The 72,089-nt window shown below is 38.8% G+C and overlaps 1 protein-coding gene and 1 long non-coding RNA gene across 2 annotated transcripts; both read left to right on the forward strand.

Moving 5' to 3' along the window:
• Nucleotides 1-22,937: 22,937 nt before the first annotated feature.
• LOC107817351 (uncharacterized) lies at nucleotides 22,938-26,391 on the forward strand. The gene is made up of 2 exons (XR_001655162.2): nucleotides 22,938-24,967; nucleotides 26,171-26,391. It is a non-coding gene; the product is annotated as an uncharacterized LOC107817351 (long non-coding RNA).
• Nucleotides 26,392-59,891: 33,500 nt separating this feature from the next.
• Nucleotides 59,892-60,296, forward strand: LOC107784400 (uncharacterized). Its single transcript, XM_016605529.1, has one exon. It carries the CDS (start codon nucleotides 59,892-59,894, stop codon nucleotides 60,294-60,296), a length of 405 nt encoding a protein of 134 aa, XP_016461015.1.
• Nucleotides 60,297-72,089: the final 11,793 nt, after the last annotated feature.

The raw sequence follows: 72,089 nt of genomic DNA on the forward strand, positions 1-72,089 counted from the left end.
AAAATCCCCTCTCAAAAAGCTCTGAAATCGCCCAAAAATGGAGAGAAAAATGGGCAAACATGGTTGTTTCCCGTTCTTTAAGCTTTCTGCCAAACAGGTCTTCCGCACCTGCGGAGGTGTGACCGCACCTGCAGCTTCGCACCTGCGGAAATTCCTCGCATGTGCGAGTTTCACTCGCCTGACCAAGCTTCGCATATGCGCGCCTTGTCTCGCACCTGCACGTTCCCAGGTGCGCCCAAAATTCTGCATCTGCGGTCGATGGGCTGCCCTCCCCTTTCCGCTTCTGCGAACAAACGTCGCATCTGCGACCACCTGTGACTGTCCAAGCGCAGGTACGATCGTACCAGAAGTAGAAAGCTTCAGCCTTTGCTCCCAAGTCCAAAATTGGTCTGAGCCTCGTCTGATTAACTCTCGAGGCCCCCGGGAGCCCGCCCGAACATACCAATAAGTTTGAAATCATAAAACGGACTCGCTCGAACCCTCGGAATGTGTAAAACAACATCAAAACTAAGAATCATAGCTCAAACCAAATTGATTCACCTAAAAATTTTCTCATTCTTCAAACATACTCCGAACGCGCCGAAATATACTTATACTACTCAGAATTACACCAAAATTTGCGTGCAAGTTTTAAATGGTTTTCGGAGCTATTCTCAAGCTCGGAATTCCAAACGGACCACAATTTCTTCAAAACCTACCCCAAACCAAATTTCAAGAACCTTAAACCTTTAAATAGTTAGTTTTCACTATTAAGCGCCAAAACGCTCCTGGGTTGTCCAAAATCCAATTCGAACATATGCCGAAGTCCGAAATCATCATACGAACCTATTGGAACCGTCAAATCCCAGTTCCGAGGCCGTTTTTTAAAAATGTTGACCGAAGTCAAACTCGCCCATTTTAAAGCCAACTAAGGAACCAAGTGCTCCGATTTCAACCCGAACACTTCCAAATCCCGAACCAACCATCCCTGCAAGTCATAAATTAGTAAAGCACATACTGGGAGTCTTATTTAGGGGAACGGGATTCTAATAGTCAAAATGACCGGTTGAGTCGTTACAGAGACTCTGAGGATTTGTGTTTCTGGTTTTTACTGGTTTTCAAGGTTTGAGTTGTTTTGAATAAAAGAAATTGCTATTATGTTTTAATTTAATAAAATTTACATTAAAATCAGTAGCTATCAGATGCTTTATTTTAATTGAAATATCATTTTCTTCACCCAAAAGAGTTCAAAAGTAAACTCATTTTTTTATTCATTTCTTACTTGGTTTAAAAACTAGAAACTTACTTTATTGAAAATAAATTGATCTTGCGGATCTTATATACATTGATATTTTGGTAGGTGAGTTGTCTGTGCGGTTGTAACAGAGATATGGGCACGAGGTGCCGTAAAAATATGAAAGTGCGCTGAGACCCGTATTTTTATGATTATGAAATGAGGTGTCACAGAGTAACTTTTATTTGAAAGAATTTTATTCGAAAAACTTATATGTGAAAGATTTATATTTGAAGGACTTACATTTGAAAGGAGTATATTTGAAGGACTTGATTAGTTGGTTGTACTTGTATTCCTTATTCATTTGAGAAATATTTATGGTATTCTTCTTGTCTTGTTGTTCATATCCCTTATTGATCTTTGTTTCCATCACTACTATTTATTTTCTATTATCCTTGTATATTACTATATTGCACATGTTAAATGACTAGTGAGTGTGTTGACTGTACCTTGTTACTACTCCACCGAGTTTAGTCTTGATACTTACTAGTTACCGACTGTGGAATACTCATACTACAATTCTGCATATTTTGTGCAGAGCTAGGCATTGGAGATATCAGATTCAGACAGAGTTGGTGTGTTGATCACAAAGATTCAAGGTGGAGCTGCTTGGCCGTCGTAGTCCCTTGGAGTCTTTCCACTTAATTATACTGTCAACTCTTATTCGAATAGTATTGTATATTTCTTCCTTGAGATCATTGCATGTATTCAATTAGAGTTCATGACTCAGTATTACCGGACTTGGGAGGTTGTTATATTTTTTTTCGCTTTTGGTTTCGACACTTGTATTAATTTATATGTTTCAAAAAAATGGCTCAAAATATAATTGTAATCGGTTTACCTAGTCTTAGAGACTAAAGGCCATCACGACGCCTTTAGTGGGATTTTGGGCCGTGACAGAAGGCCAAAAATGCTACTGCTCAAAACTTGCTTCGCGTTCTCATCCAAAGCATCGCATTCTCAATGGGTGTCACGACCCAAAATCCAACTAGTCGTGATGGCACCTAACCCAACCCGCTAGGTAAGGAAACTTTCAACTATCCAATTGCACTAATAATTATTAAAGCAATTTGAGTAATTAAAGATCTTAATCTTATACATTTCCCAAGTACTGGTAGTACAAATCATGAGCTTCTAAGAAAAGAGTTTACAGAGCGGAAATGAAATAAATACATAGTCTGTTTGAATAGTACATAAATAGAGCTTTTATAAATCTAAGGCTACCATGAACAGGAGGCAGCTACAACAGGAATGCAGGTACATCTTCAAATCCCGCCACCATCGAGCACAGCATCAACAACAGCCAATATCTGCACGCAATATACAGAAGTGTAGTATCAGTACAACCGACCACATGTACTGAGTAAGTAACAAAACTAGCCTTAGGTTGAAAGTAGTGACGAGCTTCCACCAAGGTCGGGTCCAAAACCAATAGTCCACAACAATCCATAACAACATAACGCAAATAATACCAGAATTAACTCAGAGATAAAATGCTCAGCTAAATCATGATTTCAAAAATACTTCTTCCTTTCAAGTACATAAGTGAAAAACCCAAATCGTTTACCTAAGTTGCCGAAAATATGAATAAGTTTGAAAACAATAATTTTTCCCAAAAATCATTTTAATAATAACTGAGATGTTTCATTTTCCTTCTAGCTAACCCGTGTAAAAAAAATGCATCACTCGGCACTCGGCACTCGCACTCAGTAGGTACATGCGCTCACTGCGGGTGTGTACAGACTCCGGAGGGGCTCCTACAGCCCAAGCGCTATATTGCTGCGGCGTGCAGCCTGATCCAACACTGCTGCGGCGTACAGTCCGATCCAATATCAATGCCCGAAGGCTTGTTGCGGCGTGCAACTTGATCCAACATTTACTTCCGAACATACCGTAATCAAACCTGATAGTACCCATTCTAGGTCCAATGATCTTATATTACTAAACACAACTATTCCATAGACATGTCGCACCATTATAACCTAGAGACACAAAATGTGCTATCCGTGCGCCAATACACAACAATTCAAATGTACCCAGTCATGGAAAATGACTCAAATGAGAGAACTGCCCCGCTAGATTAACAAGTACCGCCATAACGAAATGCTAAAAATTCGTTATACACTGTAGAACCATCACCCGATTCTGACATAAGATTCATACCTTAACATAACTCTGCTGCAATGCGTGACCCCATCCAAACGCTGGTGCATAATATATACCTTGAGCCACCACGCTCAAAATCAATAAACATAGAGAGGCAAAGGAAAAAAATGCAACACAAAACCTAAAAAAACATAACCATTACGCAATCGATCATGCAACACCCAGATACTCATCACGCTCAAATTCCGATATAAAGCTCAAAGAGAACCGCACCATCTGTGCACATAACCAATGAATCACAACTCCCCGCATCGTAAAGGAGTAACTCACAGATCATTTCAGAACACGAATAAGTTCAACATCAACCGAATGGCACGTCCCTCAACAATAGCAGTATTGAGCCAACCATCCCGGCTCGGTGTAGAATACACATCTTAATTGGCCCTACCAATGGACCCCCAAATCAACTCTGGTCACCCACAAATAGACAAATAGACCTCCAAATATTCATCGCGACTGATTCATAATACATCCTATCATCTAACTAGCTTCGGCCACGACTCCACAGTCCGTAACCATGAACAATCTGCTCTCGAAACTCCCAAATTCCAAATTTATAGGACACGTGAATCATCATAACTGATCCCAATTCTAGCCTTCGAATGACTAACACATCTTCCATGCACGATCATTCCACAAGAAATACTCCCATAATTCTTTCGTGCCACATAGCAATAATTTGAATATCAGCAGTCTATCAACCATGTGAGTACCGCAATATTAATTATACATCTGTAAGTCAAAATACAATGCGCCTTCTAAAATTCGCCCCCTTCTCATACAATACCAAGTAGTAATAGTGTTCATCTAGTTATTTGGAACCGCCCATGTTGTCCAACATTCGTTACCTTCTCTTCAAGACTGTACTGCCACCTTGTACATGAAAACCTAGCTTTCGTACAACACATAACATCTATCTTGCCATCACGTGAAAAGCACAAGAATCTTATTATAAATTTTGAGTCACCAACAATTTACATACCCTATTAGTTAGAACCCTTTTTCTTGCTTCTTCCTGGAGGAAATTACAATACACTACACGTTCCCCATATCGGTAGAAAAGTATCCGGCTCAAACCATCCAGAGTACTTTGGAATCCATTTGCACATAATCAAGCCCTTAGAACTAAATTCCTCTAACTCGACCAAGCCTCGCAGGTTGCCAAACCCAAGAATATTGCCACAAAAATATTTGTAAAGTCTTACCCAAAGGACCGATCCTACCATGACCATACTGGTCCAGTCTACTACACAGTTGTCATATTTTCTTTTCTGAGTCCCTTCCGAATTTGTCTTCAACTTGATACTTCTCCTTGCTAAAACACCACGATCTTTAACCAAAACTCACCCCACAAACCCTAGCATACAACCACAATGCCCTACAGCCCTTAAGCAATTGTATTCTTCTTAAGCACGTCCATAAATACCACAACTGTAACACTCACTCTGAAAATACCTTATATGAATTTAAAATTGTTCTTCTTACCTTCCTTATACCAAAATATAGAATCCATAGTCATACAGAATTTTCGTAAGTCCAGGCACCATCAAAGGCAAACCTCAGGTTTTATCCATACACAAGTCCGGAGGAAATCCTCAATTGCTATATGCAAATCTCGGACCTATTGGAACTTTCTCGAGAGTCTCCCCCTTTTTGTTCAAATCCCCATTACACCGTCCAATTGGGCCAAAAGACGTGTGCCCCATTAGCACAACGACACTCCAAGAAGTAACTTTACTTTAACACTACCTATCAAATTCATACTTCGTGCGCACTACATCGTTCAAATCTCCACACATACGCCCCGTCGGCGAAAAAGAAACTCTCTACTTCTCCTACTTGACCTGCTAGTACTTCAACCATCGCGAAACACTTCTCGTTATGTATTCCCTCATACTTTGCTACCAAACTGCTGCATCAAAATCAAAATGCATCTGTGTCGCACATGAACCAATAAAATGTTACCGACTCTAAGTCTCTTCGTAGATCATCTTTCTCGAGCCATCAACATTAGAAATACCCATTCGCAACCACAATTACTACACTATCACTTACTCTTCTTGAGTCCAAACACATTGACAAGACTTGAGAATTTAATTTGTCCCAAAATTTAACAACGTAAAAGATCCTTCAATACATTCTCACTCGAGACCGTACGTCACATCAAAACAAAAATCAAGCGCCTAATGGCCTTTCCTTTACATTTCAAGGAAACACTTCTCGTCATATTCAAATTGTCTTAACACATCCCGTGGTCACATCATACCCATCACACCGCCATTACACCGCTCATCGAGCCACAAATTCCACTGTAGAGTCATTACCGTACATATGAGTACAATTGTACAAAATACAATTGAAGCTACCGAGCTTAAGCTGCGGTCTAAACCTGGCTTCAAGTCCTCTAGACTGGCCCATCACCAAAATACATAATACATATCTCGAACCTCATTCATAGAATTACAAGTCGGTGATGCACAGTTGATACTGAGCGCTCATGTGCGCATACGAATATGGAATTCAAAGAGTTATGTCTTAAGCTGAATCAATTTCGCACGATAAGGAAAGAAAGATGGGAAGTATATTATCCTAAATGCCCTGTAGCCTCTCAAAGATAAGTATGGACGTCATCATACCGATCCACAAGACTCTACTGGACACTTGCTCATGATTTGTAGAATCTATAAACCTAGATCTCTGATACCAACTTGTCACGACCCAAAATCCAACTAGTCGTGATGGCACCTAACCCAACCCGCTAGGTAAGCAAACTTTCAAAAATCCAATTCCATTAATAATTATTAAAGAAATTTGAGTAATTAAAGATCTTAATCTTATACATTCCCAAGAACTGGTAGTACAAATCATGAGCTTCTAAGAATAGAGTTTACAAAGCGGAAATGAAATCAATACATAGTCTGTTTGAATAGTACATAAATAGAGCTTTTATAAATCTAAGGCTACCATGAACAAGAGGCACCTACAATAGGAACGCATGTACATCTTCAAATCCCGCCACCATCAAGTACAACATCAGCAACAGCCAATATCTGCACGTAATATGCCGAAGTGTAGTATCAGTACAACCGACCCCATGTACTGAGTAAGTAACAAACATAGCCTTAGGCTTAAAGTAGTGATGAGCTTCCACCAAGGTCGGGTCCAAAACTAATAGTCCACAACAATCCATAACAACATAATACAAATAATACCAGAAGTAACTCAAAGATAAAATGCTTAGTTAAATCATGATTTCAAAAATACTTCTTCCTTTCAAGTACATAAGTGAATAAACCATATCGTTTACCGAAGTTGCCGAAAATATGAATAAGTTTGAAAATAATAATTTTCCCTAAAAATCCTTTTAATAATAACTGAGATGTTTTATTTTCCTTCCAGATAACCCGCGTAAAAACAAATGCATCATTATGTGCATCTGTCAAAATGTGTGAGAAATCATGAATGATGTGATGTTGTACAGCATGAGAAAAATACATCTCTATGCATGTATGTCATGTGTGCATGCCAATGTGATGCAACTCAGTTATAAAATCATAAACAGCCCCTCGGGAAGACCTCACAATCACTCGTAAACGGCCCCTCGGGCATACCTCACAATCACTCATGCCTCCTAGTCACTCAGCACTCGCACTCAGTAGGTACCTGTGCTCACTCGGGGTGTGTACAGACTCCGGAGGGGCTCCTACAGCCCAAGAGTTATATTACTGCGGCGTGCAACCCGACCCAACACTGCTGCTGCATGCAGGCCGATCCAAGTACTGTTGCGGCGTACAGTCCGATCCAATATCATAGCCGGAAGGCTTGTTGCGGTGTGCAACCCGATCCAACATTTACTGGGGCGCGCAGCCTGATCCAACATATCTCGCATAATCAGGCCCTCGGCCTCACTCAATCATCAATCTCTCCAGTCTCTCTCTCATGGGCTCACAATGTCATGAAAATATCTCAAAACTAATGATATGATGAATCAATAAATAGCAACAGAGACTGAGATATGATATGTAATGACATGAATATGACTGAGTATGAATTTTCAATTTAAAACAACTAATTTACAGCAATATGACCTTTGTGGGTCCTAATAATACTGGCACATAGCCTCTACATCATTTATAATATGCTTTTCGGCTTAATTTCTTTAACACATAAAATCGCATGGAAAATGCCAAGATTATTTAACTACAAAATTTCACAGAACTAATTATGTCACAATTTCAATAGTGCACGCCCACACGCCTGTCACCTAGCATATGCGTCACCTTCCAACAATTCACATAATACATATATTCTGGGTTCATACCCTCAGCTCCAAGATTAGAAGAGTTACTTACCTCGAACAAGCCAAATCCAATGCCGAGCAAGCTAAATAATGCTCCAGAAATTCTATTCTGCGCGTATACATTTCCAAACAGCTCAAACCTAGTCACAATTAATTTGATTCAGCCCACAGAAATTATGGGAATTTATACCATATCAAAATACTAATATTTTCTACAAAATCTAAAATTATGCCCCAAAAATCACCCGTGTGCCCCATGTATCGGAACCCGACAAATATTACAAAATCCGACAACCCATTCAAATACGAGTTCAATCATACTAATTTCACTCAAATCCGACTCCGAATCGGTGTTCAAATCCCAAAATATCATTTTATGAAATTTCTACAATTTTTCCAAAATTCCCACCTCAAAGTACTAATCATATGATGAAATCATTGATATATTCATGTATATTAACCAATTTCGAGTTAGAATAACTTACCCCGATGAATTTCTTGAAAAAACCACTAATAATCGCCACAAACCGAGCTCCCTAAGTCCAAAATGTGAAATAATGCCCTAAACCCCGTTTATATAGAGCACCCTCTGAACTCCCACTACGCGGTCCGCAAAATTCCAAGCGCGGCCGCGCCTTCCAGGTCCTGCGGTCGTGAACAATTGGTGTGGCGGCACTTTTTGGTGGCTGCACTGCTAGGCTTTAGTATTTTGGCCATAACATTCTTTACATATGTCCAAATGATGACTTCTTTACCTTTCTGGAAACTAGACACGAAGGGCTACAATTTTTTGTTTTTGAATCATCTCAAAATTCCTTGTAGATCAAACGATATAGGCTTTCGAAGTTGGATCAGCGGATCTGCCGAACCTTTCCCCGGAGTGCGACCGTGGTAGAATTATGTGGTCCACGAAATTCCAAGCGCGACCACAAAATTCTGCTGAGGTCCGCGAAATTCAAAGTACCAGAACCATACCTGAGTTTTGGAAATGACCGGACTTACGCAAAACTCACCCCGACACACACCCGAGGCTCCCGGGACCTGAACCAAACATACCAACCAATCCTAAAACAACATACGAACTTAGTCGAACCTTCAAATCACTCAAAACAACATCAAAACACCAAATTACCCTCGGATTCAAGCCTAAGAACTTCTAACTTACAAATTCGACAACCGATGCCGAAACCAACCAAACCACATCCGAATGACCTCAAATTTTGCACACATCACAAATGACACTACGAACCTACTCCAACTTCCGAAATTCCATTCCGACCCCGATATCAAATTTTTCACTGCCGATCGAAATAGCCGAATTTTCAACTTTCGCCAATTCAAGCCTAATTCTACCACGGGCCTCCAAATTACATTCCGGACGCGCTCCAAAGTCCAAAATCACCTAACGAAACTAATGGATCCACAAAATCCACATCCGAGGTCGTTTACTCATAAGTCAACATCCGGTTGTCTTTTCCAACTTAAACTTCTAAATAAGAGATTAAGTATCCCATTCCACTCCGAAATCACTCCGGACCCGAACCAACCAACCCGATACAACACAATATAGCTAAACAACACATAAATAAGCAGAAATAGGGGAAACGAGGGTGTAATACTCAAATCGACCGACCGGGTCATTACATTCTCCCCCACTTAAACATACGTTTCGTCCTCGAACGTGCCAAGAGTTGTTTCCAAGCCATCAAATCACTGTTCCATCTTACCACACACGTACCCGGGGGTGAACCCACATCAACCTATTCCATATAGGCTTGACAACACAATACAACTGAAATCATTGATTTAACTTTAGCCCATAAATCTTGGAATTTTAACTTCCAAACTTTAGAATTTCTTTTAAGACACAAATCTTACAGTTACACACTGTATGAGTTTGAACAAGCTGTATCAAGCCATAACCATAACCACAGATATAATCAACTAACATATTACACAACTCGCATGCTCGTGGCACCATTCCTGATCACAGTGACTACTCCAAAACCAACCAATACTAGTATTAAACCCATATCGAACCAAACCTCATCCCAAAACCTTCGTACATTGTTGATAATAAAAGAAGCACGCAAAATTTCATGACCACTTGCCAGATCAACAAGTCACGGAGCTCTCTCGCCCCAACTAGAACCATAATCGCTTTCTGAGCCAACTTCCAATATTATCCTTCCGAACATACCGTAATCAAACCTAATAGTACCCATTATAGGTCCACTAACCTTATATTATTAAACACAATTATTCCATAGACATGTCGCACCATTATAAACCAGAGCTACAAACTGTGCCATCCGTGCGCCAATACGCAACAATTAAAATATACCCAGTCATGGAAAATGACTCAAATGAGAGAACTGCCCCGCCAGATTAACAAGTAACGCCACAACGAAACGCTAAAAATTCATCATACATCGTAGAACCATCACCCGATTCTGACATAAGGTTCATACCTTAACATAACTCCGCTGCAATGTGTGACCCCATCCAAACGCTGGTGCATAATATATACCTTGAGCCACCACGCTCAAAATCAATAACCATAGAGAGGCAAAGGAAAAAAATGCAACACAAAACCTAAAAAAACATAACCATTACATAATCGATCATGCAACACCCAGATACTCATCACGCTCAAATTCCGATATAAAGCTCAAATAGAACTGCACCATCTATGCACATAACCAATGAATCACAACTCCTCGTATCGTAAAGTAGTAACTTACAGATCATTTCAGAACACGAATAAATTCAACATCAACCGAATGGCACGTCCCTCAACAATAGCAGTATTGAGCCAATCATCCCGGCTTGGTGTAGAATACACATCTTAATTGACCCTACCAATGGACCCCCAAATCAACTCTGGTCACCCATAAATAGACAAATAGCCCTCCAAAAATTCACCGCGACTGATTCATAATACATCCTATCATCTAACTAGCTCCGGCCACGACTCCACAGTCCGTAACCATGAACAATCTGCTCTCGAAACTCCATCATCATAACTGATCCCAATTCTAGCCTTCGAATGACTAACACATCTTCCATGCACGATCATTCCACAAGAAATACTCCCATAATTCTTTCGTGCCACATAACAATAATTTGAATATCAGCAGTCTATCAACCATGTGAGTACCGCAATATTAATTATACATCTGTAAGTCAAAATACAATACGCCTTCTAAAATTCGCCCCCTTCTTATACAACACCAAGTAGTAATAGTGTTCATCTAGTTATTTGGAACCGCCCATGTTGTCCAACATTCGTTACCTTCTCTTCAAGACTGTACTACCACCTTGTACATGAAAACCTAGCTTTCGTACAACACATAACATCTATCTTGCCATCACGTGAAAAGCACAAGAATCTTATTATAAATTTTGAGTCACCGACAATTTACATACCCTATTAGTTAGAACTCTTTCTCTTGCTTCTTCCTGGAGGAAATTACAATATACTACACGTTCCCCATATCGGTAGAAACGTATCCGGCTCAAACCATCCAGAGTACTTTGGAATCCATTTGCACATAATCAAGCCCTTAGAACTAAATTCCTCTAACTCGACCAAGCCTCGCAGGTCGCCAAACCCAAGAATATTGCCACGAAAACATTTATAAAGTCTTACCCAAAGGACCGATCCTACCATTACCATACTGGCCCAATCTACTACACAGTTGTCCTATTTTTTTTTCCGAGTCCCTTCCGAATTTGTCTTCAACTTGATACTTCTCCTTGCTAAAACACCACGATCTTTAACCCAAACTCACCCCACAAACCCTAGCATACAATCACAACGCCCTACAGCCCTTAAGCAATTGTATTCTTCTTAAGCACCTCCATAAATACCACAACTGTAACACTCACTCTAAAAATACCTTATGTGAATTTAAAATTGTTCTTCTTACCTTCCTTATACCAAAATGTAGAATCCATAATCATACAGAATTTTCGTAAGTCCAGGCACCATCAAAGGCAAACCTCAGGTTTTATCCATACACAAGTCCGAAGGAAATTCTCAATTGCTATATGCAAACCTCGGACCTATTGGAACTTTCTCGAGAGTCTCCCCCTTTTTTGTTCAAATCCCCATTACACCGCCCAATTGGGCCAAAAGACACGTGCCCCATTAGCACAACGACACTCCAAGAAGTAAGTCTACTATTACACTACCTATCAAATTCATATTTAGTGCACACTATATCATTCACCAATAACAACTCACTCATCCCATAATTTTTCATATACTCATACGTGGAATATAACCCATAACCAGGAATTCGTTTACTCAAGTCATTCTCAAACTCCACCTTCTGCAAGTCATAACTAACCCAAAACTAAACCTTTACATATAACCATGAAATTGAATTATCAATAGCAGGCTCCCCCACTTGGCTCAAAGCCGTAGATTAAAACATTCCACAACTCACAATACCCATACTCTATTCCTGCCATAATGCCATAGTCCGTTCAACGAAACTTCCTTTCCAACTCATGCAACGCCAACCATAAAAATACCCCAATCATCCGCTAAGCTCGCATTTATTCTCTTGACAATCAACTCAACCTTCTCAACAAGATTCAAATTCAAATCTCCACACATACGCCCCGTTGGCAGAAAAGAAACTCTCTACTTCTCCTACTTGACCTGCTAGTACTTCAACCACCGCGAAATATTTCCTGTCATGTCTTCCCTCATACTTTGCTACCAAACTGCTGCATCAAATCAAAATGCATCTCTATCGCACCTGAACCAATAAAATATTACCAACTTTAAGTCTCTTCGAAGATCATCTTTCTCGAGCCATCAACATTAGAAATACCCATTTGCAACCACAATTACTACACAATCACTTACTCTTCTTGAGTCCAAACTCATTGACAAGACATGAGAATTTAATTTGTCCCAAAATTTAACAACGTGAAAGATCCTTCTAAACATTAACACTCGAGACCGTACGTCACATCAAAACAAAAATCAAGCGCCTAATGGCCTTTCTTTTACATTTCAAGGAAACATTTCTCGTCATATTCAAATCGTCTTAACACATCCCGTGGTTACATCATACCCATCACACCGCCATTACACCGCTCATCGAGCCATAAATTCCACTGTAGGGTCATTACCGAACATATGAGTCTAATTGTACAAAATACGACTGAAGCTACCGAGCTTAAGTTGCGGTCTAAACCTGGCCTCAAGTCCTCTAGACTGGCCCATCACCAAAATACATAATACGCATCTCGAACCTCGTTCATTGAATTACAAACCGGTGATGCATAGTTAATACTAAGCGCTCATGTACGCATACGAATACGTGGAAGGAATTCAAAGAGTTATGTCTCAAGCTGAATCAATTTCACACGATAAGGAAAGAAAGATGGGAAGTATATATCCTAAATGCCCTGTAGCCTCTCGAAGATAAGTATGGACGTCATCATACCGATCTACAAGACTCTACTGGATACTTGCTCATGATTTGTAGAACCTATAAACCTAGAGCTCTGATACCAACTTGTCACGACCCAAAATCTAACTAGTCGTGATGGCACCTAACCCAACCCGCTAGGTAAGCCAACTTTCAACTATCCAATTCCATTAATAATTATTAAAGAAATTTGAGTAATTAAAGATTTTAATCTTATACATTCCCCAAGAATTGGTAGTACAAATCATGAGCTTCTAAGAATAGAGTTTACAAAGCGAAAATGAAATAAATACATAGTCTGTTTGAATAGTACAACAGAGCTTTTATAAATCTAAGGCTTCCATGAACAAAAGGCAGCTACAATAGGAACGCATGTACATCTTCAAATCCCGCCACCGTCGAGCACAGCTTCAGCAACAGCCAATATCTGCACGCAATGTGCAGAAGTGTAGTATCAGTTCAACCGATCCCATGTACTGAGTAAGTAACAAACCTAGCCTTAGGCTTAAAGTAGTGACGAGCTTCCACTAAGGTCGAGTCCAAAACCAATAGTCCACAACAATCCATAACAACATAACACAAATAATACCAGAAGTAACTCAGAGATAAAATGCTCAGCTAAATCATGATTTCAAAAATACTTCTTCCTTTCAAGTACATAAGTGAAAAACCCAAATCGTTTACCGAAGTTGCCGAAAATATGAATAAGTTTGAAAACAATAATTTTTCCCAAAAATCCTTTTAATAATAACTGAGATGTTTCATTTTCCTTCCAGATAACCCGTGTAAATACAAATGCATCACTATGCCCATCTGTCAAAATGTGTGAGAAATCATGAATGATGTGATGTTGTACAATATGAGAAAAATACATCTCTATGCCTGTATGTCATGTGTGCATGCCAATATGATGCAACTGAGTGATAAAATCATAAACAGCCCCTCGGGCATACCTCACAATCACTCATGCCTCCTAGTCACTCAGCATTCGGCACTCGCACTTAGTAGGTATCTGCGCTCATTCGGGGTGTGTACAGACTCCGGAGGGGCTCTTACAGCCCAAGCGCTATATTGTTGCGGTGTGCAGCCCATCCCAACACTACTACGGCGTGCAGCCCGATCTAAGTACTGTTGCGGCCCACAGCCCGATCCAATATCATGGCCCGAAGGCTTGTTGCGGCGTGCAACCCGATCCAACATTTACTGTGGCGCACATCCCAATCCAACATATCTCGCATAATCAGGCCCTTGGCCTCACTCAGTCATCAATCTCTCCAGTTTCTCTCTCATGGGCTCACAATGTCATGAAAATAGTTCAAAACTGATGATATGATAAATCAATAAATAGCAACAGAGACTGAGATATGATATGTAATGACATGAATATGACTGAGTATGAATTTTCAATTTAAAATAATTAATTCACAACAATATAACCTTTGTGGGTCCTAATAATACTGGCACATAGCCTCTACATGATTTTTAATATGCTTTTCGGCTCAATTTCTTTAACACATAAAATCGCATGGAAAATGTCAAAATTATTTAACTACAAAATTTCACAGAACTAATTATGTCAAAATTTCTATAGTGCACGTCCACACGCCCGTCACCTAGCATGTGCGTCACCTCCTAAAAATTCACATAATACATATATTCAGGGTTCATACCCTCAGCTCCAAGATTAAAAGAGTTACTTACCTAGAACAAGCCAAATCCAATGCCGAGCAAGCTAAACAATGCTCCAGAAATCCCATTCTACGCGTATCCACTTCCAAATGGTTCGAATCTAGTTACAATTAATTTGATTCAACCCACGAAAATTGTGGGAATTTATACCATATCAAAATACTAATATTTTCAAACAAATCCGAAATTACGCCCCAAAGCTCATCTGTAGGGCCCGCATCTCGGAACCCGACAAAATTTATAAAATCCGATAACCCATTCAATTACGAGTTCAACCATACTAATTTCACTCAAATCCGACTCCGAATCGGTATTCAAAACCTTAAAATTCGTTTTATGAAGTTTCTACAATTTTTCCCTAATTCCCACCTCAAAGTACTAATCAGATGATGAAATCATTGATATATTCTTGTATATTAACCAAATACGAGTTAGAACCACTTACCCCGATGAATTTCTTGAAAATCCCACGAAACATCGCCACAAACCGAGCTCCCTAGGTCCAAAATTTGAAATAATGCCCTAAACCCCATTTATATAGAGCACCATCTGAACTCCCACTATGCGGTCCGTGAAATTCCAAGCACGGCCGCGCCTCCTAGGTCCTGCGGTCACGAAAAATTGGTGCAACCGCACTTTTTGGTGGCTGCACTGCCAGGCTTTAATAATTTGGCCATAACTTTCTCTAAAGATGTCCAAATAATGACTTCTTTACTTTTCTGGAAACTAGACACGAAGGCTACAATTTGGATCATCTCAAAATTCCTTGTAGATCAAAAGATATAGGCTTCTAAAGTAGGACTCGCGGATCTGCAAAACTTTTCCCCGGAGTGCGACCGCGGCAGAATCATGCAGTCCGCGAAATTCCAAGCGCGGCCGCCAAATTCTGCTGAGGTCCGCGAAATTCAAAGCACCAGAACCATACCTGAGTTCCGGAAATGACCGAAGTCGCTCAAAACTCACCCCGAAACACACTCGAGGCCCCCAGGACCTCAACAAAACATACCAACCAATCCTAAAACACCATACAAACTTAGTCGAATCTTCGAATCACTCAAAACAACATCAAAACACCAAATTACCCTCGGATTCAAGCCTAAGAACTTCTAAACTTACAAATTCGACAACTGATGCTAAAACCAACCAAACCACGTCCGAATGACCTCAAACTTTGCACACACATCACAAATGACACTACGAACCTACTCCAACTTCCGGAATTCCATTCCGACCTCGATATCAAATTTTCTACTGCCGACCGAAATTGCCGAATTTTCAACTTTCGCCAATTCAAGCCTAATTCTACTAGGGGTCTCTAAATTACATTCTGGGTGCGCTACTAAGTCCAAAATAACCTAACGAAACTATTGGATCCATAAAAATCCACATTCGAGGTCGTTTACTCATAAGTCAACATCCGGTTGACTTTCAACTTAAACTTCTAAATAAGAGACTAAGTGTCCCATTCCACTCTGAAACTACTCAAGACCCGAACCAACCAACCATATACAACACAAATATAGCTAAACAACACATAAAAAAGCAGAAATGGGGGAAACGAGGTTGTAATACTCAAAACGACTGGCCGGGTCGTTACAATGGGCTATTGCCCAAACCCTCCGCGTTCGTGATTCCCCGGTCGCATTCGCATAGGCCAAAGGCCTTTTGCCCCATTTCTTCTATTTCCTCTTCGCATTCGCGGTTGGGCCTCCGCGATCGCGAAGAACTGCAAGGTTCACCTACGCGATCATATGCCTCTTTTCGCGTTCGCGTAGGGAAATCAGCTGGCCCCTCTAATTTCCTTCTTCGCGGTCGCGGAACAGTCTTCGTGATCGCGAAAAACACTTGTACACTAGCACACCAGTAACAACAAAACATTGAATAATAGTCCGAAACCACTTCGAATCACACCCGAGGCCTACGGGGACTCAACCAAATATACCAACAAGTCCTAAAATATCATACGAACTTAGTCGAGCCTTCAAATTACATCAAACAATACTAAAAATACGAATTACACCCACATTCAAACTAAATGAACTTTAGAACTTCAAACTTATACATATGATGCTGATAACCTATCAAATCAAGTCTGATTGACCTCAAATTTTGCACACAAGTCACATTTGATATTACGGACCTACTCCAACCTCCAGAATCGAACTCCGACTCCGATATCAAAAAGTTCACCCACAGTCAAACTTTCTAAAAATTATTAAATTTTCTAACTTTCGCCAATTCAAGCCTAATTCTACTACGGACCTCCAAATCATAATCCGGACACGCTCCAAAGTCCAAAATTGCCCAACGGAGCTAACAGAACCCTCAAAACTCTATTCTGGAGTCCTTTACTCATAAGTCAACATCCGGTCAACGAGTTCAAGTTAAGTTTTCAACCGTGAGACTAAATGTCTCAATTCATTTCGAAATCTCTCCGGACCCAAACTAACTACCCCAATAAGTCATATAACAGCTATAAAATATAAAATGAGCAGTAAATAGGAGAACGGGGCTACAACTCTCAAAATGACCGGCCGGGTCGATACAAGAAAACATAGGTTCTAAGATATTTCTGTTTCTTGGCCTTTGTTTGGCTATTTGTTTTTCTGATAATCTCTGAGGTTGTAGTTGGGGAGTTGGCTGAGACTTCCAACTGTGAGCATACTTTTATTTTACTCTAAAACAATGAAACTCTCTTCTCTCATTATTTGGTATAGGATTTAACTAATTATATATGCTGAAATATTAAAAAACAATTGTAAGCTATTAGTAAATTTTAACATGTTGTAACATTGAGCATTCTTTAACTTTTCAAAATTGTGTTTATCAGCTAGTAAAGCTTAGCTTAATTTGATTTCCACATACAGCTAGTAATTTGACTGGATATGAAGTCTAATTAAGAATATAAGTGAAACTTCTGAATCTTGAGATCTTAAACAAAAGTTTTATAAAAATATACTTAGAATATCATTTGAATCTTGTAGTATTAAACATCTCTTGTATAAGAAGAGTCATAAAGGGTAAAAATGAGAATGGTAGAACTTAAAACTTATTTATTGAGTAAATATAGAAAGAGGTATTTGAAAATGTTTGGATATGAATACAACTTGGAGTCGTTTTTTAATTTTTGAGTGATTTGATGTGAAAATTTTGAAAAATAACTTTATATAGTTTTTCAAATTCTGAAAATTTTTGAAATTCAATTCAATTGAAATTTAAAATTTTCATGGCCAAACTCTGATTTCGGAAAAAGGTGAATTTTGTTTATTGCCAAACGAACCATGTTTTAATTTTCACAATTGATGCAGCAATGAAATTGGATAACGAGATTAAAGTACACGTTGACGGACGTGGCAGATACAATGGCGTTGGTGGTGATGGATATCATGGTGGTGGTCGCGGCCGTGTTGTTTGTCGTCGTCGATATAGACGTAGAGTATGCCGCTATGGTTGTTGCAGGAAATGTTACGATGGTTGCAAAAGGTGTTGTTCCTACGTAGGTGAGGCCATAGATAAAGTCACTGAAGCCCAACCTCACAACTGATTATTATGTGTATATATAAAGAGTTTAAGTTATATATGCCGTTAGTGTATATAACTTATACGTTGTGACAAGATGTAATAATCTTGCTAATTTAGACCTTGCTTGTAACAAGTTTGAATAAAGACATTCGATTCTTATGGATGGTTGGTCATGTAATGTTTTGTTGTACAATATATTGTGATAATATGTTTCCACATTGTTTATTTTCTTCTTATTTTAGAGTAAAAGTTTTCTTTCTATTTTACGAATTCTACAATTATTTTTTAATCCATGCTCGCGAATTCACAATCCAAGCAGAGATGGAACTAGAATATAGCTTATAGGTTCTCACCGAACCCAATAATTTTGTTCTAAATTTTGTATTTGTTTTAAAAATTTTATTAAATATATACAAACTACTAAGATAAACAAATAACTTAAAGGGACTAAAAACTCGATGGCGCATTCATATTATTTGCAGTTTCTTCGAGAAAATCTATCAAATTGAGCAACAAAAGTTTCATGTACTTCAATTAGTGTCTATTCCTGAAACTTTTCTCCAAGTTGTCATTGTATTGTAATATATACATTTCTCCCTTCTGGTTTGAGATAACTGTCACACTCCTTATTTCAATTTTTCTATTGCAAAACTAAATTAGAATGGTAAAACTTACGTGATTTCCTAAATTGAGTTTTATCCTCGTGAAAGCTAACATCTCTTTCTCGACATGAGAACTTTACTTGGGTGCTGTCAAATGGGATTAGGCTAAATTTTGGGTAATTAACCACGTTGAGTTTGATTGGCTGAATCAAAATGGGTTAAATAATGGAAAATTAACTTAAATAGTTGTCCGTTTAAAAAAAAAACAACAAATATATATATTATATATAGTTAGGCTATAACATATGAGTGTTGGCTAGGGATCCACTACCAGAAAATGGGCTATTGGAACGGATGTTTTTGTAACGGTTCAGAAACCGTTCCTACAGATCTGTTATTGGAACGGTTCTAACCGTTGCTAAATTACTGTAACGATCCGACCGGTCGTTTTGAGTATCACAACCATGTTTTCCCATTTACTGCTCAAATTGTACTTTACAATTGTTGTATAAATTGCTGGGGTAAATGGTTCGGGTCCGGTGAGGTTTGGAATGAATTGGAATACTTAGTTCCAAGGTTTAAAGCTTAAGTTAAAATAGTGACCGGATGTCGACTTATGAGTAAACGACCCTGGAATGGAGTTTTGATGGTTCCAATAGCTCCGTATGGTTATTTTTGGCTTAGGCGCGCATCCGAAAAATTATTTGGAGTTCCGTAGTGGAATTAGGCTTGAAATGCCGAAAGTTGAATTTTTTTGAAGTTTGACCGGGGGGTTGACTTTTTGATATCATGGTCGGAATACGATTCTGGAAATTGGAATAGGTCTGTAATGTGAAATGTGACTTGTGTGCAAAATTTGAAGTCATTCCGAATTGATTTGAGGTATTTTGTCACAAGATGTAGAATTTGAAAGTTCAAAGTTCGTTGATTTTGAATTGAGGTGTAATTCGTCGTTTCGATGTTAGGTGTAATTTAAGGCCTCGAGAATGTCCGTGTTATGTTATGGGACTTGTTGGTATGTTCAGACGGGTTCCCGAGGGGCTCGGGTGAGTTTCAGATGGTTAACAGATCAAATCCAACTTGAAACATTTCTAGAACCGCTGCTTACTGGTGTGATCGCACCTGCAAAGTTTTTAATCGCAGGTGCGAAGCCACATGTGCGCGAAATCAGTCGCAGAAGCGACCAAGTGTGAACTGGGAAGTGCTTGCAGGTACGAGGAATTTGCGGCATCTGCGAGGCCGCAGGTGCGAAGGGGAATGCGCATCTGCGAGCCCGCAGATGCGAGAAAGACGCCGCAGATGCGAGATTTAAGAAGGCCGGCTGTTTCCGCAGGCGCGCAATTTTGTCCGCAAATGCGGAAGTCGCTGGGACAGAAGCTTAAATTCGGGGTTTCGTGATTTTTACCCATTTTCTATTTTGGAGCTTGGTTTGGGCGATATTGTAGAGGAATTTTTCCACACAACTTGGGGGTAAGTGTTCTTAACTCCCTTGTAGTTATATTGCATGAATTAATCTTCATTTTTGATGTGAGATTATAGAATCTTCAAGAGAAATAGAAGGAAATTTCTATAATGTCACAAAATGAATTTTCCGAGTTTGAATACCGATTTGAAGTCATATTTGATTGAAATTAGTATGGTTGAACTTGTAATTGGATGGGTTGTCGTATTTTGTGAGTTTCGTCGGATTCCGAGACGTGGGCCCCACAAGTAATTTTTGGGGCGCAATTTCGGATTTTTGAAAAAGTATTAGTATTTTGATATGGAATTAATTTCTATAAATTTTGTGGACTGAATTAAATTAATTATGACAAGATTCGAGCCGTTCGGGAGTGGATACGCACATAGTGGGATTTCTGAAATATTGTTTAGCTTGCTCGACATTGAATTTGTCTTGTTCGAGGTAAGTAACTCTTCTAATCTTAGAGTTGAGGGTATGAACCCTGAATATATGTATTTCATGAATTTGTTGGGAGGTGACGCACATGCTAGGTGACGGGCGTGTGGGCGTGCACTATAAAAATTATAACATAATTGTTTCTGTCGAATTTTGTAGTTGAATAATCTTGGCATTTTTCATGCGATTTTATGTGTTAAAGAAATTGAGCTGAAAAGTATATTAAAAATTATGTTGAGGCTATGTGCCAGTATTTTTGGGACCCGGAGAGGTCATATTGCTGTGAATTATTTGTTTTAAATTGAAAAATCATATTCAGTCATATTCATTTCATTACATATCATATCTCAATCTCTGTTGTTATTTATTGATACATCATATCATCATTTTTGGGTTATTCTCATGAGATTGTGAGCCCATGAGAGAGAGACTAGAGAGATTGATGACCGAGGGAGGCCGATGGCCTGATTGTGAGGATATTTTTGGGATCGGACTGCACACCGCAACAGGCCATGTTGGCTTTATATATATTATTACTATTATGTGAATCGGGACTGCCTGCCTGCAGCAGGCCTTATTGGCTTATTATGGCACGTGAGTTGTCTGTGCGGATTCTGATATGATATTATAGCATGTGAGTTGTCCATGCAACACGTGAATTGTCAGTGCAGATTATAGCGCTTGGGCTGTAGGAGCCCCTCCGAAGTCTGTACACACCCCAGTGAGTGCAGGTACCTACTGAGTGCGAGTGTCGAGTGCTGAGTGACTGGGAGGCATGAGTGATTGTGAGGTATGCTCGATGGGCTGTTTACGAGTGATTGTGAGGTATGCTTGAGGGGGTGTTTTACTAGTGATTGTGAGATAAGCTCGAGGGGCTGTATAAGAGTGATTGTAAGGTCTGCCCAAGGGGCTGTTTATGATTTTATCACTGAGTTGCATCGCATTGGCATGCACACATGACATACAAGCATAGATATATATTTTTCTCATGCTGTACAGCATCACATCATTCATAATTTCTCACACATTTTAACAGATGGGCATAGTGATGCATTTGTTTTTACACGGGTTGTCTGGAAGAAAAATGAAACATCTCATTTATTATTGAAAAGATTTTTGGGAAAAAAATTTATTGTTTTCAAACTTATTCATATTTTCGGCAACTTCGGTAAATGATTTGGGTTTTTACTAATGTACTTGAAAGGAAGAACTATTATTTTTTGAAATCATGATTTGGTTGAGCATTTTGTCTCTGAGTTACTTCTGGTATTATTTTCTTTACGTTGTTATGGATTGTTGTGGACTATTGATTTTGGACCCGACCTTGGTAAACTCGTCACTACTTTCAACCTAAGGTTAGGTTTGTTACTTACTCAGTACATGTGGTCAGTTGTACATATACTACATTTCTGCACATTGCGTGCAGCTATTGGCTATTGTTGTTGCTTTGCTCGATGGTTGCCGGATTTGAAGATGTACTTGCGTTCCTGTTGTAGCTGCCTCTTGTTCATGATAACCTTAGATTTATAAAAGCTCTGTTCATGTACTATTCAAACAGACTATGTATTTATTTCATTTCCACTTTGTAAACTCTATTCTTAGAAGCTCATGATTTGTACAACCAGTTCTTGGGGAATGTATAAGATTAAGATCTTTATTTACTTAAATTACTTTAATAATGGTTATTCAAATTGGATAATTGAAAGTTGGCTTACCTAACGGGTTGGGTTAAGTGCCATCACGACTAGTTGGATTTTGGATCGTGACAATTACATGGGTGATATTAGCACACTTTGGCTATAAAACCGTTGCCATTAATTAGAAACCGTTCCCACAAGGTTTTATTTTTTGCCACGCTTATGCTAACCGTGCCAATAAATATATCTGTTGCCACGGATCTTGAAAAAAATGCTATGGGAACGGTTGTTATTTCCCTCCTAAAATTTTGTAAAACTCGCGCTAGAACCCCTATTTTTACATAAATTTCTTTTTGTCTTATTTAATGGAGTAGTTATGAAATATAAGTTTAATTTCTATACCTAATAAAATTAAAAACAACTAAAGGCTATCGAAAGGCCATCTCTCTCAGAAGGGACTTCACCCAGAACGACGACTCTGTAACAACCATTGAAAGGCATCCATCGACCGCCGACTCTGCCACCATCCCGCCGTCAACCTCCGCAGTAGAACCTCCGACTCTGTAACAGCTACGGCCGTCAACAACCACCTCCTTCTACGGCCGTCAACAACAACCACCATCCCGCCGTCAACAAAATCGTTCCAGCTCTTCGACTAGTTCCGAGATTTGATTTTCTTTTTTCTTCAACCATAAACTTTATCTCCTCCACCCGAAACAACCACCTCCTTCTATTAATCCAAGCTCCACATTTTCAAATAGTCCCAAAATTTTAGGGTTTTTTTCTCGACTAAGCTCGACCACCTCTTTTTGCAATTTCTCAATAGTTGAGCCATAATTTGCAGATTCCATTAGTGAGGAAGAAATTGCAACTGATAGCTGTGGGATAAATCGCGATAAGTTTTTTTAATCTCTTTTTAATTTAAATTTTAGATAACCACATTCGATAGTTGTGTTTTTGAATGAAGATTTTAGTATTAATGTTCGTTATTATCCGATTCAACTGATTTTTATTTTTGGGAGTATTTGAGCGACATAGTGTGATTGAATGGAGATTAAACACACTGGTGCATGTCTTCTTATTGTGCTTGAAATTGTGAATTTCATTGAAATTATGCTTTACGTTGGTACAATTGATAGGTTTTGATTCTATATTTTGTTAGATATGTCACTGTTTGATTCAGTTGTCTTTGTTAAAAAACATTTTCTTGTTCAACTTAACAGCTTTAAAGCTGTGAGTTTTTTCTACTGAAGCTTTTAATCTAAGTTAGAGTTCTATTAGGATTTTGTTGTACTATAATTTCTCCCTTTTTGTTCTTGATATCTATGAGTTCTTAGCATATATGTGACCTTACTTAGCACAGTTTAATATCTTTTCATTATATACTGAAGTCAAAAGGTGAGCAAAAACCTGAATATGCTTGCTTGTTACAAGTAGATATCCATGTCCCTTATTTTGCCACGCTAATGATTTTTCTCATGGTTAGCAACCATAAGCCAGAAACTAAAGGATATAGTTTCTCATTGCTGGTTGCAGGCTAATGATAGTATTAAATAGTTGTTTCTGTGTTTGTTGTTGTAACTTAGCTTCAATTGATATGTTACAATGCTGTTTGAATAAGTCGTGTTAACTAGAAAATGGTAAGGGCTTTCAATCGCGAAACCTTTTCTGATATAATGTTGACTTGGAATTTGCTAAGGAGCAGATATATGCTGCTGCAACTTTCTTTTCTTTCAGAACACTCTGAACTCATAGCTGATATGATTTCTTATTGTCGAAGTCACCATTAAAATTGTATACACAAAGTGATACATATCTCTACGTAGGCTAAACTGATCATATGTTTTCTTCTCAATGTGGCAATACTAACACTATTTAGAAATCATGAGCTTCTTGATCAGTTTTAGATTCCATCCGGAGTTTTGTAGGCGAATTGTGGTTATTTATATTACATGAACTCAGTTATAGGTGAATATCTGATATAAGCACATCTAATTGCTATCTTGTACATCAAAGTAAATAAAGAGTCCATGTAATCAGGTGGCTATTTAGGTTTTCACATTATACTTAATTTCAGCCTAATTTACTTCAAGACATAGACTAGCCATCTTTCATCTGTCTGCAATTCGACGAATAACAGGATCTTTGTGAAATTGGTGAGAAGGGCAATGCATCTTTGGCACCTAATGACCAGTAGGATACTCCTCCATCCGGCACCTAATATTAGCTTGTGTTATATAAGAAATCAGTGGTGCTCTTGCAGCATAGTGGTAACATGTATATTTAGGCTTTACAGGTATCATGCATTTCCAGAGTTGTACATAGTTGGATCTTCTTCAGATGCTAATGATGAGAGGATGCAACAGAAAATGGAGGAAATGGAAGAGAGGATGCAACAAAGAATACAGGAAAAGTTGAACGAACAAATGTTATACATCTTCTTCTTCTCCTTCCTTGTGCTGCTTCTTCTACTACTTCTCTCTTTCTCTCTCTCGCAAAGTCTGAATAGTCTAGTAATTTTTTTACTTTGCCTATGGCACTTAGTCACTGCGTAATTCTGTGGTTGCCTAGCTAGTGTCATTACTATGATGCATATTCTGTGAGAACTTGAAGGTTTAGTGGGTGAATCATTCTGACACTGAAAGTTGATCTTTCGACTGAAATAGTTATGTTTTGAATGTTGGTTAAGTTGGATTGTTTTATTGATACAAAAAATTCAAAAATAATTTTACTACTACGTTATTTTCATAAGTACTTGGATAACTATTTAAGTAATTAACTCATTTTATTGCATGACAAAGAATAAAAATCTGAAACAAAAATCAATATTGAGTATACCAAAGTACTAATGCTCTTTCACTGAGAATAATCTCATCTCAAACGTATACCAAAGTACACATTATGCTTGTATACTATTCCTTCAGAAGAAAAAAAAGGTTCAGTGTTTTACACCTGAATCAGTGATTTAGCAGCAGAGCTGCCAAGAATCTCTCCTCTGTTGGAAAAAAATATTGGATTCAAAGTTCTGCCCGCATGATTACATCATTTTGCTTAGGAAATCAAATAAGCTGTCGTATGCCTAAGTTTATTTTCTCTTTACCAATTTCTGCAGCTAGTTATTTACTTCTTTTTTCTATATAGCTTCTTTTGTTGTGCTACAAAATGTTTTCAGGAAGCCAACAAGTGAAATGAATGGTTGTAAAACAAAATAGATAGCGAGATTCAGAGGTGAATACTTGAAAATCTAATTAAGAAGTGACAGGAAGATAGTTTAACTATTTCATTATGCTAATATTCTATTTCTCTTTTAAATTCTTTCTGGAGATGGATTAGTAAATTTTGCTAGTTCCAAAGTCATACAAGAAAACAAGTTTAAAGCAAAGTAAAAAATGGAGGAAAGAAATGCATGTTACCTAAGTTATTGTATGTAAGATATTAGCTAGAGATCTGGGATTTACTTGAAAACAGGTTGCTTGGTAGTTCTGGGATTTACTTGAAAACAGGCCACTTTAGTTATAATAGGTTGCAACCTGTGCAAGGTTTCAAATATTAGCAAGGAGCACTACTTTATTTTGGTTTTTCATTAGCTGATTCTCTTGAAGGGTAATGACTTTATTTATCCTTTTTGTAGGTGGAGTAGATCAAGAAATGAATGATGAAGGCAATGAAGAACTAGACCTTGAGATGAATTTTGAATTGCTATAGATGAATGTTCTAGGAATCTTTTGTTATCAACATTTTTTAAAGTTATTCTCTTGAAATGTACTAAACTTATGCACTTGGGGTAGAACATTTGCTTTATGGATATTATTTGCTTGATGGATAATTTATATTATTAATAGTTTCATTTTATGATTTTGTATACGGTCGAAATAGATTTCGGCTTTCGTACGATTGATCAAGTTCGAAACATAATCGATCGAAGTAAGACTTCGAGATAGGTTCCGAAGATGGTACAAACAAGCTTCGAGCTCAAGTCAAGATCGAGAGCTCCAGTCAATTCAAGGGTCCGAGTCAGAATCAATTCAAGGGTCCGAGTCAGAATCGAGCTCAAGTCAAGATCGAGAGCTCGAGTCAAGACCGAAAACTCGAGTCAATATCGGGCTTATAGACAAGAGCCGTTGCAATCCCACTAGAGGAGAGAATCTTGGTAGGAATTGTGGAAAAGCTGATTTATCATGGGTCTCCCACTATATATTTTTAATTATATCTAAAGTAAGATCCCTCTACTATAAATGAGATGATTATCATTTCTGTAGAGGTCAAGTTTTTGCTAACATTGTAATTCAAGTACCATATTCTCCTATAGTGAAGAGTTGTGACGAGTTGTTCTTTCAAACTTCTTAATTTGATTTCACTTGTTTAGTTTTATTCCTTACAACCTTGTCTATTTTGCATTCTTTGCAATCTATACTTATATTTCTATTTACCCTTACGATTTGTATTAAGCTACACCACATATCCTTAGAACTACGTACAAATTCAACTCTATCCGTTTTTCGGGTAAATAGTACCGTGGGACTAAGGATAACAGTGGTTATTTGATACGAATCTGCAAAAACACACCGTTATGTTTTGCGCTTGTTTCCGAAAATATCTTGAATTTCGGATTAGCAACGACTAACTACCAGTCAAATGGCCACACCAATCGACAACGAAGCCGGTCTTCAAGATGAGAATAATAACTTGACACCCAGTACCGAAAGACCAGTTGTCAATGCCATTGGAGCTCGAATCGGAGCATTGATAGATATCAATTCGCATGTGGCCATTGAGGCGAACCTACATAATAACATTCATGGTGGCACTCGGTCTACAGCTCGAGATACCCATAACGTCGAGGAAAACGACGTCAGCTTGCGTATGATTTTCGAAATGTTGCAAGCTCAACATGCAGCAATAGCTCAGTTGCAGAGCCAAACCCAGCTACAAAGCATGCCGGATCCCAGTCCACCTCGAGAAATCACCCACAGAACGGAGCCAGCCATAGTGAAGTCAAATGAGCAAGAATCAGGAACTACTCCCGAAATTGCTAAATCGCTCGAGGAACTCACAAAGCGAGTCGAAGCCAACGATAAAAAAGTAGAAACATATAACTCCAGGGTCGATCAGATCCCGGGAGCTCCACCAATGATAAAAGGGTTGGATTCAAAACAATTCGTGCAAAAACCTTTCCCCTCGAGTGCAGCCCCAAAACCAATCCCCAAATAATTTCGTATGCCCGAAATTCCCAAATATAACGGAACGACCGATCCCAACGATCACGTCATTTCTTACACACGTGCCATCAAGGGAAATGATTTAGAAGACGATGAAATTGAATTTGTGTTGTTAAAAAAATTCGGAGAGACCCTCTCGAAGGGAGCAATAATTTGGTATCACAACCTACCACCAAATTTCATCGACTCATTCGCCATGTTTGCAGATTTGTTTTGTGAAAGCACATGCCGACGCCATAAAAGTCGCAACAAGGAAATCAGACCTCTTCAAGGTTTAGACAAAAGGATAACGAGATGCTGAGGGAGTTCGTATCTCGTTTTCAAATGGAATGAATGGATCTGCCACCAGTTACAGACGATTGGGATGTTGAGGCTTTCACTCAAGGTTTGAACGAACGAAGTTCGACGGCTTCACAGCGGTTAAAGCATAACCTGATAGAATACCCATCCATCACGTGGGCCGACGTGCACAATCGGTACCAATCAAAAATTAGGGTCGAAGATGATCAATTGGGGTCTGAACCCGCTGTTCGAAGGGATATTAATCGAGAACAAGGTCTGATCAGGGATCGATACCGACCGTATAACGGAAACCGCAGAGTTAGTGAATCGAGACATAACCCCGGGCAAAATAACAAAAGAAGTGATCGAGGTCAAGGGTCCCGGGGGCTGATGAACAAAAGTAGGTTCGATAGGCCTGCCGGATCTAAGGAAGCGCCTCGGTTATCGGAATATAACTTCAGCATTAATGCATCTGCCATCGTGTCGGCTATCGGACGCATCAAAGACACTAAATGTCATCGACCCATGTAGACCGATCCTGCCCAGAGTAATCCTAATCAAATGTGCGAATATCATGGCACCCATGGCCACAGAACGGAAAATTGCAGGCAACTAAGAGAGGAAGTAGCCCGGTTATTCAACAAAGGGCACCTTCGAGAATTTTTAAGCGATAGGGCGAAGAACTATTTTAAAAATAGGAATTTCGGCAAGCAAAACGAACAAGAAGAACCACAACACGTCATTCACATGATCATTGGCGGCACCGATACCCCTTAGGGACCGGTGCTTAAACACACTAAGACATCGATTGTGAGAGAAAAGCGATCTTGAACTCAAGATTACACACCCATAGGAACTTTGTCCTTCAATGATGAAGATGCAGAAGTAGTCATATAACCTCATAACGATGCACTGGTAATATCCGTACTCATGAATAAAACTAAAGTTAAGCGTGTGTTGATTGATCCAAGTAGCTCGGCCAACATCATCAGATTAAAGGTCGTAGAACAGGTCAGCCTGCAGGACCAGATCATACCCGCAACCCTGGTTCTAAACGGATTCAATATGGCATGTCAAACAACCAAAGGCGAGATAATTCTACCGATAAACGTGGACGGAACCATCCAGGAAACAAAGTTCCACGTGATCGAAGGCGATATGAGATACAACCTCCTTTTCGGAAGGCCATGGATCTACAACATGAGAGCTGTACCTTCGACCCTACACCAGGTCCTTAAATTCCCAACATCGAGAGGAGTCAAAACAGTGTACGGAGAAAAACCAGCCGCAAGAGAAATGCTCGCCGTCGAGGAAGCGAAACCAATATCCTCGCCTTCGCCAGTGAAGGGATCAGGCTCAGAAGGGGAACGAGATACCAAATAGCAATCACAGACATCGGCTTTGACCCAACCAGATAATCAAAAGATCGAAGAAGATGATGATTAGAGGATCCCTCGATCCTTCGTAATTCCCGATGATTCCGACGCTACCAAATCAACGATTGAGGAACTGGAGCAAGTCACACTAATCGAGCACTGACCCGAATGGAAGGTATACCTGGGAACGGGGTTGAGCCCCAAACTCAGGAAGAAACTTATTTAATTTGTTATCGATAACATTGATTGCTTTTGCCTGGTCCCATTTAGATATAACAGGGATCCCACCGGACATAACAACGCATCGTCTAAGCTTGGACCCTAGGTTCAGACCGGTGAAGCAAAAGAGAATACCCGAGGTAAAGCATGCATTCATAAAGGATGAGGTAACCAAACTTCTCAAGATAGGGTCCATTCGGGAGGTGAAATATCCCGAATGGTTAGCTAATGTAGTTGCAGTGCCTAAAAAAGATAACAAACTTAGAATGTGTGTGGATTATAAGGATTTGAACAAAGCATGTCCCAAAGATTCCTTTCCGCTGCCCAACATCGATCGCATGATCGATGCCACGGCCGGCCATGAGATCCTCACTTTTCTCGATGCCTATTCCGGGTATAATCAAATCCAGATGAACCCGGAGGACTAGGAAAAGACTTCATTTGTCACCAAATATGGAACATATTGTTATAATGTGATGCCTTTCGGGCTAAAAAATGCAGAAGCTACTTACCAATGCCTAGTAAATAAAATGTTCGAAGAACAAATAGGTAAATCAATGGAAGTTTATATTGATGACATGCTAGTTAAGTCCCTGCACGCAGAGGACCATTTGACCCATTTGCAGGAAACGTTCGAGATTTTGAGGAAATACAACATGAAGCTCAACCCCGAAAAATGTGCTTTCGGGGTCGGTTCGGGCAAGTTCCTCGGCTTCATGGTGTCAAACCGGGGAATCGAGATTAACCCCGATAAAATCAAGGCCATCGAAGACATCACCATTGTGGACAGCGTGAAAGCTGTACAGAGGCTAACGAGACGGATTGCAACCTTAGGCCGATTCATTTCGAGATCGTCATATCGAAGTCACAAATTTTTCTCTCTACTAAAAAAGAAGAACGGTTTCGCTTGGACCCCGGAATGCCAACAGGCATTAGAGGAACTAAAATGATATCTATCAAGCCCACCACTACTTCATATTCCAAAAATAGACGAAAAACTTTGCTTGTACTTGGCAGTATCGGAAATTGCAGTAAGCGGTGTCCAAGTTCGAGAAGAGCAAGATACGCAATTTCCCATTTATTATATAAGTCGAACCTTAGGAGAAGCAAAAACTAGATATCCGCACTTAGAAAAATTAGCACTTGCACTGATAAATGCCTCTAGAAAGTTAAGACCGTACTTTCAATGTCACCCCATATGCGTATTAACCACTTACCCGCTCCGTAATATTTTGCACAAGCCCGAACTATCAGGCCGATTGGCCAAATGGGCCGTCGAACTCAGTGGGTACGATATCGAATATCAACCCCGTACGACCATCAAGTCTCAAATTTTAGCAGATTTCGTGGCCGATTTCACGCCAACCCTCATACCCGAAGTCGAAAAAGAATTCCTGTTGAAATCGGGTACGTCATCGGGGGTATGGACCCTTTTTATGGACGGGGCTTCGAACGTGAAGGGGTCCGGGCTAGGCATAGTTTTAAAGCCACCCAGGGGTAACACTATTAGGCAATCTATCAAAACTACCAGGTTGACTAACAACGAGGCCGAGTATGAGGCCATGATTGCAGGTCTCGAGCTAGCTAAAAGCTTGGGAGAAGAAGTCATTGAATCCAAGTGTGACTCTTTGCTGGTGGTAAATCAAGTAAACAAAACCTTCGAAGTTCGAGAAGATAGAATGCAAAGGTATTTGGACAAACTACATGTCACTTTGCACCATTTCAAATAATAGACTTTACAGCATGTTCCACGAGAGCAAAACAGTGAGGCTGATGCACTTGCGAATTTGGGATCATCGGTCGAGGAAGGTGAGTTGAGCTCGGGGACTATCGTTCGACTCTCGAGATCCGTGATCGAAGAAGGTCATGCCGAGATAAATTCTACGAGCTTAACCTGGGATTGGAGAAATAAGTATATTGAATACTTAAAGAACGGAAAGCTCCCATCGGACCCTAAAGATTCAAGGGCCCTACGAACCAAAGCTGCTCGATTCACGTTAGCTTCAGATGGAATGCTATATCGAAGGACATTCGATGGACCATTGGCAGTATGCTTAGGTCCAGGAGATACCGATTACATCCTACGTGAGGTGCACGAGGGCACATGTGGGAATCACTCCGGTGCCGATTCATTAGTCCGAAAAATAATCAGGGCAGGGTATTATTGGATCGATATGGGCAAAGATGCAAAGGAGTTTGTTCGAAAATGTGACAAATGTCAAAGGTTCGCACCAATGATCCATCAACCCGAAGAGCAACTTCATTCAGTCCTATCCCCATGGCCATTTATGAAATGGGGAATGGATATCGTCGACCCTCTGCCATCGACCCCAGGTAAAGCTAAATTTATTTTATTTATGACTGACTATTTCTCTAAATGGGTTGAAGCACATGCGTTTGAGAAAGTAAGAGAGAAAGAGGTTATAGACTTTATCTGGGATCATATCGTATGTCGATTTGGGATACCCACCAAAATAGTGTGTGACAATGGAAAACAATTTGTCGGCAGCAAAGTGACTAAATTCTTCGAAGACCACAAAATAAGAAGGATATTATCAACACCGTATCACCCCAGTGGGAACGGACAGGCTGAATCAACGAACAAAACTATCATTCAAAACCTAAAGAAGAGGCTAAACGACGCTAAAGGAAAATGGAGAGAAATCCTACCCGAAGTCCTTTGGGCATATCGAACAACATCAGAATCTAGTACGGGGGCAACCCCGTTCTCCTTAGTATATGGCTCCGAAGCCCTGATACCGGTCGAAGTCGGCGAACCTAGTGCCAGATTTCGATATACAACAGAAGAATCAAATAACGAGGCTATGAACACTAGCCTCGAATTATCGGACGAAAAGCAAGAAGCTGCTCTCGTCCAATTGGCCGCCCAAAAGCAACGAATCGAAAGATACTATAATCGAAGAACTAAGCTCCGCCATTTGAAGCCCAGGGACAGGGACTTAGTGCTAAGGAAAGTCACCCTCAATACCCGAAATCCAAACGAAGGAAAACTAGGACCGAACTGGGAAGGACCCTATCACGTTCTCGAAAATGTCGGAAAAGGATCATACAAGATCGGCATTATAAACGGCAAACAACTATCAAGTAATTGGAATGTGTCGCATCTAAAACGATACTACTGCTAAGGTACGACCTTCCCATATTCGTTTACATTTCAAAACTAACCTCTGCAGAAGTCCGATCAGGAGCTAAGATGGATCCATCATACGGAGCCCTAGATCTGAAAGCACGCGTTGCACTCTTTTTCTCTTAGACCGATTTTATCCCAAATGGGTTTTTTGGAAAGGTTTTTAGTGAGGCAACCAATGATCGTGCTGTACTTGGAAACAATACGATAGTATCCGAGGCCTCTTTACAATTGACCTCGCATACGGGAGGGGGAGGGGGCATTTTTCACGACCTAAAATCCCACCACAGGCGTCGTGATGGCACCTAGTCACTGAGACTAGGTAAGCCGATTTTAATTACCTTTTGAAGCCATTTTTTTTGAAAACTAACAGCGGAAATAATTACAATATACAACCTCCCAAGACTGGTAATACTGAGTCACGAACTCTAACTGAATACATGGAATGATCACGAGGACCGAATATACAATACTGTTTGATTACAAATTAACAGTACAATGAAATGAAAAGACTCCAAGGGACTGCGACGGCCAGACAGCTCTACCTTGAATCCTTACGATCCCGCTTTAACTCTGCTCAAGTCCGATATCTCCAATACCTAGGTCTGCACAAAAATGTGCAGAAGTGTAGTATAAGTATACCACAATCGGTACCTAGTAAGTATCAAGACTAACCTCAATGGAGTAGAGACGAGGTACAGTCAAGACACTCACTAGTATAATAACCTGTGCAATATAATATACAAAATACTAGGAAACAAATAGCAATAAGAGCAGGATAAAATAACCAGTGATATGCGCAGCAAGACAACAAGAATACCATAAATATCACTCAACAATTAATAAATACATATACACCCAATTAATTCAAGTTTTTCAAATAATATCCTTCACATATATTCTTCCAAATAACTCTCTTTCAAATGTAGTTTTCTCAAATAATTATTTTTCAAATATAATTCTTTCAATAAATCTTTTCAAATATAATTTCCTCAAATAATTTTCTTTGAAATACAATTCTTTCATAAAATTCTTTTTGAATAAAAATCCTTCCAAATAAATATTTTGAATATAATTCTTTCAATTAAAAAGTCATCATATGACACCTCATTTCATAATCATAAAAATACGGGTCTCAGCCAATTTTCATATTTTTACGGCACCTCGTGCCCATAATTAAATCATCATATTTTTCCACCACTTCGTGTCCTCATTTCATATCACAACTGCATAGAAAATTCACGTGTCAATTATCATTATCATTTCATCATAGAACCTCGTACTCACATTTCATATCACATCTGCACGGACAATTCACGTGCAAAATATCCTCATTATTTACTCACGGCACCTCGTGCCCACATTTCATTTTAAAATCCGCCTGGCAATGGTCACAACCTCTCAATTTCAACATAAATCAGATTATTATCAATTTACCAACAACAAGACAAATTTCACAAGGTATAAAATAAACACAAGTAAATCACAACATCACATGAAAATTATCAACACCACAACCCCACATCATCACATATCGTCCCTGACAATAGCCACCCTTATCGCTCCTATTGCCGCCCTTATTGCTCCTATAGCCACCTTTATCGCTCCGCCCAGACAATATTAATAGCCACCCTTATCGCTCCTGTTGCCACCCTTATCGCTCCTATAGCCACCCTTATCGCTCCGCCCAGACAATATTCCAACAAACACAAAAATAGTGAAATGCCACCATTATACCCACATAATATCAACGGTGAAATGACACCCTTATCTCCCCAAAATAATAACTCACGCAACACAACAATTTATACGGTAACATAATAAAATCAATTCATATCACAATTTGCCCAATGACCACAACCAAATTCCAAAGATATAACAAAATCAATTAATTTCACAATAAATAGCCTAAGGCTCCACACAATGTATATAACACCCAAAAACAATCAATAGAGATAGAAATTACTCAGCATAAAACAAAGCCTTCATTAATGCAAATTTAGATAATTATATTAACACTTCTTCTTAAGTTCGCTTAAATTAATTATTTGCATAAGAAAATTCATATTGGAATTTATTTCCAAGAAATATTAAACCACCAATACTCACGAAACTTCATAAATATTTCAAGTAACAATCACACCAAATTATCATATAAAAACAAATTCAACAATAAGGATTTAGGCATGGCAGACAGATGATTTAATAATTTTCCACCATTTTTCAATTTACTACACAATAATGCCTAAGACTTTAATTCAATAAATTTTTCATGTATAAGTCCGAGTACATACTCGTCACCTCACACATGGCTTTTCACATTTCACAAATAACACATAAAACTCAATGCCTAAGGGGTAATTCCCCCACTCGAGGTTAAGCAAGACACATATCTTTTTGAAGTTATGCCGATATTCCAAAATCGTCTTCTTGCTTGAATTGACCTCCGCACCGCTCAAATCTAACCAAATTAATTGTATAACTTCATTAAAATTCATCGGAAATAATTCTGGATAATAATACATCGACTTAAAAATTTATTCCAAAAAGTCAACAAAAGTCAACGCGGGGCCCGCCCCTCGGAACCCGACAAAATTTTCATAAAATCCGAACATCCATTCCGATACGAGTTCAACCATACTAATTTTATCGAATTCCAATAACAACTCGACCTCCAAATCTTAAATTTTCGTTTTCAAACCCCTAAGTTCAAACCCCAGATTTACACCTCAAAAACATGTAATCTAATCGGATTATTCGATGATAATTCAATATTATGGAGTAGAAATGATCACAAGGGACTTACCTCAAGTTTTTCCGTGAAAACATTGCTCAGAAATCGCCAACCCGAGCTTGAAATGCCCAAAAATGGCAGAAGCTCGGAACCCCTCTGTTTTTGTATTGCCCAGGGGTTTTCGCACCCGCGGTGATTTCTTCGCACCTGCGGCTTCGCACCCGCGGTGATTTCTTCGTACCTGCGGCTTCACACCCGCGGTGATTTCTTTGCACCTGTAGCTTCGCACCCGCGGTAAATATTTTTGCACCTGCGGCTTCGCACCCGCGACAAACGTTTTTGCACCTGGAGTGCCTGGCCAGCCCATGCATTTTCTGCTTCAGCGACTAATTCCTCGCATCCGCGAGCTCGCACCTGCGGCCCTTTTTTGCGCAGGTGCGATTATACCAGATGCCCAACTGCTTCAGCTCCTCCTCCAAATCCAAATTCGATCCGTTAGGCATCCGAACTCATCCGAGGCCCCCCCGGGACCTCAACCAAATATACCATCAAGTCCTAAAATATCATACGAACTTACTTAAATTCTTAAATCACATCAGACAACATCAAAACGGCGAATCGCACCTCAAATCAAAATCTATGAACTTTGAACTTTCAAATTCTATATCTTGTGCCGCAACATATCAAATCAATTTGGAATGACTTTTAATTTTGCACACAAGTCATAAATGATATAACAGACCTATTCAAATTTTCTGAATCGTATTTCGACCTCGATATCAAAAAGTCAACCCTCCGGTCAAACTTTTCAAAAATTCAACTTTCGGCATTTCAAGCTTAATTCCACTACAGACCTCCAAATAATTTTTCATACACGCTCCTAAGTCCAAAATTACCATACTGAGCTATTGACATCATCAAAATTTCATTCCGGAGTTGTTTGCTCAAAAGTCAACTCTCCGGTTAACTATTTCCATTTAAGCTTCAAATTAAGGATTGTTCTTTTAATTTAATTCCAATTCTTTAGTAAATCAAACTCGACCACACCCACGGGTCATAATACATATTACGAAGCTGTTCGAGACCTTAAGCCACTGGACGGGGCGCTAATTCTTAAAACAACAAGTCGGGTCGTTACATTCTCCACCTCTTAAACAAACGTCATCCTCGAACGTTCTAAGAATTATTCTGAGGTTACAAATTGATGATTTTACTTTTACACATATACTCACGGTTAATTCCACGCTACCGCATTTGAGATAAGCTTGACAACATCATCTCATTTGAGTTTATTTCTTTTATCCATATTTATAAACTTTAAGATCAATTTCTTACAATCCAAACATTACAAAAGGTCTGATTTTCACAACAACACACGATATTAGTCTCAACTAGCTACAGCAACTAGTGCCTACGCACACATCAATTTTTTTGATAGTGTTGAAGTACTTCAAAACTTTCTCTGGGGTGCTACATTCTTCCCCGCTTAGGATCATTCGCCCTCAAACACATAACATATTTATCTCTTCCTTTTTCAAATCCCAATCCTCCAAATTTTACTAACTCCCAAATGTTTCAAAAATTTCGGCAGAGTCTTCCCAGTAATTGGGCCTATCCAACTGTTAGAGTAACACCAAAAACAACTTCTAACAACACATCCACAACCCAACAAAATACCACAAGGTATATATTAATAACACCAATCTCGACATCGCAAGCATTGCATTATCATAATGATATCAAGACATGAAGCACATCATATGTATGCTCATCACCACATCTCTAGTCTTAAAAGCTGTTCATAATTAATTCCAGCATCATCAATTAATCTCATATAATCACCATCTCCTTTCGAATTTTCACAACACTGACAGCAGAATGTGAGGCATGAAGACCTCATGATTACTTACTCGGATTAATGAGTCACATTTAATGCCACCTGGGCACTCACCTCATAGGCTAAAACTCAATGCCTACAACACGAAAATATCTGTATATGAATAGAAAAATATACAAGAGTTATCAAATAAGCCTAACAGGCATGACTCCCAATTAATATTATTGTACAAATTAATTTTACAAAGGGAGAATTTTAAACTCATAAATATTTCACCACAAGGACCTCGTACTTATATAACTTCCACCGCGACTTGTAGCCCGGTTTAAATATTTCACATCATATATAAAATGCGAGGATCTTGTTCTCAACTCCGAATCACAAGTATTTTGCACATTGCCAACTGAAATTGCAATTTCTTTTCTTCCTTCTTTTCAGTATATTTCATAAATAGTTTTCACAACACATAATGAACCCTCATACCGGTAGGGCGTATAATTGATAAAAATTGGAATCAATTATTCCAAAACACATTAAACCCACTGTAATGAATAATAAAATTTACTTTTAGACTTATTACCCTCAATGATGTATAAAAATAAATGACAGACACGGGATCACACCTTCAAATCTCCCAACAGGGATAAACATATAAGTGGGTCACAAATTTACGAAATTCACCCATAAGTGGAGCATAATAGGAGGACTCACCTCAATTTTCAGAATCGAATCAAATTAAGGGAAATTATCCTTTTATAACAAAATCAGGATCGTACCTGTAACGACACCATCTGGTATATTGGCCTAAGCCAAATCATAGCGATTATATCAATGGGTCGGGTATCCACCTCTTAGGCATCCACTACACGCCTGTCCTCCACCTCTAGCTGACTGTGCACGTGGAGTATCAACTGGAATAAAGCTTGTGGTTAGAGTGTTCTGATGAAATCCACCCCTCCCAAGTCTGGGACAATCTCTCATGATATGCCTAGTATCACCACACTCATAATAATCCCTCTGAGGTCGCGGCTGCTCGTACTGAGTTTGTGCCGGATAACTGGAATAACCACTGTAAGAATCTCTTGTCGGTGGTGCACTGTAAACTGGAGCACTCCGAGTAATCTGAGGTGCGGACTGAGCTGACTGACTACTCGAGCCTCCGCTATAATGGGTTCTAGCAGAAGAGTAAAATCTACTGAACCCTCCATATCTTCGAGACCTTTTAGACTCCTTAGACTCCCTTTCCTCGCCTATAACACCCTTAATCTTCCTTGTAATCTCCACTACTTGTTGAAATGGAGTATCAGTTTGCAACTCTCCAGCCATGTATATTTTAATATCATAATCGAGTCCCTCAATGAATCTGTGGACCCGCTCTCTGATTGTAGGATCCAAGATCGGTGCATGACGGGCTAACTCACTGAACCTGATAGCATATTCTGACACTGTCATGGTGCCCTGACGCAATCGTTCAAACTCTGCGCACCACGTATCTCAGAGAGTCTGGGGAACAAATTCAAGAACATTTTCGAAAATTGAGCCCAAGTTGGTGGTGTGGCATCGGCTGGTCTACCTTCTTCATATATTTGCCACCACCGATACGCTGCGCCTGACAGTTGAAATGTAGTAAAGGTAACTCCGCTCACTTCCACAATACCCATGGTGCAGAAAATACAGTGACAATTTTATAGAAATCCATGGGCATCCTCTGTAGCTGTGCCACTGAAAGTAGGTAGACTATACCTCTTAAACCTTTCAAGTCTCTTTTGTTCTTATTCTTATGCCTCTGGCCTGACCTCAGGCCAAACCGAAATAACAGGTTGTACCGGTACTACACCCGTAACTTGACCAACGTGAACCTGCTGCTCTGGAGTTGTGATAGGAGTCTGAGCTACTCCCCCAATCAGGAACTGTGCTAAAGTCTCCTGAAGTCCGGGGATTAGAACAGGTGCTTCTGATACCTGTCCCCCAACTGGAGTTACTAGTGGCTCCTCAACTGTTGTTTTGATAGGTGCTCTAGCCGCAGCACGTGCCCTTCCTCAACCTCTACCTCGGCCTCTACCTCGGCCCCGACCTCTTGCAGCTTTAGCAGTATGTGCGGATGCCTGCTCAGCTAACCCAGTAGCACGTGTCTTCACGATCTGTGAGAGAATGGAGATACAAAGGTTCAAATTCCAAATTCAACAAATTCTGTACGACAAGAATGAAAGAAATGGAAATTTCCTAACAGTTCTATAGCCTCTCAAAGATAAGTACAGATGTCTCCGTACCGATCCGCAACACTCTACTAGACTCGTTCGTGACTCATAGAACCTGTGAACCTAGAGCTCTGGTACCAACTTGTCACGACCCAAAATCCCATCACAGGCGTCGTGATGGCACCTAGTCACTAAGACTAGGTAAGCCGATTTTAATTACCTTTTGAAGCCATTTTTTTTGAAAACTAACAGCGGAAATAATTACAATATACAACCTCCCAAGACTAATAGTACTGAGTCAAGAACTCTAACTGAATACATGGAATGATCACGAGGACCGAATATACAATACTGTTTGATTACAAATTAACAGCACAATGAAATGAAAAGACTCCAAGGGACTGCGACGGCCAAACAGCTCTACCTTGAATCCTTACGATCCCGCTTTAACTCTGCTCAAGTCCGATATCTCCAATACCTAGGTCTGCACAAAAATGTGCAGAAGTGTAGTATGAGTACACCACGATCGGTACCCAGTAAGTATCAAGATTAATCTCAATGGAGTAGAGACGAGGTACAGTCAAGATACTCACTAGTCTAATAACCTGTTCAATATAATATTCAAAATACTAGGAAACAAATAGCAATAAGGGCAGGATAAAACAACCAGTGGTATGCGCAGCAAGACAACAAGAATACCATAAATATCACTCAACAATTAATAAATACATGTACACCCAATTAATTCAAGATTTTCAAATAAATATCCTTCACATATAATTCTTCCAAATAACTCTCTTTCAAATGTAGTTTTCTCAAATAATTATTTTTCAAATATAATTCTTTCAATAATTCTTTTCAAATATAATTTCCTCAGATAATTATCTTTCAGATACAATTCTTTCATATAATTCTTTTTGAATAAAAATCCTTCCAAATAAATATTTTGAATATAATTCTTTCAATTAAAAAGTCATCATGTGACACCTGATTTCATAATCATAAAAATACGGGTCTCAGCCCATTTTCATATTTTCACGGCACCTCGTGCCCATAATTAAATCATCATATTTCCCCGGCACCTCGTGCCCTCATTTCATATCACAACTGCACGGAAAATTCAAGTGCCAATTATCATTATCATTTCATCACAGCACCTCGTGCCCACATTTCATATCACAACTGCACGGACAATTCACGTGCCAAATATCCTCATTATTTACTCACGGGACCTCGTGCCCATATTTCATTTTAATATCCACCTGGAAATGGCCACAAATTCTCAATTTCAACATAAATCAGCTTGTTATCAATTTATCAACAACAAGACAAATTGCACAAGGTATAAAAATAAACACAAGCAAATCACAATATTACACAAAAATTATCAACACCACAACTCCATATCATCACATATCGTCCCTGACAATAGTCACCCTTATCGCTCCTATTGCTGCCCTTATTGCTCCTATAGCCACCCTTATCGCTCCGCCCAGACAATATTAATAGCCACCCTTATCGCTCCTATTGCCACCCTTATCGCTCCTATAGCCACCCTTATCGCTCCGCCCAGACAATATTCTAACAAACACAACAACAGTGAAATGCCACCTTATACCCACATAATATCAATGGTGAAATGCCACCCTTATCTCCCCAAAATAATAACACACGCAACACAACAATTTGCATGGAAAATTAACACGGTAACATAATAAAATTAATTCATATCACAATTTGCCCAATGGCCATAACCAAATTCCAAAGATATAACAAAATCAATTAATTTCACAACAAATAGCCTAAGGCTCCACACAATGTATATAACACCCAAAAATAATCAATAGAGATAGAAATTACTCAACATAAAGCAAAGCCTTCATTAATGCAAATTTAGATAATTATATTAACACTTCTTCTTAAGCTCGCTTAAATTAATTATTTGCATAAGAAAGCACTCACTCGACCATTATGCCTATGGGCTACATCACTTCGAGTTCGAACACTCACTCGACTGCTAAGACTACGGGCTATTTCTATTTCGAATTCGAGAAAGCACTCACTCGACCATTACGTTGTGATGACCCGAAATGTCATCTTTAAATTTAATAAGTAATTCTGTGTTCTAAGAACTTGAAAAGCACCATTTATCATTTCTCGACTTGTGTGTACAGTCCGTACAATTTTCCGAAAAGTGTTATGTGAAAAATAGATTAAAATGTGAAATAGAGATTTAAAAACTCAACTAAGTTGACTTTAGTCAACATTTTGAGAAAATGGACCCGGATTAGTGTTTTCACAATTTTGGTAGGTCCGTATCATGATTTGGGACTTGGACATATGCCCGGAATCGAATTCTGAGGTCCCTAGCTCGAGATATGGAATTTTGAAGAAATATTAAAAGCTTGAAAGCTTAAAGATTTTTAAGAAATTACTGATGTTGGATTTATTGACCTCGAGTCCGTATTTTGGTTCCGGAGCCCGGTGTAGGTTCGCTATAATATTTATGACTTGTCTGCCGAATTTTGTGAGAATCGGAGTTGATTTGACGTGATTCGGACGTCTGGTTGTAAAAATATAAGTTTTAAAGTTTTCTTGAAAACTTCCTTTGAGTTAGTGTCCGATTCGTAGTTCTAGGTATTATTTTGGTGATTTTATTGTGCGAACAAGTTCGTATGATATTTTAGGACTTGGGTGCATGTTTGGTTTGGAGCCCCGAGGGCTCGGGTTGATTTCGGGTGGTTAACGGATCATTGTTGGACTTAAGCAAAACTGCATAAAATCTGCTTCAGGTTTCCTTCTTCGCGTTCGCGAAGAGGAAATTTGGACTGGCACATTTTGTGCTTCGCGTTCGTGACAGAGGGAACGCGTTCGTGAAGTGTCGAGGTGCAAAGCTACGCATTCGCGATCGAATCCCGGAGTTCGCGAAGGGAAAGGGGCTGGCCAGGAAAATGGCCTTCGCGTTCGCGAAGGGCATATCGCGTTCGCGAAGGCCAAGCCAGGCAAGCTTCACGTACACGAATTTGCCCTCGTGTTCGCGAAGAGAAAAATTGGTCAGCAGGAATTTGTGCTTCGCGAATGCGAGGCACTGACCTCGTTCGCGAAGGGTAAAAGTTCCAGAAACAGAACTTAAGTTCTGGAAAATGGGATTCGTCCCATTTTCAACCCTTTTTCATTTTTGAGCTCGGGTAAGGGGATTATCACGGGAAAACATTAGGGTAAGTGTTCCCTATCCTATATTGATTATATTTCATGATTCCGTACTCGTTTATATCATGAATCCGTGAATTTATGAAAGAAAAATCAGATTTTTATAAAATCTTCCAAAAACGAAAATTTAAGATTTGAAGGTCCATTTGACATCGGAATTGGATAAATTTTGTATGGTTGAACTCGTATCGGAACGGTTGTTCGAATTTCATGAGTTTTTCCGGGATTTGATATGTGGGTCCCACTGTCGAATATTTTAATGCATTTCGGATTTTATCCGAAAAATGTATAAATTCATATGGAATTAATTCCTATGATTAGTATTGAATATATTGAATTGTTTGTGAATAGATTTGAAGTTTTCGGAGGCAAATTTAAAAGGAAAAGCCGTGGTTGAATAATTGATTGGAATTTGCAAAGCGAGGTAAGTGCCGGAGTTAATCTTGACTTGAGGGAATAGAACCCTTAAATTATTTGTTATGTGAATTGCATCTGAACGACATCTAGGCGAGGTGACGAGTGTCTATACGTCGTCGAATTAATTGCTTGCCTACTTACTTGAAAAATCATAAATTGTTTTTAATCATAAATTAATTATTATAATAATTATTTCTCTCTTATTCTTTGTTAATTATTAATTCTTGAATTCCTGCATTAATTGTTACATGCTATTTGATTATGTGTTTTAATGGTTATTTGACTTTTAGCATATTAAATATTAAACTGTCTATTTTCTCCCTGATTCTATAATAATTTGCTATTTGTCATTGTTTGTTTCATAATTAAATCATAATTGTTGTATGCTTGTTGTCTTATAATTTTATATTAATTGTTGCATTTATTGGGGAAATTTCTTCTATAAGAATTGATTGAAATGGATATAATGGAGGATCGGGTTGCACGTCGCAACAGACTTATTAAAAGTCAATATTGGAGAATCGGGTTGCATGCCGCAACAGACTTATTAAAAGTCAATATTGGAGGATCGGTTTGCACGCCGCAACAGACTTATTAAAAGTCAATATTGGAGGATCGAGATGCACGCCGCAATAAACTTATTAAAAGTTAATATTGGAGGATCGGGTTGCACGCCGCAACAAACTTATTGAAAATTCAATATTGGAGGATCGGGTTGCACGTCGGAACAGACTTATTAAAAGTCAGTATTGGGGGATCGGATTGCACGCCGCAATAAACTTATTGAAAAGTCAATATTGGGGGATCGGATTGCACGACGCAACAGACTTATTTAAAAGTCTATATATATACTTGATTGAAATAAATATATGACAGACTTGTTTAAAAAGATAATATTGGGAGAGCGGGTTGCACGCTGCAACATAATTGAATGTGAATATATTGTGAGAGCGGGTTGCACGCTGCAACAGAATTGAATGTGAATATATTGTGAGAGCGGGTTGCACGCTGCAATAGAATTGGTTGAAATAATAATGGATTATGACTGCTGGGTTGGTTTCAATTATTATAAATGAGTTACCTGATTTATTTCTATTTTTTTATTATTATTAATATTGCGTACAGGTTAATGTAAGTGAACCGCCTTAGCCTCGTCACTACTTCGTCGAGGTTAGGCTCAACACTTACCAGTACATGGGGCCGGTTGTACTGATACTACACTCTGCACTTCTTCTGCAGATTTTGGAGTTGGTCCCAGCGGCGTACCATAGACTTGCTCGGATTGTAGCTACCAGAGGAGACTTGAGGTATAACTACATGGCGTCCATAGTTTTGAAGTCCCCGTGTATTGTAGTTTAGCTGTGTGTTTATTTCCAGACAACTTTGTTTTATTCAAACCTTTGTTTGTATTTATTCTAGAAGCTCGTGCACTTGTGACACCAATTCTGGGATGGTATTTAGACACCGTTGTTTTTATGGATTATTTCAAAATTGCTTCCGCATTTGCTTCCTTGTTATTAGTAAATTTAAAATTGTTTTAAAAATGGATAATATTATTCTAACGTTGGCTTGCCTAGCAAATGAAATGTTAGGCGCCATAACAGTCCGAAGGTGGAAATTTTGGGTCGTGACAGTTGGTATCAGATCACTAGGTTACATAGGTCTCACGAGTCACGAGCAACCTTAGTAGAGTCTGAAGGATCGGTACAGAGACGTCTGTACTTATCTCTCAGAGGCTATGGAGTTTAGGAACAATTTCCCTTCTATTCTACTCTGTCGTACTATTTTATTCTATCATTGATGATTGAACTCTTCTATTATTGTACTCTCGCAAATGGCGAGAACACGCACTGCATCTACAACCAGACAGAAGCCAGAGCCCCCAGTCACAGCTATGACTAGGGGCAAAGGCCGAGGCCGAAGTCGCGCCAGAGGCAGAGGTAGAGCTCAGTCCAGAACTCGAGCAGCCGCACCTAATGTAGAACCTCAGGTGGATCTTCAGGAGAAGGTTCCAGTTCAAAATGTACCAATTGGACCAGTTCAGGTCCCGGAAGGTTCATAGCCACTCCATTGCTTCAGGACGCTCTAGTCCGTTTGGTGAGTCTTATGGAGGGCGTGGCCCAGAATAGTACATTTCCAGTGGCGCCAGCCATCTCACAGGCTGGGGGAGGAGCACAAACACCCACTACTCCTACTCCGGAGTAGATAGCTCCTTAGAATCAGGCTCTAACAGCCCCGCCAGTTGGGGTAGTTCAGCCAGTTGTTGCGGCACAGACCGGTGATAGGCCCGCCATATCTTTTGAGGCCTTAATGAGGATGGATAAGTTTACCAAGCTCTTTCCAGTTCACTTCAGTGGCACACCTTCTGAGGACCCATAAGATTATCTTGAACGCTGCAATGAGGTGCTGCGGAACATGGGTATAGTTGAGACCAATGGGGTTGATTTTGCTGTATTTGAGATGACGTGTTCCGCCAGGAGGTGGTGGAGGGATTATACATTGACTAGACTAGTTGGATCGCCTGCACTTACTTGGGAGCAGTTCTCTCAGCTATTTCTAGAGAAGTTCCTTCCCAACACACCGAGGGAGGATTACCGAAAGCAATTTGAGCGTCTACAACATGGCAGTATGACTGTTACTCAGTATGAGTCCCGTTTTGTGGATTTGGCCCGTCATGCTCTCCTTTTACTACCTACCGAGGGAGAGAGAGTGAGGAGATTTATTGAGGGACTCACTCACCCTATCAGGCTTCAAATGGACAAAGAGACTGGAAAGTGATGTGGTGGAGGGATTATACATTGACTAGACTAGTTGGATCGCCTGCACTTACTTGGGAGCAGTTCTCTCAGCTATTTCTGGAGAAGTTCCTTCCTAACACACTGAGGGAGGATTACCGAAAGCAATTTGAGCGTCTACAACATGGCAGTATGACTGTTACTCAGTATGAGTCCCGTTTTGTGGATTTGGCCCGTCATGCTCTCCTTTTACTACCTACTGAGGGAGAGAGAGTGAGGAGATTTATTGAGGGACTCACTCACCCTATCAGGCTTCAAATGGACAAAGAGACTGGAAAGTGAGATTTCTTTTCAGGCTGCTGCTAATGTCGCGAGGAAGATAGAGATGGTTCTTGCACAAAAGAGAGGGCGGAGGTATGATAAGAGGCCTCGTCACTTTAGTGGTTTTAGTGGTGCCTCGTCTGGAGGCAGAGGTACTTATGATAGGGGTCAGGTACCTAGAGGTGGAGGTCAGACCATTAGAGGTGGAGGACAGGCGGGTAGAAGGCGTCCTTGAGGTGGAGACCCAACTGTTTTTATATTTGTTTTATGGTATGGCGGAGGTCGTCACATCAGATGGTGTCGTTATGGGTACAACCTTGATTTAAAATAAAGAAATAATTTCCTTAACTTGATTCGGTTCTGAGTATCAAGACGAGTCCTCCTGTTGTGCTCCACTTATGAAAAAGCTTCGTAATTCTATAATCTACTTATGTGTTTACTCATGTTGGGAGATTCTATGGAGATAACTATGCCTATCATTCCATGTTGGTCACTAATAAGAGCTGTGAGGCTAAATGTGGCTTTCTGTTACTCATTTCGATAAGTTTTGATGTAATTTACGGATAATTAATTACAAATTATAAATTATATGCCCTACCGGTGTGGGGTTCATTATGTGTTGTGATTTTGTGTAACCGAAACTATTTAAAAGGAGAAAAAGAAATTTTTTGATTGGCACGATATGCATATTACTTGTGATTCAGAACTGAGGACGAGATCCTCCCCTTTTAAAATAAATTGATATGTTTAAATCGGGCTACGAGCTGCGGTGGAAGTTATATAAGGACGAGATCCTTGTGATGAAAATTCTTGTATTTAAGCTCTCCCTTCTAAAATTAAATTTGTACTATAGTACTAATAGGGAGTCATGCCTGTGCATATTTGCCAAAATTTGTGTTTGTAATTATTGAGTTTTAACCTACGAGGTAGGTGCTCGCCCAAGTGGCGTTAAATATTACTCGTTAATTCAGGTAAATAATTATGAGGTCTTCATGCCTCGCATCTCGTTATAAGTATTGTGAAGGTTTGCAACGAGATTTATTTTTGTTAACATGAGGTTAATTGGTAATTCGGTAATTGATCATGAATAACTATTAAGAACAAATATCCGCTGCCAAGAATTGATGACCTATTTGATCAGCTTCAGGGTGCCAAGGTATTTTTGAAGATTGATTTGAGATCTGGTTACCATCTATTGAAGATTAGGGCATTTGATGTCCTAAGACAGCTTTTCAGACTCGATATGGGCATTACGAGTTCCTAGTGATTTCATTTGGGTTGACAAATGCTCCAACAACATTTATGGATTTGATGAATCAGGTGTTCAAGCCTTATTTGGATTCTTTTGTGGTTGTATTCATTGATGATATCTTGATTTACTCCAGCAATCGAGAGGAGCATGAGCAGCATCTTCAAAGTGTGCTTCACACCTTAAAGAATAATCAGTTATATGCCAAATTTTGAAAATGTGGGTTTTTGTTAGACTCAGTTGCCTTTTTGGGACATGTTGTTTCGGCAGAAGGCATAAAGGTGGATCCTAAGAAGATTGAGGCTGTTCAGAATTTGCCTAGACCTACTTTAGTTACAGAGATCCGGAGTTTCCTGGGTTTAGTAGGTTATTATCGTCGGTTCGTGGAAGGATTTTCATCTATAGCAAGCCCATTGACCAGAAAGGTGTCCCATTCAGATGGTCAGACGATTGTGAGATGAGCTTTCAGAAGCTCAAGACTGCTTTGACTACGACGCCAGTGTTGGTATTACCCACAGGTTCAGGATCGTATACGGTATATTGTGACATATCTCACATTGGGCTTGGTGCAGTATTAATGCAAGATGGCAAGGTAATTGCATACGCGTCGCGGTAGTTAAAGGTTCACGAGAAGAATTATCCTGTTCATGACTTAGAATTGGCAGCCATTGTTCATGCGCTGAAGATTTGGAGGCATTATCTCTACGGTGTCTCGTGTGAGGTATTTACTGATCATCGTAGCCTTCAATATATGTTCAAACAAAAAGATCTTAATTTAAGGCAGAGAAGATGGTTGAAGTTGTTGAAAGACTATAATATCACCATTTTGTATCACCCCGGAAAGGCCAATGTGGTGGCCGATGCCTTGAGTAGAAAGGCTGTGAGTATGGGCAGTCTTGCCTATATTCCAGTTGGTGAGAGGCCATTAGCTGCAGATGTTTAGACTTTGGCTAATCATTTCGTGAGATTGTCCGCCTTCACGGTGTGCCCGTGTTTATTATTTCAGATCGAGGTACGCAGTTTACCTTACATTTCTGGAGGGCTGTACAGCGTGAGTTAGGCACGCGGGTGGAGTTGAGTACAACATTTCATCCACAGACAGACGGACAGTCAGAGCGCACTATTCAGATATTAGAAGATATGCTCCGCGCTTGTGTTATAGACTTTGGAGGTTCTTGGGATCATTTCTTGCCACTTGTAGAGTTTTCTTGTAATAATAGCTACCATTCGATCATTCAGATGGCTCCATATGAGGCATTATATGGAAGGCAATGCCGATCTCCAGTTGGTTGGTTTGAATTAGGAGAGGCTTGGTTGTTGGGTACCGATTTGGTACAGGATGCCTTGGATAAGGTTAAGATTATTCAGGATCGACTTCCCACAGCTCAGTCTAGGCAAAAGAGTTATGCCGACTGTAAAGTTCGTGATATTGCATTCATGGTTGGAGAAAGAATATTGCTCTGGGTTTCACCTATGAAAGGTGTAATGAGATTTGAAAAGAAGGGCAAGTTGAGCCCTAGGTATATCAGACCCTTTGAAATTCTTGAAAGGATGGGTGAAATAGCCTATAGGCTTGCATTACCACCTAGTTTATCAGCGGTTCATCCGGTGTTCCATGTGTCTATGCTCCCGAAATATCATGGTGATCTGTCCCATGTGTTAGATTTCAGCTCAGTCCAATTGGACAAAGATTTGACTTACGAGGAGGAGCCGGTGGCTATTCTAGCCCGACAGGTCTGACAGTTGAGGTCTAAGAGTTATCCTTCAGTTCGGGTGCAATGGAGAAGTCAGCCGGTAGAGGCATCTACCTCGGAGTCCGAGTCGGACATGCGGATTAAATATCCACACTTATTCACCAGCTCAGGTACTTTTTCTAACTCCGTTCGAGGACGAACGTTTGTTTTAGAGGTGGAGAATGTGATGACCCAAAATGTCATCTTTAAATTTAATAAGTAATTATGTGTTCTAAGACCTCGAAAAGCACTATTTATCAATCCTCGACTTGCGTGCACAGTCCGTACAATTTTTCGGAAAGTTTTATGTGAAAAATGGATTAAAATGTGAAATAGAGCTTTAAAAACTCAATTGAGTTGACTTTAGTCAACATTTTGAGCAAACGGACCCGGATCAGTATTTTGATAATTTTAGTAGGTCCGAATCGTGATTTGGGACTTGGGCGTATTCCCGGAATCGAATTTCGAGGTCCCTAGCTCGAGATATGGAAATTTGAAGAAATATTAAAATCTTGAAAGCTTGATGATTTTTAAGAAATTACTGATATTGAATTTATATACCTCGGTCCGTATTTTCGTTCCGGAGCCCGGTGTAGGTCCGCTATAATATTTATGACTTGTCTGCCAAATTTGGTGAGAATCGGAGTTGATTTGATGTGATTCGGACGTTCGGTTGTAAAAATATAAGTTTTAAAGTTTTCTTGAAAACTTTCTTTGAGTTGGTGTTGGATTCGTAGTTCTAGGTGTTATTTTGGCGATTTGATCGCGCGAGCAAGTTCGTATGATATTTTAGGACTTGTGTGCATGTTTGGTTTGGAGCCCGAGGGCTCGGGTTGATTTCAGGTGGTTAACAGATCATTGTTGGACTTAAGCAAAACTGCATAAAATCTGCTTCTGGTTTCCTTCTTCGCGTTCGCGAGGGAAGTCTCGCGTTCGCGAAGAGGAAATTTTGACTGGTACTTTTTGTGCTTCACGTTCGCGACTGAAAGAACACGTTCGCAAAGTGTCGAGGTGCAAAGCTACGCGTTCGCGATCGAATCCCTGCGTTCGCGAAGGGAAAGGGGCTGGCCAGGAAAATGGCCTTCGCGTTCGTGAAGGCCAAGCCAGGCAAGCTTTGCGTACGCGAAGTAGCCCTCGTGTTCGTGAAGAGAAAAATTGGTCAGCAGGAATTTGTGCTTCACGAACATGAGGCACTGACCGCGTTCGCGAAGGGTAAAAGTTCCAGAAACAGAACTTAAGTTCTGAAAAATGGGATTCGTCCCATTTTCAACACTTTTCCATTATTGAGCTCGGGTAAGGCGATGTTTGGGCGATTTTCACGGGAAAACATTGGGGTAAGTGTTCCTTATCCTATATTGATTATATTTCATGATTACATACTCGTTTATATCATGAATCCGTGAATTTATGGAAGAAAAATCAGATTTTTATAAAATCTTCCAAAAACAAAAATTTAAGATTTGAAGGTCCATTTGACATCGGAATTGGATAAATTTTGTATGGTTGAACTCGTATCGGAACGGGTGTTTGGATTTCGCGAGTTTTTTCGGGATTTGATATGTGGGTCCCACTATTAAATATTTTAATGAATTTTGGATTTTTTCCGAAAAATGTGTAAATTCATATGGAATTAATTCCTATGATTAGTATTTCATATTGAATTGTTTGTGAATAGATTTGAAGCTTCCGGAGGCAAATTTAAAAGGAAAAGATGTGGTTGAATAATTGATTGGAATTTGCAAAGCGAGATAAGTGTCGGGGTTAACCTTGACTTGTGGGAATAGAACCTTTAAATTATTTGTTATGTGAATTGCATGTGAACGACGTATAGGCGAGGTGACGAGTGTTTATACGTCGTCGAATTAATTGCTTGCCTACTTACTTGAAAAATCATAAATTATTTTTAATCATAAATAAATTATTATAATAATTTTTTCTCTCTTATTCTTTGTTAATTATTAATTCTTGAATTCCTACATTAATTGTTACATGCTATTTGAATTATATGTTTTAATTGTTATTTGACATTTAGAATATTAAATATTAAACTGCCTATTTTCTCCCTGATTTCTATAATAATTTGCTATTTGTCATTGTTTCATAATTAAATCATAATTATTGTATTCTTGTTATCTTATAATTTTATATTAATTGTTGCATTTATTGGAGAAATTTCTTCTATAAGAATTGACTGAAATGGATAAAATGGAGGATCGGGTTCCACGCCGCAACAGACTTATTAAAAGTCAATATTGGAGGATCCGGTTGCACGTCGCAACAGACTTATTAAAATTCAATATTGGAGGATCGGGTTGCACGCCGCAACAGACATATTAAAAGTTAATATTGGAGGATCGGGTTGCATGCCGCAACAAACTTATTAAAAGTCAATATTGGAGGATCGGGTTGCACGCCGGAACAGACTTATTAAAAGTCAATATTGGGGGATCGGATTGCACGCCGCAATAGACTTATTGAAAAGTCAATATTGGGGGATCGGATTGCACGCCGCAACAGACTTATTTAAAAGTCTATATATATACTTGATCGAAATAAATATATGACAGACTTGTTTAAAAAGATAATATTGGGAGAGCGGGTTGCACGCTGCAATCGAATTGAATGTGAATATATTGTGAGAGTGGGATGCACGCTGCAACAGAATTGAATGTGAATATATTGTGAGAGTGGGTTGCACGCTGCAACAGAATTGGTTGAAATAATAATGGATTATGACTGCTGGGTTGGTTTCAATTATTATAAATGAGTTACCTGATTTATTTCTATTATTTGTTGTTATCATTAATATTGCGTACAAGTTAATGTAAGTGAACCGCCTTAGCCGCGTCACTACTTCGTCGAGGTTAGGCTCAGCACTTATCAGTACATGGGGTCAGTTATACTGATACTACACTATGCACTTCTTGTGCAGATTTTTGAGTTAGTCCCAGCGGTGTACCATAGACTTGCTCGGATTGCAGCTACCAGAGGAGACTTGAGGTATAACTGCATGGCGTCCGCAGTTCTGAAGTCCCCATCTATTATACTTTAGCTGTGTGTTTATTTTCAGACAGCTTTATTTTATTTAGACCTTTATTTGTTTTTATTCTAGAAGCTTGTGCACTTGTGACACCAATTATGGGCTGGTATTTAGACACCGTTGTTTTTATGGATTATTTCAAAATTGCTTTCGCATTTGCTTCCTTGTTATTAATAAATTTAAAATTGTTTTAAAAATGGATAATATTATTCTAACATTGGCTTGCCTAGCAAGTGAAATGTTAGGCGCCATCACGGTCCGAAGGTGAAAATTTTGGGTCGTGACATACGCATACGAGCTATATTTCTTCGAGCTCGAATAACTGACTCAACTAATAAGCCTAAGGGCTACATCACTTCAAGTTTAAGTTTATTTCAAGTTTGAGTAAGCATTCGCTCGATTATAGAGGCTACGAAGTCCAAATTTGATTAAGTTGCTTAAATCCTTGTGAAAATATTCATAAGGCGTGAATAAAGTCTTCACAAGACAGGAAACAAAATAGAAGCAAGTCGGAAAAAAAGGGATATTTTTATATACAAAATTGTTTACATAATTGATTACAACGTAAAATTTAAGGACTAAGCTTCCTGGTCATCCCCAAGAGCGGTCTCTTCTCTATCGGGCTCCCCCTGTTCTCGGATCCTCTCTTACTCCCATCGTCATCATCATTGTCATCATCATCGTCATCGGACACTAAGGCTTCAGCATCGGCTTCGAGTTCTTTGGCCCTTTTTATCTCTTCAGCGAGGTCGAAATCCGAGCATGGATCTCCTCGAGGGTCTCCCTTCGAGATTGACACTTAGTAAGTTCAGCGACCTGATGTGCTCGTGTATCGGCGGTCTCGACTACCTCTCTTTCTTGGACCTGGGCAGCTTCAGCATCGGCCCGATAAATGGCCACGAGTGCATCCGCATCGGCCTTTGCCTTTTTGGCATCGGATTCGGCCTTGGCAAGTACAGAGGCCAACCAAGCCTCGAGCTCTTCTATTCTTCTTGCTTGGACCGAGCTTTTCTTCTTCATTTTTTGAAAATAGGTTTTTGGCCGATGATAATTGGGCTCGAGCAGTTTCTTTCTCTGTAGAAAAGCGGTCCATTCCTTCTTTCCACTTCAAAGGCTCCGCTCTTATCACATCGACTTCTTCACGGAGTTTTCCGATCATCTCGATTTTCTGCTATAGCTGTGAGACCGAAAGATTAGCCATCATTTCGGTATCAAGCCCATAGGCTTTTAAAAGCATTATTACCTGCTCGGATAGATCGATCTGATCTTGGTGAGCCCTGGCCAACTCAGCTTAGACGTCTTTTATTTCCTCTCCCCTTTAGCCCAAAAGGAGATTTAAGGAGTTCCTCTCCTCCGTAACCCGTTGAAGCTCGGCCTCATATCGACGCAGCTCGATTCGAGACCGAGAACATGATTCTCGATGAACTGCCGCGGCCTGCAAAGAAAGAAGAAACGAAGTCAGAAAAGAAAAGCAAAGTTAAAGGTAACACTATATGATTTAAGGCCTAGCTGATTCAAAGCCTGCTGCATTCCGTGAAAAAGATCTGATGCGTCACTTGTACCGGCAGATTCTTTGATGCTAATGAACAGGTCACAAAAAGGATCCTCTCCATCATGAGGCCTATCTAATTCGAGGGACCCCAAAGCTTGGGCTTCCCGAATTGCCTCTGCGAAAAAAGCAGGGAAGGTGGGCGAGCCTTCGATTGCTACTGCCCTAAATGAGTCATCTGGGGCATTCTCTTCGGTTCGAAAAGATTCGGGAAGAGCCCTTTCAGACATATCCCCCATCCTTCGGCTTCAATGGGAAACATCTTCGATCTCCAGCAACTCGGGGACTCTGCCCGAATCTCTCTTCGATATATCCTCAGTTCGAGGTGGAGCCTTATGAGCCACCATTGATCCAGCTGCCTGTGGAACGTCGGTGGTCTTTTTTGTTCGGGGCGCCAGAGCAGACCCATCATTCTCTTCTTCTTCATCCCTCAGACGCAGAACTAATTCTATGGTCAAAGGAATGACATTCTTGTTCGGCTTACAAGCCGTCCTCTTCTTCGATTTTTGACCTTCGAGGAAGGGGGTTCTTTTCCTCTTATTATCTTTCACCGGCTTTGGGACAGAGGCCTCTTCCTCTTCCTCGGCAGACGAGGGCCTCAAAACCGCATCCTTTCCCACACCTGCATACGAAAATTTTTACTGAAGCATATGAAAAGCATCTTATTCGAACTACCAAAAGATACGAGAGAAGTTCTCACCGTGATTTTAGCCTCCCATCGGCCCTTTGACAAGTCGCGCCATGAGTGCTCGGCATATGAGGAGGTCGAAACTAGATCACGTACCCATTTCTTGAGATCGGGCACTGTGCCGGGCATCCAGGGAACTGCTGCATCACAAAAGGGAAATATTGTTGAGAAAAGAAATGAAAGAATAACTTAATATGAGATAACAGCAGAATTACACTTACGCTTCATGTTCCACTCCTCGAGAAAAGGCATCTTTTCGGTCGGGATCAGGTCCGAAGTCCTCACTCGAAAGAACTGACCCATCCAGCCTCGATCCTTATCCTTATCTATACTCGAGAACAAGGCCTTGGTAGCTCGACGTTGGAGTTTTATTAACCCTCCTCGATAAAGGTGAGGACGGTATAATCGGACAAGATGATCGAGGGTGAAAGGCATCCCCTCTATTTTACTCACAAAATATCGGATCAAAATAACGATCCTCCAAAAGGAAGGATGTATCTGGCCTAGGGTTATGATGTATTTACGACAGAAATCTATGATAACAGGGTTGAGGGGACCTAACGTGAAAGGATAAGTATACATGCTTAAAAAAACCCTCTCACGTGAGTAGTAGTATCCTCTTCAGGAGACGGCACTACCACCTCTTTGTTCTCCCAGTTACAATCTTTTTTTATCCGCTCGATGTGCTCCCGGGTTATCGAACAAATATATCTCTATACGGGCTCACATCGGCTAGGAACCGGCGAACCTTTATCAAGTTTGAAATCGGAGGTAAGAACACACGCCGCCGGAACGCACTCCTCAGGACGGGGATCCACTAGTGTTTTATCGGCGGCAGATTGGGAAGAAGAAGCTTTTTCTTTTTGGGGGACGGTTTTGGATGTCTTTCCCATTTTGGATTTAAAGAAGGTAACAAAGATTTGGTAATTTGGAAGAAGAGTTTTGCAAAGACGAATCACAAATTTGCGAATAAACTCAGAGAATACGAAAAAGAAATTGAAAAATTTGGAAGATTGAAGATGTAAAAGTGTTAAATAATAAAAGGAAGGGTTATTTATAGGTTTAAGCAATGACGGTTCAGTATCAGTGGTGGCCGACCACCGTCTGACATGCATTAAATATCTTGAAAGACTAAATCGATGGGACAGCTATCACGTGCGTCATGGTCGAGCCCAATTTAAACGTCAACTTATAATCCGATTGAGCCGTTGTAAAATCGTGTCGTTTCTCACCGCATTCTTCCTAAGAAACGAGGGGACTATCTGTATACGGTCGAAATAGATTTCGGCCTTCGTACGATTGATCGAGTTCGAAACATAATCGATCAAAGTAAGACTTCGAGATGGGTTCCGAAGATGGTACAAACAAACTTCGAGTTCGAGGGGCCGATCAATGTCGAGCTCGATATTATAATCAAGCTCGAACCCAAATCGAACTATGATGCAAATTAAAGTTGTCTTGCTTATGATCCAGGGACCGACCAATGTTGACCCTGAATCAATTCAAGGGTCCGAGTCAGAATCAAGATAAGTTAATATTGAGAGCTCGAGTCAAGACCGAAAACTTGAGTCAATATCGGGCTTATAGACAAGAGCTATTGCAATTCCACTAGAGGAGAGAATCTTGGCAGGAATTATGGAAAAGCTGATTTATCATGGGTCTCCCACTATGTATTTTTAATTATATCTAAAGTAAGATCCCTCTACTATAAAGGGGATGGTTATCATTTCTGTAGAGGGCAAGTTTTTGCTAACATTGTAATGCAAGCACCGTATTCTCCTATAGTGAAGAGTTGTTCTTTCAAGCTTCTTAATTTGATTCCACTTGTTTAGTCCTAAAATTCATCTTCCTTACAACCTTGTCTATTTTGCATTCTTTGCAATCTATACTTATATTTCTATTTACCCTTACGATTTGTATTAAGCTACACCACATATCCTTAGAACTACGTACAAATTCAACTCTATCCGTTTTTCGGGTAAACAGATTTATTTAAATTTTAGTGTTATTATAATTTATTATATATATAAATATTTATTTATAACAGGTGCTATATTTTAGTTTTAACTGAACTGATATAATAGCCTACCAGAACCGTTGCAATAGGACACAAATGTCGTTCCATTAGACAATGTAAACTGTTGCAATAGGTCTTATAAACTGTTTCAAAATGATCTATAAACCGTTCTAATACAAATATAACCGTTACTATAGCTTAAATAAATCGTTGTTATATCCATATATAACCGTAATAATAGCTTACGTAAGTGTTGCATTAAATAGTATGGTAACGGTTAAGAACCGTTGTATAAACAATATAGTAACGGTTTTAAACCGTGCCAATTGGAAAAATTAATCGTTCCAACAGAGAAATGGAAAACCGTTGCGATAGAAGTATCTATAGTCACGGCGACGCAAAATCATTGCAAGAACCATTCCTATAGGACTATGGGCACGCGGGCTGATGGAACGGGTTGTAAACCGTTCCAATATTTCTATGGTAACAGTTTAACATTCTGTGGGAACGATTTTCCAAGCGTTACCATAGACCAATTTTTCAGTAGTGACCGTAAATAATTTTAACTAATCGAGCAGCAAAATATGTAACTTCCCTTTCAAAAATAATGAGTGATAGCCTTAACCCGTCCAACTTTAACCAAATTTTAACTTCTTTATTTGTTTTCTTATAATCTGTTTGATTACAAAATAAAACTAATAATCAGAAAAATCTTTGTTATGATTATCTAACATATAAAAAAAAATTATTTTTTAATATTTTGACAATTTAGACCAAACTAGCTCAACTTTAGGACAGGGTAATTTGGGCTATTATGCCCGGCCCAAATGGTTTTAAATTTTTATCCCTTATTACTTTGAGAGAAGTTCATTAGTAGCCGCTAGGGCCAAACTTATATCATCTAATAGCCACAAAATAACCCTTTACAAGTCATAGCCTAAAAATAATAATAAAGGCTAGCAACTGAAAAAGCTGAAACCATATGCTCAACTCAAACGAAAAGGAAAGCACTCCTAATCAATTTTGTTACCTAAATTCACGCGTTCAATATGAGATCTTTAATCTCCAAACACTATAAAAGTCCCCCAATTATTCACATTGTCAAAACAATTCTAGGGTTTCTGAAGTTTAAACCCAGAGAAGAGCTCCAAAAAATTCACGGTGAAATTCAAAGTTTTTGCACAATTGCGGCCTACAATCAATTTAATAGAGTTAAGATTTTGTTCTTAAATTGTGAAATTGATACGAAATTGACAAACTCAACTAATATCTATGGAGATTGTGAATGTTGGAACTACTGTTCCAATTTTGATTCCAATTTTACTTCAACAAGTGGTGAATGGGTAAGTGAAAGTAAATTTGTTAATTTCCTTGTTAGTGGCATGCTGATCAATTCGGGATGTAGCTATGAGTATTTTGTTGATGAGATATACAAGCAATTGGATATAGATTCAATTACCAGTGCGATGGAGATAAAATATACAGTGAAGGATGGCTATATAGCAATTCCAATATAAATGATATGAGTGTGCGCTTGTATATGGAGATGAAAAAGAAAAACCTGGATATCACTGAATATCCATTATGCATAACGTTGAAAACTCTGTATTCAAGTGCTGAATGCTCATATTCAAGTTCATACTTGGGTGGCAACTTACTCGCAACAACTTCAACTGGTTTACTATGTCAGAACGTAGAAGAAGTACACATAACTAATATTGTTGAGATGATGGATAATCATGGAAAAGAAAACAAAATTGAAATAATGAAGGGAAATTATATAATAGACAATCCACAACATGAAGAAATTGCATAAGGTCAGTTATATTGGGACAAAGATACACTCATTAGTGTAATGAAACACTATGCAATACGAGAAAAATATCAATTTATAGTGGATAGATCATCTACAACAAGGTATGATTTCTACGTATGAGATTGAACTTCTCTGTAATTTTGTGTATACTGCTTGTTTATTAGAGATACAAGTGTAAAAATCTGAAGAAGTGCATTATCATAACACTATATTTTAAATAGGTATTGTCTTAATGCGTGGATGAAAGTTGCAAATGGAGTCTTAGATCTTCAAGTCTACACAAATCAAATGTCTTCAAGGTTAGACGGTTCAATGATGTTCACACTTGCCCAGAGACGAGTAGACTATTTTCACAACGTCATGCTACTTCGTCAGCCATTGCAAAAATGATTTGCAACAAATATGCCAATTCAAAAATAATATACACTCCGGCAGACATCATGAGCGACATGAAACAACAGTATGGGATTAATATGAGTTACGTAAAAGCTTATAGAACAAAGGAAAAGGCGCTTGAATAGCTAAGAGGGATACCACGCGAATCTTATAGTAAACTGCCTGGTCACTTGTATATGATAAATATGACAATCCTGGTTCTGTCACAATGTTACATAAATCATAGGACAGGCGCTTCTTGTATGTTTTTGTCGCCCTATTGTAGTGGTTAACGGGACATTCCTCAAATCATCACACATGGGAACAATGTTAACAGCTAGCGCACAAGATACGACATGTGAATATGTCGCATACTTGTATAATAATTATATATGGTATAGATAGTTCTTATCTGTGTATAACAAAAATAACACATGGATGCTTTCTTATTTGCTTAACCAGGTAAAATATTTCCACTAGCATATGTTGTTGTCGATTATGAAAATGATGCTTCCTGGGAATGGTTTTTTGAAATGTTTAGACAGGCTTTTGGGGAAAGAGAAAGGATGTGCATCGTATCCGATCGTCATGCAAGCATATTGAGGGGTGCTTCAATTGTGTATCCATAGGTATCTCACTGTGTATGTATCTTTTAGCTTTGGAATAACATAAAGAAGCAGTTCAAGAAGAACCATGACCGGCTGAGAGAAGTATTTATTGCAATGGCCAGAGCATACAAAATTGAAGATTTTAATCGCCTCATGCAAGATATGGACAACATTGATAAGAGGGTAAGGGGTTACCTGTTCCAAGTTGGTTTTGAAAAGTGGTCCATAGCGCATTCCACTGTTAATAGATCCATGGTGATGACTTCAAATATTGCCGAGTCACTCAATGCAAGAAACAGAGAGGCAAGAGAGCTACCAATCACGAGTTTGCTAGATTTCATGATGAATTTGGTTATGGAATGGAATAATACAAATAGAATGACTGCAATGAGTACATTTACTGGCCTAGAAAAAAATATAACGAAGTACTGAAGGAAAATAACTATTTGTCGCAGAAGATGACGGTAAATATTCTTTTATCATGTATTACTTCATACATTAATACTTGTCATATCCCTATTTTACTAATGATATCTATTTAAATTTAGGTGAGGCCTTCAACCGATTATGTATATGTAGTAATGGATGCTGAACAAAGGCGGAACATAGTATGCTTGCAAAAAAGAGAATGCTCGTGTAAACGATTTCAAGTGGATGAGATTCCTTGTCCACATGCTATGGCAATATTGGACTACACACACATAGAAGCACCCAAATATTGTTCTGCCTATTACACCAACCAATACTTCAAGAAGACATATGAAGTACCAGTTAATCCACTTCCATATGAAACTACATGGGACCTTCCAACAGAGGTGTTAGATAATGTGGTGCTACCACCGATAGTAAAGGGCAAATCAGAAAGACCGACGAAGTCACGACGCAAGGGACTTTATGAATATCTGTATACTGAAACAGTTACCTGTGGACTGTGTGGAAAACAAGGACACAACAGAAGAACATGCAGGAATGATCAAGACAACTAGTAGATGTTCATCAATGATTTAGTATTTTGTAACATTTTTCCTTGTGAATGTTACAATTAGAATAATGAAAAAATAATGAGATTTGCAATCAGATTCTCTCTGATGTATGAATAAAGATGCTATCTTTTGTCGTAATGAAAGTATTGGTAGAAGTTTTATTCCAAATACTATTATGGATGTAATTATACAAAACTTTATACAAAATAGATAAAAATATTCAAAATATATACAAAAAAATATCACTTTACAAATAATATACAAAATAGACTATAACTATACAATTTATATATAATATATTATTCCTATACAAAAAATAAGAAAATAAACTGTCGCTATACAAAACATATACAAAATAGATGTCACTATACATAAAATATACAAAATAGAACTTGTATATTTATACAAAAAAATAATATACAAAATAGACTGTAACTATACAATTTATATATAATATTTTATTCCTATACAAAAAATAAAAAAATAAACTGCCGCTATATAAAATAGATGTTACTATACAAAAAATATACAAAAAAGACTGTCACTATACAAAAATATAGAAAATAGAACTTGTATATTTATACAAAAATATAATATACAAAATAGACTGTAAGTATACAATTTATATATAATATTTTATTCCTATACAAAAAATAAAAAAATAAACTGTCGCTATACAAAACATATACAAAATAGATATCACTACACAAAAAATATACAAAAAAGACTGTCACTATACAAAACATATACAAAATAGAACTTTTATATTAATACAAAAAAAATAGATCGTCACTACTGTATATACAATTTACATACAACAGACTGTGACTATACAAAAAATATACAGAATAGATATCACTATACAAAAAAATACAAAAATAGATGTCACTATACAAAAAATATACAAAATAGATGTCACTATACAAAACATATACAAAAGGATTGTTACTATACAAAATTATACAAAATAGACTGTCGCTATACAATTTATATACAGTTTAGCTGCCCCCCAAACTTCATTCATAAAACTTCCTATAACAACTTAGCAACACCAGCTAAATTTGCAAAACCCGTCGAAATAAATTATCTGTATAAATTATAAAACTAAAAATGTAGAAAAGTCAAAACTACACAAAATCTGAAACTTACATAATTTCACTATTAACTGAAAACAAACAAGTCGCAATTAAAAGTAATATTCAACATTAGCGTTTCAAACATATTGTTCAAAAACATCCTAAACAAAAAGCATAAAACGTGATATAAGTATGCAACTGCATCCAATCATAAGACAATATCATAACCAAACTACTTCATCTTAAAACTACATCTGAATGTTCTGCTAAACTATCCCAAACTACTTTTTCTTGACCTTCAACTTGCCCTTTTTCTTGATATCCTTCAAAGTCTCGTCATCACCAATGACACGCGTCTTGCCCTTTTTCTTGTTATCTTTCAAAGCTTTGTCATCAACAACGGAATGCGACTTGACCTTTTTCTTGTTATCCTTCAAATCCTTGTCATCAACAACGGAATGCGACTTGCCCTTTTTCTTGTTATCCTTTTTGGCCAGATCCTTCAATCTACCAGTAGACTCATCCTCACTAAGTGCATGTGCTCTTTGTTTCTTCACTCCATAATCCCATAGCAATATACCATATCGGTTCCGTATCCCATCAATATCAATAGCTTCAGAAATACTGCTGCCTTGAATGATGTACTCAGCAATGCAGCAACATAAATACCACAGTCACTACATACAAGGTCGCACATAAACGAATAAGTTAGTATAATATCCAAATAGGAATTCATTTACAAAAAAAATGAATAATAATCAGAAATATTCAATAATAATTTACGTGTTATCTTGTGTTGGCAACCCATCAATGACATGAATCTCAAAAGGATCAATGGTGGGGATTCCCATAGGATTCTCCTTTGTGTCCCAAAAACCAATAGGATGAAGGAAATATGGGAGCAATACTGACTATGGCTCAATTGATCTCCGAACTGTACTATTCTGCCGCGCGCCACTCATGGAGTCGTATATATAAATGCACAGATCTTTGAATGACAATCTCGCCAATATCCAGTGCCACTTATCAGACAGATTTATAGGGAAAAGGACTTCATCAACAGTACACCAAGGAATATTACATCTTAAAAAATACCCAAGTATATACTCAACAATTGGATCTGTTTCAGTAATCAAATTCATGTCTCTCTTTTTCTCCAAAAACTTCTTGTACAAATTTGAAATCAAGCAGTTAAACCAACAGTCGATAGTTATAAATCTTACTGGAACATCAACACCATACTTCCCTTTCTTTCTCAAATAGTAAAAAATAACATCAATATGCTGAAATATGAAGAATAAACACACATTATCAGAAAATAACAGTATGAGAAAACTAAAATATATATTTTATGTATAAACCGATTATATATTTTACAGAAGATACTGCAAATATACATAAAGAGATACTCTTCCAAGTTGATACTATATTTTCTATTGCCATTATTGTTTTAGTCATTCTTCCGCCTACTGTCCATGGGTTACCGAGTCCCATTTCTCATTTTATTACAGATATAATCTATATGTAATTACAACATGGATAAAAGAAAAAGAAATGGCATTTATGCTAACAAATTAACATCAATATGTTGAAAATATGAAGAACCATTATAACGTTGACTTACTGAATCACACAAGGGTAGGCCAGGATATGCAAATGTGAAGAACCATTTTTTTTCTCCAATATCATCAACTCCAAATTCAAAGATTTTATTTAGCTTATTGCTAATCTCTGTATAAACATCGTCCCTGATGAATCAGGATAAAAAGATATGGTTTATAACACGAAACATGAAAAATAAACAAGAAAAAAAAAAGAAAGAGAAAAAACTGAAACATAAAACTTACGGTGCATTAGTCCTTAAGCTTCTATTGATGAAATTGTTCCACTTACACAATATTCTGAAATCAACAAGATTGTCAACATTTCCCTGAAAAGATACTTTATAGTGAAGATGGACTTATTTGTCAAGATGGGCTTCTTTGACTTAGTTGGCTTATCTTGAGCAACTTGGATGGTGCCACCAGAGTCAAATTTATTCATGAATGATGACTTCATGACCCCTGCTGGTTTCCTTTCTCTAGGGATCATTTCAGGTGTGTCATGATCAACAACAACTATACGATTTTCCTGCATAGTAGTAATATTTGTATCTACTCCTAAACAATCACCATGTACAATATTTTGATTGAAATACTTTTGGGTGATTGCAGTTATTTGAGCCTCAGCATCACTAGTCCAACTATTGTCCTCACCAACTTCCTCACAACTGTTTTTACCAACAACTTATCACAAAACTTCTGGGTGATTGCAGTGATTTTAGGCTCGGCATCCTTAATCAAGGCTTCGTCATCACCAACTCTTTCACTACTTTTACCAGCTTTTATAGAATCCTTCACCGCACCCTCCATAACAACAACAATTTGCTCTAGACTTACCTCAGTGTCAATATTTTTCTTTACAACTTCCTCACTGCCAATATTTCTCTCCATAACTTTCTCAATACCAAAATTATTCTTTGCAACTTCCTTATCGCCAAAATAATCTTTATGAATATCACCGATATCATAATGGCCATGACTATCATGATGATCGTCCTCTTTTCTATTACCCTGTTCAGAAACAATATACAAAAAGTTGTAAAAATTATAGTAACAGGTAAAAATAACAAATAAGCATAGTCATGAGAATACCTTTGAAGTATCGCGTTCACCTAGAGCTTTAAAAACCTTTTCAAATGAGGTAATCATTAACTGATCCAAAGATGAAACCTTGTCGTTTACCTATAAAAGAAAAAGTAAAACCGAATATCAATTAAGTTGTCAGAACTTTTCAAAGTCAAAATAGAACTGTACCGTGTTGATTTCACTTCTCAGAAGTTTCAGCTCATTCTCGCTTGAACTCAAGTTACTGGGCTGTGGATCCATATTCTCATTGTTAATAGGTTGTGATTCCAGCTTATTTTTGGGGTGATTCTTAGCATTTTTTTAGGTTGAGTGTTGAAATTATCAACATCATCTCTTAGATTAACTTCAGCATTTTGATCTTCATATACAGGGACAAAATCATACAATTCAAGCCTTGTTTGTTCCACATTTGTTGGGGCAATATTACTAAATACTAACTACAAATAAAAAAAAACTTAGCAATCATGAAATTTTTTAAAAAATAAAAGACAACCAATGTATTACTTGTAGAAACTACACATCATACAGTTAATTAATATTATGTATTAGAAATATATAATTTATATATGAAAAATGCATAATTTATGTATCAAAAGTAGATTCATATGTATTGCTACAAAATGTTGTAAACTAAACAAAAATATATTTTTACCTGCTCTTGACTTAAAAGAAAAAATTCTTTCCTCAACCTCTTGAATGTCACCTTCTTCTTTACAGTCCAGTTTAGTATGCGTGGCACAAGATCTCCAATCCGGTAAGCGAGGTTTTTGTGAGTATAGGGGCAGCATTCATAAAACCAACACTGGAATGCCAAAGGCAAACCACCATATCGGTACATCTCTCTCCTACTACGAACCATATCCTTCATTGACTCAAACGTAGCATTAAAAACCACTTTTCCCAAAGGGAAAGTCTCAAAATCACCAGATTGAACCAACAGAAAATCATTCTTTGTTATCAAATCATCATTCGTAATAGAAAATAGGAAACTGTGAATGAAATACAATACTGCAATCTTTAATGCGTCCTCATCAGGTTTTTACATCTTTTTTAAGAAACAATCACTTAATAATTTCTTAGACACTTTCGACATGCTTGGAAAGTACAATTCCATCAACCGACTCGACTTGACAGATTCATAATCCTTATTGGGATCACCATTACACTTTAAACCTGTGATAATACAAAACTCTGCAAGTCCAAAGTGCAACTTGGTGCTATTCACTTTAATCCATATCTCATCATCTTTAGGTGACACCACTTCCCTAAGCAATAGTGAATGGATAAGTTGGTTCTGTATAAAGAATTCGGGCAAGTTCACAAAATAACCAAAACATGTTCTTCTAAACATCTCAATCTGCTGATCAACCAAAGAATCTTTCAAATATTTTACTATACTGCAGTTTGTATGCACACTGATACGAGTACTATAATGATCACCCAAAGAAACATAGTAATCCTAAAGCTGCAGACAACACAAAAATATAAATATATATAAGCTTCATAACAATCACAAATACGCACTTTAAATATTACTTATACACTATGTGGATAGATGATACACTTTATATACAAATTGCACATTACTTGTTGACTTGATACAAATTATATGCAATATCAAAAAGAATGATACATTTTATATTCAAATCTGGAACATAACTACTATATTGGATAAATTTTCTACATACTAAAATAAACTAAGCGCACACAAGTCAGAGTTATATTATTAGAAAATACCTTCAAATCAGATGAGCTAGAACATTTTTGATCAACATGAATTTTTCTCTTTTTTGATGGAACATCATCCCCATCCGTTTTATCCTTCCTTTTATAAACTTTACCCCTATCCTTCACAACATCCTTTTCCATCATTTTGATCTTTCTTTTTGAACTTGTGCCTTTTTCAACAACTACTCGCTGAGCAGTTTGTGACCTCGTTACTCTATCGCTGGGAGTCCAGCTATGTGAACGAGTCCTTCTATCAACAGGAGTACTTTGCATTCCTTCAATAGGGGTATTTTGCCTTGCTTCAACAGATTGAGGAGTTGCATGCCCCAAATCGCACCCAAATTCTGGTTAATCTTCAAAATCGTCATCATCATTCCTAATAAAATTAGGGTTATATTTCACTAATTTACCAGCTAATTTCATAGAATGTGGAGATGCCCTCAACTTCTTATTTTTCTTCAAAAACTTCTTTTCCTCCATTATAGAGTCGACTTTGAACAAAAATCGGAAAACCTACTAAAATTTTGACTTACATTGAGAGCAAGAGTAAACAAGGAGAAGCTGTGTTTGAGAAGAAATGGTGTTTCGAGAGGCGGGTCAGTGCATTGAGAGCCGAGTGCAATAGAAAAATGAGTTAAGAGGCGGGTCAGTGTATTATGGATTATGAGCCATTAGATGTAATATGTTTGGGCCGGAGGAACATTTCGGGTCCAGGAAAAAAACATGGGCTATTAAAACTTTTAGGGGCTATACAGGGTAGTTTTCTCTATTACTTTAAAGTGCAAAACTACAAGTTTAATAAGTATTGCCTCTCGCATGCCCTATGACAACACTTTTAACTGACTATCAAATTCTGTCCCTAGGGTTACTGAGGTAAAAAATTAAAGATTAACCCAAAAAGTGTCGTATTTCTGCAACTTTTATGTGAGGTGACGGGGGAAATCTTTGAAGAAAAGTGAAAACTATCAGCTTCTGGAGATAACCTACATGTTATGCATTTTCTAACTAACGTTTCTTTTTGGTTAGAAAAGCATAAAACTTGTATTAAGATTACTCATGTTTTCTAACTAACGTTTCTTCTCCACATTCACTCACATCTAATTTATTGCTCTAATCTAATTATGACCTTTCATGTAAAAGCGATCAATACAATGACAGTCTTTCAGAATTCTTAACAATTTTCTCCACAATATTATGAATAGAAATAATTTGGTTGGTTGCATAAACACACTTCCCAACATAAAATTCTGAAATAATTTAAAATATTTAGTTTGTTTCATAAGATAAACTAATCTCTGCAGACTTAGTGCAGCGTACAATTGGAAAATATTAGATGTTGCATACGTAACAGTGTTTGGTTGATAGTATTCAACTCAAAATTAATTTCTAAATTTTGCAAAAGTTGTGCAAAAGACTATGTAATTACTCCCTCCGTTCACTTTTACTTGTTCACAATGGACTTTGTACACCCCTTAATAAATAATAAATGAAGTGCATAATTTATCGTAGTACCCGTATTAATTGATGCATATTTTTAATGAATTTGAAAAGTGATTTGAAATAAGTAATTAATACGGTGGGTATAATAGGAAAAAAGAAATTATTTTATCTTGATATGCTAAAAGTGACAAACAAATAAAAGTGAAAAATTATTTTTATAATACTGAACAAGTAAAAGTGAACGGAAAGAGTACTATTTTATGATAGATAAATGACATGCATTATTAATAGACGAGAAAAATATGAAAAGACAAATTGTTATTTTAAACCCAATATAAAATTAATTCCTATTATCGCATAACACTCCCCATATTATTACGCACTATAGAATAAGGATCAAACGACCCCTTAATGACATATTTACTAGAGTTTTAAACTTATTATTAGACCAATAACGCTAAGCACTTGTCACGATACGAAATTACCACCTTTGAGACCGTGATGACGCCTAACATTTCACTTGCTAGGCAAGCTAACATTATAATAATCTTAAATATTTTTAAACAAATCAAATTAAACGGAAGTCAATTACTGAAATAAAGTGCGGAAGACCATAACTACCGAATTATCAAAATACATCCCCGAATCTGATGTCACAAGTGTACGAGCACGAGCTACTACAATAATACAAATAAAGGTCTGAATAAAATTCAAGCTATTTGAAAGATAATACACAACTAAGATAAAGTAGAAGGGGACTTTGGAACTGCGGACGCTGTGCAGTTATACCTCAAGTCTCCTCTGGGTAGCTGAATCCGAGCAAGTCTATGGTACGTCGCTGGGACCAACTCCAAAATCTGCACAAGAAATGCGGGGTGTAGTATGAGTACAACCGACCCCATGCACTCCTTTAACAATTTACAAATTTGGAAGGGAACATACGAAGGGAAATGATATAAAATGTTTCAGCAGGAGAAGTGTCACATAGCAGCAAATTAATTCATCAACAATAAAATATGTCATGACCCGAAATTTTCACCTTCGGAACCGTGGTGGCGCCTAACATTTCACTTGATAGGCAATCCAATGTTAGAATAATCTTAACAAGTTTAAACAAATTAAATTAAACAGAAGTCATTTATTGAAATAAAGTGCGGAAGACCATAACTACCGAATCATCAAAATACATCCCCGAATCTGGTGTCACAAGTGCACGAGCACGAGCTACTACAATAATACAAATAAAGGTCTGAATAAAATTCAAGCTATTTGAAAGATAATACATAGCTAAGATAAAGTAGATGGGGACTTCGGAACTGTGGATGTTGTGCAGTTATACCTCAAGTCTCTTCTGGGTAGCTGAATCCGAGCAAGTCTATGGTACGTCGCTAGGACCAACTCCAAAATCTACGCAAGAAATACAGGGTGTAGTATGAGTACAACCGACCCCATGCACTCCTTTAACAATTTACAAATTTGGAAGGGAACATACGAAGGGAAATGATATAAAACGTTTCAGCAGGAGAAGTGTCACGTAGCAACAAATTAATTCATCAACAATAAAATATATCACGACCCAAAATTCTCACCTTCGGGACCGTAATGGCGCCTAACATTTCACTTGATAGGCAAGCCAATGTTAGAATAATCTTAACAAGTTTAAACTAATTAAATTAAACGGAAGTCATTTACTGAAATAATGTGCGGATGACCATAACTACCGAATCATCAAAATACATCCCTGAATCTGGTGTCACAAGTGCACGGGCTACTAGAATAATACAAATAAAGGGTCAGAATAAAATTCAAGCTGTTTGAATGATAATACACAGCTAAGATAAAGTAGAAGGGGACTTCAATTGCGGACGTTGTGCAGTTATACCTCATGTCTCTTCTGGATAGCTGAATCCGAGCAAGTCTATGGTACACCGCTGGGACCAACTCTAAAATCTGCACAAGAAGTGCAGAGTGTAGTATGAGTACAATCGACCCCATATACTCCGTACGTGTCGAGCCTAACCTCAACGAAGTAGTGACGAGGCTATGACAAGACACGTACGTAAACAACTTGTACAAGTACATACAAATACGAAGCAACAATAACACAATACAACAACAACAATAACCCAGTAAAATCCCACTAATAGGGTCTAGGGAGGGTAGCGTGTACGCAGACCTTACCCCTACTCCGAAGGAGTAGAGAGGCTGTTTCCGAAAGACCCTCGGCTCAAAAAAAAAAGACAAAATGGACAAAAAGGGAGACAATATTAGTATCACAACAACAATCATAGGATAAATAGAAACACCATGAAATCCAGAAGAAAGATGCAAAGTAAAGGGAGACAATATTAGTAAATATTAGTATCACCACAACAGTCATAAGTAAAATAGGAGCCTCATGAAATCTAGAAGAAAGATGTAAAGCAAAAGCGATAGCTAGTAAATAGGACCTGCACTGAAAAGAGAAATAGTAAGCCACAACATTTCCACTAGTTTTCTTAAATAGGACCAGCTGCTCACACCTCCGTACCTACATGGCTAGTCCCACCATGTTACGAAGTAAGGCACGACTCAACTACCTCCTAACCTACAACCCTAATACTCGACCTCCACATCTTCCTATCAAGTGTCATGTCCTCGGAAATCTGGAGCCTCGCCATATCCTGCATGATCACCTCTCCCCAATACTTCTTAGGCCGCCCTCTACCTCTTCTCGTGCCCTCCGTGACCAGCTGCTCACACCTCCGTACCGGAGCATCTGGGCTTCTCCTCTGAACATGTCCGAACCATCTAAGCCTCGCTTCCCGCATCTTGTCATCAATGGGAGCCACATGCACCTTCTCCTGAATATCATCATTCCTAATCTTATCTATCTTAGTGTGCCCGCACATCCACCGCAACATCCTCATCTCTGCTACTTTCATCTTCTAGATATGTGAGTTCTTAACAGGTCAACACTCAGCCCCATACATCATGGCCGGTCTAACCACCGCTTTATAAAACTTACCTTTGAGTATCGGTGGCACTCTCTTGTCACACAGGACTCCAGATGCTAACCTCCACTTCATCCATCCTACCCCAATACGGTGTGTGACATCCTCGTCGATCTCCCCTCCCCCTGGATAACCGAACCAAGGTACTTGAAGCTGCCTCTACTCGGGATGACCTGCGAATCAAGCCTCACATCCACGCCCACTTCCCCTGGTTCAGCGCTGAACTTGCACTCTAGGTATTCCGTCTTCGTCCTGCTCAGCTTGAAACCCTTAGACTCAAGAGCCTGTCTCCAAACCTCCAGCTTCTCGTTAACACCGGCTCGCGACTCATCAATCAGAACTATGTCATTGGCGAATAGCATGCACCATGGCACATCCCCTTGAATATGGTGTGTTAACGCGTCCATCACTAGGGCGAGTAAGAACGGACTGAGCGCAGAACCTTGGTGTAGCCCCATTACAACAGGAAAATGCTCAGAGTCGCCTCCTACTGTCCTAACCTGAGTCTTAGCCCCATCATACATGTCCTTAATCGCCATAATGTAGTGAACCGACACACTTTTTGCCTCCAGGCATCTCCAGAGAATTTCTCTAGGAACCTTGTCATATGCTTTCTTTAGGTCAATAAACACCATGTGCAGATCCTTCTTCCTCTCTCTGTATAGTTCCAACAACCTTCTAACAAGGTGTATAGCTTCTGTAGTCGAACGACCCGGCATGAATTCGAACTGGTTGTCGGATACAGACACCGTCATCCTCACCCTCGCTTCAACCACCCTCTCCCACACTTTCATGGTATGACTCAGTAATTTGATACCCCTATAATTGTTACAACTCTGGATATCACCTTTGTTCTTATACAATGGAACCACCGTACTCCACCTCCACTCATCCGGCATCCTTTTCCCCTTAAAAATAATATTAAACAACCTAGTCAACCACTCCAAACCTGCTCTCCCCACACACTTCCAAAATTCCACCGGAATCTCATCTGGCCCGGTCGCTCTGCCCCTACTCATCTTACGCATAGCTCCCACGACCTCCTCGACCTCGATACGCCTGCAGTACCCAAAGTCACGGTGACTCTCGGAATGCTCCAATTCGCCTAGCACAATATCCCGATCCCTTTCTTCATCCAGAAGTTTACGAAAGTAAGTCTGCCATCTCCTCTTAATCTGGGCATCTTCAATCAATACTCTACCATCTTCGTCCTTGATGCATCTCACTTGGTCCAAATCCCGAGCCTTCCTCTCTCTCAACTTGGCCAGCCGGAATAACTTCTTCTCCCCACCTTTTCCCCCCAATTCCTCATACATACGACCATAAGCCACAGTCTTAGCCTCTGTGACCGCCAGCTTAGCCTCCTTCCTAGATGCCTTATACCTATCCATGCACACTCTCCTCTCCTCCTCGCCTATGCTCCCCACTAACTTCAGGTACGCCGCCTTCTTTGCTTCTACTTTACCTTGGACCACTTCATTCCACCACCAGTCTCCTTTGTGCCCACCAAAGATGCCCGTCGAGACCCCTAACACCTCTCTCGCAAACTCCCTAATACAGTATGCTGTCGTTGACCACATAGTGCTTGCGTCACCACTGCTCCTCCAAGCTCCTATAGCCGACAACCGCCTCTCCAACGCTTGGTCTTTATCCTTAGTTAAGGCTCCCCACCTGATTCTCGGTCTTCCTCGAGTAGACCTTTTCCTCTTCTTTAACATAATACCAACGTCCATCACCAAGAGCCTATGCTGCGTCGCGAGTATCTCACCCGGAATCACCTTGCAATCCTTGCACAACCCTCTGTCACACCTCCTGAGGTGGAGATAGTCAATCTGGGTCTTCGCCACCACATTTTGAAAAGTAACCAAATGC

Source organism: Nicotiana tabacum, chromosome 14, assembly GCF_000715075.1.
Source record: "Nicotiana tabacum cultivar K326 chromosome 14, ASM71507v2, whole genome shotgun sequence".
Lineage (NCBI taxonomy): Eukaryota > Viridiplantae > Streptophyta > Magnoliopsida > Solanales > Solanaceae > Nicotiana > Nicotiana tabacum.

What these genes read in the sequence shown, in the direction of transcription:
- LOC107784400 (XM_016605529.1), top strand. Translation starts at nt 59,892, where the DNA reads ATGGATGCTGAACAAAGGCGGAACATAGTATGCTTGCAAAAAAGAGAA.